General features: G+C 38.4%; 1 protein-coding gene and 2 long non-coding RNA genes across 6 annotated transcripts; all 3 read right to left on the bottom strand.

Annotated features, from left to right (window-relative positions):
• Window positions 1-19,137: 19,137 nt before the first annotated feature.
• Window positions 19,138-58,011, bottom strand: LOC131221530 (uncharacterized). Of its 2 annotated transcripts, none has more exons than XR_009159382.1 (4): window positions 57,871-58,011; window positions 57,659-57,755; window positions 57,243-57,516; window positions 19,138-19,491 (listed from the first exon to the last, which is right to left on the bottom strand). It is a non-coding gene; the product is annotated as an uncharacterized LOC131221530 (long non-coding RNA). The 2 variants fall into 2 exon arrangements; XR_009159381.1 differs by lacking the exon at window positions 19,138-19,491 and having other exon boundaries at window positions 57,122-57,301; window positions 57,394-57,516.
• Window positions 34,221-47,866, bottom strand: LOC131221529 (uncharacterized). 2 transcript variants are annotated; one of them, XR_009159380.1, is made up of 4 exons: window positions 47,712-47,866; window positions 46,951-47,040; window positions 43,710-43,771; window positions 34,221-35,193 (listed from the first exon to the last, which is right to left on the bottom strand). It is a non-coding gene; the product is annotated as an uncharacterized LOC131221529 (long non-coding RNA). The 2 variants fall into 2 exon arrangements; XR_009159379.1 differs by lacking the exon at window positions 34,221-35,193 and having other exon boundaries at window positions 43,401-43,771.
• Window positions 35,848-37,605, bottom strand: LOC131221527 (uncharacterized). Of its 2 annotated transcripts, XM_058216813.1 has the most exons (5): window positions 37,060-37,605; window positions 36,844-36,948; window positions 36,679-36,750; window positions 36,332-36,595; window positions 35,848-36,238 (listed from the first exon to the last, which is right to left on the bottom strand). In XM_058216813.1, exons 1-5 carry the CDS (start codon window positions 37,189-37,191, stop codon window positions 35,972-35,974), a joined length of 840 nt encoding a protein of 279 aa, XP_058072796.1. In that variant the 5' UTR covers window positions 37,192-37,605; the 3' UTR covers window positions 35,848-35,971. The 2 variants fall into 2 exon arrangements, with proteins under 2 accessions (XP_058072796.1, XP_058072797.1); XM_058216814.1 differs by lacking the exon at window positions 36,679-36,750.
• Window positions 58,012-64,200: the final 6,189 nt, after the last annotated feature.

The following is a 64,200-nucleotide window of genomic DNA, read 5'->3' on the forward strand; positions in this document are numbered from 1 at the left end:
TAGCCCTTGTAATCATATTCATAAATAATCTACTTATATCTTCTAACATAAGATCAATACAATGGGCCGCACAGGGGGTCCAAAATAAACGTCGCCTCTTCTCCATAAGAAGACGACCGACCATTACATACGAGGCTGCGTTATCTGTAATTACTTGTACAACGTAGTCCTCACCTATTTCTTCAACTACACTATTTAGTAAGTTAAAAAAATATTCTCCTATGTGTGAATGGCCCGACGCATCCACTGACTTCAAGAACATTATCCTAGCTGGACAATTTACCAAAAAGTTAATGAAAGATCGACCGGATCTATCGGTCCATCCATCGGCCATTAGTGAACAACCATATATTTTCCATGATTCCCTATATTCAGCTATGAAGGATTGTGTATATTCAACTTCAGTTTTTAGGCATGTCTCCCTCATTTCATGATATGAAGGAGGCTTAAGCCTAGGTCAAAATTAACCTATAGTCTCAATCATTACCTTGAAGCTTTTCGATTTAACGGCGTTGAAAGCAACATCGGTTTGGTAAAACCACTTAGCAATATATTGAATTATGATTTTTTTATCTTTTTGTTTATACCGGTTCTCTAAAGTTGTTTGGGTCGGCCCTTTCCCTCTACTCCTTTGGTCGACCACATCCTCGGGGTGTGGTCTACACCATTTATCTTTGGGCCCATACCCTAAGGCTCTTTTCGATGGTTGTACTTGTGGTCTAGACCGGCCTGTTGAAGTAGGGGGAGTGGGACTAGCTTCATCTACATTAACTATATTTATATCTTCATATGCATCTTGTTCCATATATTCCACCTGACGTAGGGCACTATCGTATTTCTTTCTTGATTGTTTTTCCATATACTCCACGATCTCCCTTCGGATTTCTAGATTAATTTTGTCGCATGCTTTTGCATTTGACCCCGGTAAATGTGCAAGGTGTTGCTTGTACCTTGCAATGCCACCGGAACTCACAAACCCACATAACTCACATACTATGTGAGTCTTTTCGGTAGCACTATGGTAGTGCCCATACTTCCAACCCGGGTCATTCGACTTGGGCTTCAAAGAGGAAGATTGGGAAGAAGATATTATGATGGTGGATAGTGGTGGTGTGTGTCTATTATTAACACTAAAAAGTAACTAGCTAGCTACTAACTAGAAACTAGAAAGTAAACTACAAATAAAAAGAAAAGTAAAGTAAGAGACTAAGAAGTATAAGAAGAAGAACTAAGAAGTAAGAAAGAAGTAGATCTAAGAGAGTAAGTAAGAGAAAAGACTAAAGAGTACTAAAGAGGCTAAAGAGATGGGACTTGGGAGGGAGAGAGAGAGAGAGAGAGAGAGAGAGAGAGAGAGAGAGAGAGTTACACACTTACACTCACACACACACACACACACACACTTACACACACACACACTTACACTTACACACTTGCAGTCTGCAGGGGATATAATGTCCTGAATATCAACAAAGTTCCATCTACCTAATGAGGGGTTGAAGTCACAAACCTTGGCCTCAAGAAGATAGGGAGGAATCAGTCTCAGGACTGCACTTGCCAGAATTCCACCACCCGACCAATTCTGATTCCAAAAGCTGACTTTACCCTCTTTAATTAGCCATCTAGAGTGAATCAGAGCATAAGGTAAAGCACTAAGAAGGTCCCTCCAAGTAGGGGAAGTTACCCAGCCAATCCTACCATGATTAGAAATCAGCTTCGTGAAGTATTTAGTTATTACAAAACGGGCCTAGAGGGACATTCCCTTCAATAGATTCCACCTCATTCTGATTCTGAAAGCCCGCATAACATCTACGATACTGCGGATCCCTAAGCCTCCCTCTTAAGTAGGGGCGTAGATTTTAGCCCATTTGACCCAATGTCTTTTATTTCCCTCCTCCGAGCTGCCCCAGAAAAAATTAGCAAAAGCTCTTTCCAAAGCCTTGCAGACCATTTTAGGGATGTTGATGGCAGATAGTAAGTAGATGGGGATGCTAGAAAGAATGTGCTTGATGAGGACTTGCTTCACAACTGGGTTAAGAAGTTTCGCTTTCCACCCATCTATCTTACTGGTGATCTTGAGAACGGTCGGGTGTAAGAGTGCACTGCTGATTCTGCCTTTGGTGAGAGGGATTCCCAGGTACACCATGGGGAAGAAAGCTTAGTGATATCTAGTGAGATTGCTGAGCTTTTGAGCTTTGCTTCTAGACGTTCTCTTAGGAGTGATGAATGAGGTATTGGATGCATTAACCCATTGACCTAAGGCACTTTCATATTCATGAAATAAGGCAAGTAGGACCCACACATTAGAAAGCCTGCCATTGAGAAAAAGAATCGCATTGTTAGCATAGAAAAGATGTGAAATACTGAGGCAATTTTGAGGGAGCTTGTAGGACTGGCATCGTCACGGGTGAATAGATTGGAGATGGCCCTGTTGAAAACATCGGCCACTAGGATAAAGATAGATGGGGATAGCGGATCTCCCTATCTAAGACCTTTGCCCGCTTGAAAAAAAACCATAACTTCAACCATTGATGAGGACTGAGAACCAGACGTCTCTCCAGCATCGCTGCAGGTGGGCAATCCATTAGGGGTTGAAGCCAAATTTTTCCAGGACCTGCGTGATGAAGTGTCATTCCAAGCGATCATAAGCCTTTTCCATGTCAAGTTTAATAATCATATTTCACCCATAAACTTTTCGGTCTATCTCGTGGGCCATCTCCCTCACAATAGATATGTTTTCCACAATTGATTTGTCTTTGACAAATGCACCTTGTTCCTTAGAAATCAGCACGGGGAGGATGTGATCAATCCTGGCTGCCAAAATCTTGGAAAAGACTTTCATGATGCTGTTGCATAGACTAATTGGCCTGTAGTCTATGATGTACTCCGGGTTCTTCTTCTTGGGGATAAGGTAAATCTGGGTGCATTGAAAAGCTTTAGGGATCGGGCCTCCAAGGAGGAAATCTTTGGCTGCCTCAAAGAGGTCCGTAGCAATCACTTCCTAGCAGGATGAATAGAAAGCACCACCAAATCCATCAAGCCTAGGAGCGCTATCCATCGGAATAGAGGTGGCCGTTGCCTTGACTTCCTCCAGAGTGAGGGGTCTCATGAGGCTTGAGTTCATCTGGGAAGTTAACAAATTCGGGATGCAATTGAGGATCTCGCTGTTAGTATTGCTGCCTTCCGAAGAGAATAGGCATTGGAAGTATCAGACTGCTTCGTCACCTATTTCGTCAACCTTTTCTAGCACCTCCCTAGTAGGCTTCTTCAGATTTTTAATGGACAGACATCTATGCTCGTCGAGGACTGAATTGTGTAAAAACTGAGTGTTCCTATCTCCTTCAGACAGCTAAGCAATGCGGGATTTCTGTTTCCAGAAAATCTCCTCCTGGAGATATGCACGTTTCAGATTTTGCTTGGCCTATTGCAAAATGATTGAGTCTTCCTCTGTCAATGAGGAAAGAAGAGTTAGCTCGACCCTGTTAACTAGCTGTTTGCACGTTCTTGAAGACATCACCAAAGACATACCTGTTCCATCTTCTCAGCGAGTTTTTCAAAATTTTCAGTTTGATGTGGAACTTGTACATAGGGGAAGCTGTAATCTCAGTCCCCCAACTGCGAACAACCACATTCCTGGAGTCTTCATGAGCCGTCCACGTTCGCTGAAATCAAAAGGGACTGGGGAAATCAGCAGCCTCCTCCTGGAATGTGAGTAAAAGCGGCGAGTGGTCGGAACGGGTTCACATAAGATGTTGGACTTGGAAGTTAGAAAGAGTCGCCACCCATTTAGAATTGATGAGCATGCGGTCCAACCTGGCCCATCTATGGCTTCTACCTGCTCTATTGTTGCTCCAAGTGAAAGAAGGGCCTGAATATCCAGCGCCGAGCAGGCCTATATCATTGATGGCTTCCTAGAAATCTTGCATAGCTCCCGTCAATTGAGGCGTGCCACCAAAGCGTTCATCAGGGCTTATCATGATGTTAAAGTCACCACTAATTACCAGCCACGGGCCTGATATCGATCTGTAAATAGCTCTCAGCTAGTCCCAGAGAAGCTTTCTTCTCTCCCTGTTGCAGCTAGCATAGACTGATGTGATGGTAATGGGTTGGGGGAAGTTGGTTGAATGAGCCGTAATGGTGATGGTTTGATCGCTTGCTCGGACGGTTTGAAGTTGAACATGATCCATGCCAAGGATCCATATCTTGTTATCCCCAATTTCATCTGCAATGTGGTTGGTGAAGCCAAGTCTGGAGGCCACCAGAGCGCGCCTAGAAGCTCTAATCATCAGTTCCTGCAATAGAATAATTGCAATATTGTGTTTCTTAACTAACCTTTTCAAGAAATGGGTAGTTTGAGCGTTACCTACCCCCCACACATTCCATGAAAGGATGCTACTCATTAGAAACGGAGCCTCTGTTCTCAGCCCATTGTTGTTTGCTTTTTAGTCTCTGACTCTTCCTGTAAATGATACTACTTCAAGCTTTCCTCAAAAAAATGTCTTAAATCAAATAAGGAAAAGCAGATTATGTCTCATGTGCCTTATTTGAATGCGGTTAACAGTTTAATGTATGTCATGATCTTTAGAGACCAGATATTTCATAGGCAGTCAGTGTTGTGAGCAGATACATGTCAAACCCTGGCAAGCAACATTGAGAAGTGGTGAAATGGCTATTTCGATACATTCGAGGTACAAAAGATTACGTTTTAACTCTTGAGAAGACAAATGCAAAGTTGGTAAGGTATGTGGATTCAGACTACGCAGGCAGTGTGGATTCAAGAAAGTCCACTTTAGGATACTCGTTTGTACTAGCAGGTGAAACAATTAGTTGGATGTCAAAGCTTCGGTCCATGGTGGTAATTTTCACAATCGAAGCAGAATATATGGCAGTGATGAATGCATTTAAAGAAGGTGTTTGGTTAAGAGGTATGATAAATCAGTTAGGACTTCAGCAGGAGGCCGTGTCGATTAACTGTGATAGTGAGAGCGCTATCAAATTGGCTAAAAATTCTATGTATCACTCTCATACTAAACACATTTATATTCGTCACCATTTTATCCGACAGGTGTTTGAGGAAGGAGGCATAACATTATAGAAGATTCACACCAGCGTGAATCCAATAGACATGCTCACCAAGGTTGTTCCTACACAGAAGTTCAAGTTCTATGCAACTTCTCTAGGCTTAGCGGTGGTGTAAAAGAAGGACGGAATGTGCACGAGAAGCGTTGATGAATCTATGATGCAATGCAGAGATAAGAGAAGAGGTTAAGAAGCTACATAGCTGAAGATTGAAGACATGGTGGAGATTGTTGTTAACAGATGTCTTAAATCTGTAAAGTTCTCAAAATCCTCGACTAGTCGAAGAAAGTTCGACTTAAAGTCCAGTAACGATATATTTGAGATTTCCGGGATGCTCGACCAATCGAAGGAGTCCTTTAACCAGTCGAAACCCTGTCTCGACTAGTCGAAGGTTACACAGACTGTGCATGGATTGTGTAAATTTGAGGCAGTTTCTGGACTATTCCAAAGTCGGTGCATAAGTGGGATTTCCTAAACTATAAATAGGAGTCCCTAGGCCCATTATAAAGTATTTTAAGGCTTTCTAAGGGTTTCTAGAAGTGGTTATAGGGTTTCAAGGGGTGTAGCAAGGGTGAGATTCGAGGTTGTTCAAATCGGGTAAGTCCCCTCTCTTTATAATTTATGCTTTCATAGTAGATTTCTGTCGCTTTGTGCCGTGATTTTTTTTCCCAAAAGGGTTTTCCATGTTAGATCTTTACATTTCTCTTGTGATTGTTATCCTAAATTCAAATCCGTATGATTCCGCAACACAAATCCCAACAATGAATTCTTTGCATGGCTGGATTACAAGAAGCCCTAACAAAAGCCCAACAAAAGTGAGAGTAGTCCATTAAATTCGGGCCTAATCCTACTCATGTAGAGTGGGTCACAAACAGTTTCAAGGCAAAGATGGACTATAGAAGTGATATAGGACGTTACACCGATACATTCCTAGCATGGTTGGATCAAAAGAAGGTGAATTGTAAATTAACCATAATTTTTTATCCGAGCATCCTTACGGCGCATCTGACAAAATATGAAGAACTGAAGAGCACAAGAACTTGATGACGAGTTCTTTTGAAGTGGAGGGGATTGATGTAGAGCGGTTTGCGGGCACTTTCATGTCCAAGATGCCCCAGAGAAGTCCCAATCGGAGGTGAAAGTCATCAAGACTACCAGAACCTTAAAACAGGCATATCTCATAAAATGAAATAAGTTAGTAGACGTAGCATATATGATTTTGGGGGTAGGGCGAGCTACTTTAGCTAGCCAGCTGGGTTACCCATTCCGAATTTGCGATATTCCATCATATTAACAATCGAATTCCCTATTTATTTTCATTTTTACTATTTTTAGTAAGTTTTGGTTTGATTGTAACTCTTCATGCATTGGGCTTTAGGAGTTGTGTCCAACATGAAAAGTGCTTAGAATAATTAAGAGAATAATGTGGTCAAGTAAAATAAGACAATATAAATAGTAAATTTACTATTTATAATAAGTTACGAATTTTAGGGAGTTTCAGTTGTAGTTTAATTCCTGAACTCTTCTCATGGCTTAATATTCCTATTTAAAGGGTTGTGAACTCGTTTATTTTATTCATCAATCAAATAACGAATTTTATAGAATTTATTTTCTATTTTTCTTTACTTTTTTCCTCGTGGATTCGAGAAGTCTTTGTGAGGACTCTAGAGAAGCTCTATGGATTAGGAGTAGTTATCATTGAGGAAGACGGTGATCGACCTCATTACATTCATCCTTGCGTCAATTGGTATAAGAGTAAGGACTCCCCTTGGGCCGATGGCAAACGATAAAGGTATGGACCAAAATTCTGTGGATGATGATCTAGGGATTCGTTATCTTTTGGAAAGAATAGAAGCTTTCCATCAGGAGAGTCAGTTGACCATGCAAGAGTTGCACGCAACCCTCAGCCGTCTTGCGGATGCATTGATTTTGCCCCAAGCTCAAGGCGATGATCAACCTCCCATAGTTGTTGTACGAATCAACCCTAATTTTCATAGAGCATTACCAGTGGTGAATTGATGGGCTATACCAAATAATTTGAGCTCTAGTGATGAGGACCTTGATGAAGGATTTGCCAGATGCCAATCCATGGGGGTGATTGTTTAGATCATGCTAAAAGAGACCATCGAGGTAAGGTCGAACTTCCTCACCTTAATGGTTTATTGTGTATAAAAGATTTCTTCGATTGACTAGCTAAAGTAGAAATATGTTTTGATTGCATGGACATGCCAGAGCATAAAAAGGTGAAATTAGTAGTATTTAAATAAAAATCTAGTGCTTCTATATGATGGGAGCAATTATAACACTCACGTGCCTGACAGAACAAGGCACCCATCTCATCACGGCCACAAATGAGATGCGTTTTTAAAAAAAAAAATCATGATTCATCCCTGATGATTATGAGCATGTATTGTTCTAACAATACCAAAATTTTTGATAGGAAAATTGATCCATCATGGATTACACCGAAGAATTCCAGTACTTGGCAACATGAAATGATTTGTGAGAAACTAAATCACAGAAGGTATTATGATTTATATGTGGGTTACGATCAGCAATTTAGGACCGAGTTCAGATGCCCCCAGTCAGGATTGTGGATAAAGTAGTTCAGTTGATAGGTAAGACAGAAACACAGCTTGCAAGAGTTCTTATTCAACTTTACCCTTTAACTTACCCCCCATGACGGGTCCCACGTGGGATTCAGTATTGACATGAGGAAAACAACTAGTAGAGGACATCCTTAACCTTCTGTAACTAGTGGGAGAGGCCCATCTAGGCCTCAACGTGTCGTAACCTACTTGACCATTAACAAAAGGGGTACTGAAGGTGAGGCGTAGAAGAAGACCTTGGCTTTAATGAAGATGTACAAGCCACTGAGGAAGGAGCATATGATGAAGAATGGACGAGCGAGAATCATGATGAATCTCTAGTCATGAGGTGATTAATGTACACCCCATGAAAAGAATTACATCCATAATGACATAATATATTAAGTACGTGGTACACCATTAATGGCAAGGTCTGTGATGTGATCATAGACAATGGTAGTAGTGAGAACATCGTCTCGAAAGTGATGGTGGACAAGTTATATGGTACCTATGACAAAAAATCATTCCCCTTAATTGGTTGGATTAAAAGGGTGAATAAGACCAAGGTAACTAAACAATGCATTGTCTTATTTTCAATTGGTAAAACTTATAAAGATCAGATACTTTATGACGTGGTCGATATGAAAACATGTCATATGTTACTCGGTCAACCATGACAGTCAGACCGTGATGCGACCCACTGAGGATGAGAAAATGTTTACGTCTTTATTCAGGACGGTCGAAAGATAGTCCTTGCCCCTGTGGCACCAGAGAAACACCTCAAAGCTTCTAAAGTGGAGGGGAGCTCCCTCTTTACCATTCGAGATTTTGTGGAGGAATCGAAAAAAATTGGCGAGGTGTACGCTGTAGTGGTAAAGGGCGAGGAATCGAAGCCCTTAAACATTCCTCCAAGTCTAAAGCTATTCCTGAACGGATTTAAAGAAGTCTAGCCTGAAGATTTATCCGATGAATTGTTCCCCATGAGCGACATCCAACATCACAGAGGCCTTGTTCATAGGGCTAGCTTACCCAACTACCCTCACTATTGGGTGAGTAAGAAAAAATATTAAATCTTGCAAGCTCAAGTAAAGAAATTGATCCATACTAGTCAAGTCAAGGAGAGCATGAATACATGTATTGTGATAACTCAAGAGCCCAATGCAAGACATAAGGAAAATGCTGATAAACATCAACGCCATAAATTATTTGAGTATCATGAGCGACGTCCCTTGAGTAACTCGAGGATGAGTTTTTTCTAAGTTGAGGGGTCTGATGTAGGACGTGACATCGATACATTCCTAGCGTAGTTGGACCAAAAGAAGGTGAACCGTAAATTGACTATAACTTTTGATCTGGGTATCGTTACAACGCACCTGACCGAGTCTTAAGAACCGAAGTACCACGAGAACTCGATGATGAGTTCTTTTGAAGTGGAGGGGACTGATGTAGAGTGGGTCGTAGACACTTTCATGTCTAAGATGGATAAGAGAAGACCCGATTGGAGGTGGAAGTCATCAAGACCGTTAGAACTTAAAATAGGAATATCTCACAAACTGGAACAAGTTACTCAACATACCATATATGATTTTGGGGTAGGACGAGATACTTTAGCCAACCAACCTAGCATAATTTATGAGATTCCATCAAATTGATGGTTGAATTCCCTGTTTATTTTCATTTTTACTATTTTTAGTAAGTTTTGGTTTGATTGTAACTCTTCATCTGTTGGGCTTTATGAGTTGTGTCCCACATGAAAAGTGCTTAGAATAATTAGGAAAATAATTTGGTTAAGTCTAGGAGACTTACTATAAATAGTAAATTTCCTATTTATAGTAAGTTATGAATTTTATGGAGTTTTAGTTGTAGTTTAAGTCCTAAACTTCTCCCATGTCTTAACATCCCTATTTAAAGGGTTGTGAACTCGTTTATTCATTCATCATTCAAATTATGAATTTTATAGAATTTATTTTCTATTTTCCTTTCTTTTTTTTTTCATGGATTCGAGAAGTCTCTGTGAGGAGTCCAGAGATGCTCCATGGATTTGGAGTAGTTATCCTTAAGCAAGAAGGTGATCGACCCCATCATGTTCATCCCTATCTCAAGAAGGCTCAATCGTAGGAAGAAATAATCTAGACCATCAGAACCTTCAATATGTCGTATCTTGCAAGTTAGGATGAGTTTTTCAACATATGATTTTGGGGTAGGAAAACCTACTTAAGCCAGCCAACCTCGCTATGTCAGGTTGGGGACAACAGATTTGTGAGAGTCCATCAAATCAACGGTTAAAAATCCCATTTAATTTTGTTTTTACTATAAATAGTAAGTTTTAGTTTGAGTTACTGATCTTTTGAGTTGCAGAAGTCATGCCCAACGTGAAAAGGGCTTATAAAAGTTAGGAGAATAACATGGTTGGGCTTAAGGTGTTTGAATTGCAGTCTAAGTCTAAAACTCCATCCTATGTTTGAGTTCATTATTTAAAGAGTTGTAATTTCATTTTTTTATTAGCAATTAAATTATTTTGAATTGAGTAAGAATTATTCCTAGTTTTATTCCTATGGAAGCTTTGTGAGGAGTCTAGAGAGCTCCGTGGATTCGTAGTAGTTATCCCCTGAGGAAGACGGTGGTTAGCCTCATCATGTCCCTCCCTATGTCAAGTGGTATCAAAACGAGGACTCCCATTGGACCAATGACAGCTAATGACGAAATGGACCATAATCCTATGAACGATGATCAAGGGATTCGTTATCTATCGAAAAGAATAGAATCTTTTCAATGAGAGAGTTAGTTGACTATGCAAGGGCTGTAGGCAACCCTCGACCGTATTGCGGATGTGTTAATTTTGCACCAAGCCCAATGTGACGTTCAGCTGCATGTGATCGATGTACGACACAACCCTGTTCTCCATAAAGTGATTTAAGAGGCAGATCATAGGGCTATCCCAGATGAGTCAAGATCCAGTGATAAGGACATCGGTGGCATTGTTACCCAGTGGCTGGTCCATGGAGATGATTGACTAGATCATGCTGAAAGAGACTATCTATATAAGGTTGAACTTTCCAATGTCAATGGCTTATTGTGTATAAAAGACTTCTTCGATTGGTTGGTCGAAGTAAAGCGATATTTTGATTATATGGATGTGCTAAAAGAAAAGAAAGTGAAGTTGGTTGTGTACAAATTAAAATCCAATGCTTCTACTTGGTTAGTGAGTCTTTCTGACTTGAATGAGAGTTAGAAGTACCGATCTTCGAAGTAATATAGTTTCTTCGGTATCTCCAAAGGCTCTCTAAAAGAGATCCAATTCAGTAGCCTCGGATGCCTCTCTGACAAAGAGGTCAATATCGAACAATATTGAGAGTTGGCCGAAGTTGATCAAGCCACAATCAAAGATTTTTATCATGTAGGCTTGGGCATGGTCAAGGAAAATAGAAGAGTTTTAGGAAAAGCCATTTTCAAGAGTTTACTTGGGTTTCGTTTCGGTGTATCTACAAGATGGTATTTAATGTGCTTAAATAAGAAATTAAACCTTCCATGTACATTGCATGTTGGGTAGTTATGGCATGTAAGCGCGTTTCATGTTCCGAACAAGTCAGGACATGTAGCCGTTGTGACAATTATTGCAACTAATAATGTATGACTATTCATGTTTTGTATGCCACGTCACCAATTAGTTGTGAGAAAAGAGAAAAGAAAAGGGATATTGGATGGAAATAGTCGATTGTGAAAGGTGGCTCATGTTTCAGGCTCTCGCTGCACGCTTAACCACTGATACTCCACCACCTCCGCTTTCATCTTTGTGATCTTTTGTATTTTATTTATGATGTTAAACTTATATGTATTTATGTGTGAATGAATGTCATGTTGATGGATTTAGTTTATATTTGGATGGATTTACGTACTTTAGGTTTAAATGGATGTGAATGTGAATATGATGAAATATTTATATAACAGGTGTATATCAGGAATATTTTAACAGTGAATACTAGGAATTTTTTGGTCGGAGGATGGAAAAAAAAATAAGGCACTTTTACCTACGAAAATTTTCATAGGTAAAAGTATGATCCAGGTTTTTTACCTACGAAACTTTTCGTAGGTAAGAGTCTCATCAAGTTTTTACCTACGCAAATTTTCATAGGGAAAAGTTCAGTAAATATTTTTAGCTACGAAACTATTCGTAGGTAACAGTTTTGAAAATATTTTTACCTACAAAAATATTCGTAGGTATATGTTTTGTAAAATGGTTTTACCTACCAAAACATTCGTAGGTAAAAGTTTCGTAAAAGTTTTTTGCAGCGAAAAGACTCGTAGGCAAAGTTCTGTAAATATTTTTGCCTGCGAAAATATTCATAGGTAAAAGTTTTGTAAATATGTTTAGCTACAAAAGTATTCGTAGGTAAAACTTTTGAAGCAATTTTTAGCTACAAATAAAAGTTTTGTAAATATTATTACCTACCAAAAATATTCGTAGGTAAAAGTTTTGTCATAATTTTTACCTACGAAACAATTCATAAGTAAAACTTTTGTAAATATTGTAAAAGTTTTGTCATAATTTTTACCTACGAAGAAATTTGTAGGTAAAAGTTTTGTAAATCTTTTAGCTACGAAATTAATTGTAGGTAAATGTTTTGTAAATCTTTTTAGCTATGAAAATAATCATAGGGAAAAAGATTTGTCAGTATTTTAGCCTGCGGAAAAAAAACGTTGGTAAAAGCTTTTACCTACAAAATAAAATCGTCGGCAAAAGTCTTATCTTTGCCAACGAATTTTTTTTTTTGTGGGTAAAAGTTTTCTCCCTAGGTCTTTTAGCAACGAACTTGCCGACGAAAATTTTCGTTGGCAAAAGTTTTTGCCTACGCAAAAAAGGCTTTTACCTACGAAAATTTTCGTAGGTAAAAGTGTCTTTTCTTGTAGTTAACGCACGATTACAAAAAAAAAAAAAAGAAGTAAATTATGAAATTGTGGTATAACCGTTGGTACTGAAGTATGAAGTATGACTAAGTGTCCTAAAGGGGGGTGAATAAGACTTTTCCAAAATTTGTTATCTATTAACAACAACCTATGCCTAACTTTTACAAACAGATAAGTAAGGCAAAGTAACTCTATGGCTTCCAAGCCAGTAGAGGGTCCAATTCACATAGGCTTATGCAAAATACACATATAAAATCAAAGCCTATAAGAGCCTGTTTGATTTTTCGACTCAAGTGTAATTACCATGTAAATGGGTAATAATTATTTACCTAGTAATTACCACATCTTTCCCAATGCAGATGTGACAACTTACTTTTTTAACACTTAAATCGAGAAATTTACAACATCAATGTGGGGCCCATCGTGATGTATGTTACTTATCCATGCTGCTCATTTGTTATGCCAGCTGAATTTATGGCAAGAGCAAAAAAATGAGGCAGATCCAAAGCTCAAGTGGACCACACCACAAGAAACAATGGGAATCAAATACATACCATTAAAAACTTCTTGGGGCCCTTAAAAGTTTTTGATCAAGCTGATATTTGTGTTTTCCACTTATCCATGTCTATGTGACCCTATGAATGGGTTAGATGATGAAAAACCTTAATGTGGGGCTAGTGAAGAAAATAACTTTCAATGGTGGACGAATTAAGGCCATTGTTTCCTTTCGTGTGAGGTATTTGAGTGTTCACTATAGGAAATTCAACTTTTACCAACGAAAATTTTCATTGATAAAAGATCAATTTTCGTAGGTAATTAGTTTTACCGATGAATTTTTTTGTCAGTAAACTCGTCGGCAAAAGACCAAGGGTAAAGGCTTTTACTGACGAAAAATGGTGTCTTCGGTAATGTTGAGACTTTTACTGATGAATTTTTTCGTGGGTAAAAACTATAGACGAACCTTTTACCGACGATTTTTTTTGTAGGTAAAAATGCGAAAGAGACTTACCTATGAAATTTTTTGTAGGTAAAAAATATTTGCGAAACTTTTACCTACGAAAATTTTCGTATATAAAAACTGTGACTTTTACCGACAACTTTTTTTATAGGTAAAAACTATAGAAGAAACTTTTACCAACGATTTTTTTCGTAGGTAAAAAGTATTTACGAAACTTTTACCTACGAAAATTTTCGTAGGTAAAAACTCATGCCTGAAATTATTCTTAGGTAAAAAATATTTACAAAACTTTTACCTAAGAAAATTTTTGTAGTTAAAAACTGTGTACCTACGAAATTGTTCGTAGGTAAAAAATATTGTCCGAACTTTTCCCTACGAAATGTTTCGTAGGTAGAAGTCTTTTTTTTTTCCATTTTTCATACGAAATTTTCGTAGGTAAACATGTGGTTGTAACTTTTACCTACGAAATTTTCGTAGGTAAAAAACGTGGGGAAAACTTTTACCTACGAAATGTTTCGTAGGTAGAGTCTTTTTTTTTTTTTTTTTTTTTTTTTTTTTTTTTTCGAGCAAAAATTCCTAATATACACCTGTTACAGTATATTTCATCATATTCTTCTTGATATACACTTGTTATAATATATTTCATCATATTCACATTCACATCCATCTAAACACAAACTACGTACATCCATACAAACACAAACTATGTACATCCAAACACAAACAATCTTATATATCCACATCACATTCTAAAAAATTCTCACACAAAAGATACCAGGGAAATTTGTGGAGAGGAATATGAGATTTCCACTTGCAATCCAAACAAAAGCCCCCAATAATGGAATCCATAAAAATCCATGTTTTAGTAGTGCAGATGAAAACCCTGGTAATACATCATTGAATAATCATTATACTTTTCTTTTCCCACACTCCAAATAGGCCCTAAAGGCATTAAGGCATTAGGTGAGGTACAACTTAGCTTGAACTGATGTTATAGATAAGTGGAAAAGGGATCAAAAGCCTAGTTGTTTGACTACTCTGCTTGGATGGTCAAAAATTGAATGTTGATGGCAACTCTTCTCGAAATCTAGGCACCCGGCATTGGAGGTGTCATCCATGGTGATAAAGGAATGATCAGGCTAGTACTTTCCAACACAATTGGTAGCCTCAAACCATGGTGAATTAGAAGCTTTTTTTTTTTTTTTTTTAATCAGCAACAAATATAATTAGACCTATACTATGGGGCCTCAAGCTGGTTCATAATCTTTTATTGGTGCCTGGTTATGGAGGGTGACTCCAGGAGTGTAAGTGGCAGCCTCTTGCTTGCACCATTGATTTTTTTTTTCCTAAGTGAGATTTTGAGCTTTAGAGTTGAAATAAATTTTAACTGTATAAAGGGGCAAAGATGGGAATCTAAAAGTATTTAAAGACTTGTGAATGCTCCTTTTGTATATGGTGGGAGTCAAGTCTTCGGGGTGATGACAATAAACAACGCCCCCATCTCAAATGCTAAATGGCCGCAATCAAAGAATTTTGCAATGAAGCTAACCAAATCCCATTTCGCTCTCCCATAAGACTTGAAAGAAGGCTAGAGGAAAGCCATCTAGCCCTGACACCTTGTCTATTCCCAAAGAGTCCATCGCTTTCATTACCTCCTCCACTGAGATTGACACCTCCAAGGTCAAAACTTCCTCCTCGGATAACTAATTGAAACATAAATTGTCCAACCTAGGCTGATGCCAATCTCAGTGGCATCCTAAGGGAAGCTAACTCTTAGGCCAATAGTTTGGCCAAGGAGAGCATGGACCGAAATTTCCTATGCTCAGATATATATGCTGCCTACCTCGATGAATAATGTCCCTTTTTTTCTCTTTCGCTAATGATTCTTCATCGTCAAAAAAATTAAAAATAAATGGTAATGTCTATCAATTGCACTAATGGATAGCTGAAATAATTGGGGGGGGGGGGGGGGGGGTGTTGATCAAGGGTAGGTAGAAATGGAGTGTAAGCTACAGCCTCATGCTTGCACCATTGAATTTTTATTTTTATTTTTCCAAAGTGAGATTTTGAATTGTAGAGTTGAAACAAATTTTAACTTTCTAAAGGGGCAAAGATAGCAGTCTAAAAGTATTTAAAGACACGTGAACACTCCTTTTGCATATAATGGGAGTCTATTTAAAGTCTTCATCTAAAAGTATTTAAAGAATCGTGAACAATCCTTTTGCATATGATGGGAGTATATTTAAAGTCTTCAGGGTGATGACAATAAACAATTCCCCCATCTCATATACTAAATAGCCGCAATCAAAGAATTCAGCAATGAAGCTAACCAAATCCCCTTTCGTTGTCTCCCATAAGACTTGAAAGAAGGGCAGAGGAAAGTCAGTCAACCCTGGCACCTTGTCCCTTTCTAAAGAGTCCACCACTTTCCTCACCTCCTCCACTCATATTGGCACTTCCAAGGTCAAAACTTCCTCCTCAAATAATTGATTGAAACACAAATTGTCCATCCTAGGCCAATGCCACCTTCTTTAGGCAGAAACTTATAGTAATTTACAAGCACACCACAAACCTGGTCTTTACACCTTCAAACCAACTCCCGTTGACTCAAACAAAAGAGATCTTATTTGATCTAGCCTGAACACAAGTCACTTTTTAAAGAATTTCATGTTCTTATAACTATTCCAGGTTTATGTTATAGGTTTAGGTTTAGGCTAAGGGTTTAGGGATTCAAATTGGGGTTCGGGATTGGGTTTAGGTTTGGGTTTTCAAGTTTAGGTTTAGGTTTAGGTTAGGGAGTTGAGATTAGGATTAGCTTTACGTTTAGGTTTACGAAGTTGAGATTAAGATTAGGTGTAGGTTTAAGTTTAGGGATTTGAGAATACGTTTAGGTTTTAGGTTATAGGTTATAGGTTTAGGTTATAGGTTAAGGTTTAGGTTATAGGTTTAGTTTAAGGTTATAGGTTTAGGTTTGGGTTTAGGTTATAGGTTATAGGTTTAGGTTGTAGGTTAAAGGTTATAGGTTTAGGTTTAGGTTATAGGTTTAGGGATTTGAGAATATGTTTAGGTTATAGGTTTAGGTTTAGGTTATAGGTTTAGGGATTTGAGAATATGTTTAGGTTATAGGTTTAGGTTTAGGTTTAGGTTTAGGTTATGTTATAGGTTTAGGTTAAGGTCAAGGTTATAGGTTTAGGTTTAGGTTTAGATTTAGGTTAAAGGTTTAGGTTTAGGAATTCGGGTTCGGGTTCAGGTTATATGTTTGGGTTTATGTGTAGGTTTAACTTATGTGAATTAAGTTTAGGTTATAGGTTTAGGTTTAGGCTAAGGGTTTAGGGATTCAGATTCAAGTTCGGGATCGGGTTTAGGTTTGGGTTTTCAAGTTTAGGTTTAGGTTTAGGTTAGGGAGTTGAGATTAGGATTAGGTGTAGGTTTAGGTTTAGGAATTTGAGAATATGTTTAGGTTGTAGGTTTAGGTTTAGGTTATAGGCTATAGGTTATAGGTTACAGGTTTAGGTTTAGGTTTAGGTTTAGGAATTCGGGTTCAGGTTCGGGTTCGGGTTATATGTTTGGGTTTAGGTGTAGGTTTAAGTTAAGTGAATTAAGTTTAGGTTATAGGTTTAGGTTTAGGTTTAGGCTAAGGGTTTAGGGATTCAGATTCGGGTTCGGGTTCGGGATCAGGTTTAGGTTTGGATTTTCAAGTTTAGGTTTAGGTTTAGGTTAGGGAGTTTAGATTAGGATTAGGTTTAGGTATAGTTTTAGGGATTTGAGATTACGTTTAGGTTTTAAGTTCAGGTTTAGGTTTTAGGTTTTAGGTTATAGGTTTAGGTTATCGGTTAAGGTTTACGTTTAGGTTTAGGTTTAGATTATAGGTTTAGGTTTATGTTAAGGTTTTAGGTTTAGGTTTGGGTTTAGGTTATAGGTTATAGGTTTAGCTTTAGGTTTAGGTTATAGGTTTAGGGATTTGAGAATAGGTTATAGGTTTAGGTTATAGGTTTAAGTTTAGGTTTAGGTTAGGTTATAGGTAATAGGTTTATGTTAAGGTTATAGGTTTAGGTTTAGGAATTTGGGTTCGGGTTTGGGTTCGGGTTATATGTTTGGGTTTAGGTGTAGATTTAAGTTAAGTGAATTAAGTTTAGGTTTAGATTTAGGTTATAGGTTTAGGTTTAGGCTATGGGTTTAGGGATTCAGATTCGGGTTTGGGATCGGGTTTAGGTTTGGGTTTTCAAGTTTAGGTTTAGGTTTATGCTTAGCTTATAGCTTATAGGTTTAAGGATTTGAGAATAGGTTTAGGTTATAGGTTTAGGTTTAGGTTTAGGTTAGGTTATAGGTTTAGGTTAAGGTTATAGGTTAAGGTTAAGTTTATAGGTTTAGGTTTAGGTTTAGGGTTAGGTTTAGGTTTAAGTTTAGGAATTCGGGTTCGGGTTATATGTTTGGGTTTAGGTGTAGTTTTAAGTTAAGTGAATTGAGTTTAGGTTATAGGTCTAGGTTTAGGCTAAGGGTTTAGGGATTCAGATTTGGGTTTGGGATCGAGTTTAGGTTTGGAGTTTCAAGTTTAGGTTTAGGTTTAGGTTAGGGAGTTGATATTAGGATTAGGTGTAAACACGGCCTATCCAAATGGCCAGGCCACTCCAATATTGTCCATAGGAAATGGATAGCTTCATCATGGTCATAACAGCGGATCTCACCTTTCAGGGATCCCCGCTCAACATCCGGATAACTCCGACGCACATCCGGGTCTGCTCCAACAAATTTGAGCTAATACATAAACACGGCCTGTCCTAATGGCCCGACCACTCCAATGCTGTCCATAAAAAATGGACAGCTTCATCATGGTCATAATAGTGGTTCCCACCTTCCAAGGACCCCCGCTTAACATCCGGATAGCTCCGACGCACATCCGGGTCTGCTCCATCAATGTTTAATACATAAACACGGGCTAAATGTTTACCATTAAACATTGGATTATGAAATGTTTACTTTCAATCACTACTAAAAAATAAGGCAAAGGCTACAACTAAAAACCGTAGATAAAAGCCTATGGCTACGGTTAAGATCCGTAGCACGACCGTAGCCATTGGTGCCTTAGCCATAGGTCTAAAAGCTATGGCTACGGATACAATCTGTAGCCATAGAGATAATGGATACGGATTAAATCTGTAGCCGTTGCTTCTGTAGCGCTAAAGTATTTACAGCTACAAATTATATCTGTAGCTAAAAGTTGAGTAAGAACCTAACAATAGGCTTCAATTAGCAATAGCTACGATTTTCACATACAAGGCTACTGTTAATAGCCGTAGCTAGCTAAACTATAGGTACAGATTAAATCTGTAACAATATTGTCCGTAGCTTAAAATTATATATAGCTACTAATTTTATCTGTAGCTAAAAGTAGAATGAGAACCGCAGTAAAAAGCTGAATTTAACAAGAGCTACGGTTTTCAACAAATGGCTACGGTTAATAGCCGTAGCTAATGCTTATTGTTAATAAAAAATTTAACTTGAAATGGTAGTTCTTACCATTATAGTACACCTTGATAACTCATATAAGCTAATATAAATAAATACTTCATGGCTAAATCATTCATTCATTTAATCAAACACAATCATTCATTCATTCAATCAAACACAATCATTCATTTTCTTTCACAAAAGTACAATGCCAACATAATAGTTATATGTCTATTTAAAGTTCTCATTAACAGCAAGATCCAATGCCTTCTCGCAGCCAAATAGCTTCTCAACAATCGCAAGCGAAAACTCCATGGATGTGCATCTACTGGTTATCAATTTGCAATCAACTAACACCCTATTCTCAGCTTCGCTTTGATCCGAAAGCTTACTACACATGGATGATCATATACCTATTTGATCTGAAGGAGAATCAATGTTATACGCTGCCAGTCGTTCTTTCAGCTCGAGCACCTCATCATCTTCCTCTTCACTATCATTGGCAGTCGGCATTTTCTGCTGAAAGACCCAAACCAAAAAGGCAATGAGAAGTCCACAAAAATAGGGAGATACTTGGGAAATAAGAAGTTTCAGGATTTGCAAGCACACCTTTCTAGCAGAAGCCTTCTTCGGAGCTCCCCTTGCTTTGGGTTTTACGCCCTCGGAAATATGTCCTACGGAGAGAAAAAGATAACATGCATTGAGATGAATGAAAACTTCAAGATGGGAAATAAAATGGTGATTGACAATCCACCCATTTCGGGTTTCAATTTATGTGTTGCCGATTGGCGTGTACGTTGAAACGCGCCAATTGGGTTTCAATTTCTGTGTTGCCGATGGGCATGTACGTCCAAACACTAGCTTACTGACAAAGATGATCTTTTATTCATCAGAAAAGAATGATGCCTACCAGTTTCAGCTGTAGTACTAACTGATGCTACAGATTCAACAACAGTATCTACTTCATTGGCTTTCTTGGGTGTTGTTCTTTCTTGGGTTCTTTCCAACTTGTCCAGAAGCCTCAGCAAGAGGCTTGCCTGCCCTACCCTCCATCTGTCCTATCACCTCCTCCACCTGGGCTTCTTCCTTCTCATGCTCCTGCATCAATTGAAAATCAGACAAGAAAGACCCCCCCTAAAAAAAAAGAAAAATTGGAAAGTCATGCCCTCAAAATGAGACGAGACGCACATCAAGTGCCATAATGAAAGCATCAAGATCTATTCCCAGCATGGTTCAATAAATTCAAGTTTGCAACGACCATGGAAGATTGTTCGGAGGAGTCCGAACGACCATGGAAGATTGTTCGACCTCGCTCCCCTCTCCAAAATCTCTCCATCTTCGCAGGAAACCTTTCTTTCGACACCACAGCTGAGGACCTTCACCGGATCTTCAGGAGATATGGAAAAATCTTTGAAACCTTCATCCCTTGGGATAAGAATGCCAATCAATCCCGGGGGGTTCGGATTCATCCGATTTTGCTATGAGTAAGATGCCCTAAATGCGATCAACTGCCTGATTGGTAGGAGGATCGATGGCCGTGTTGCCTCAATAGCTTTTACTAAGATTCAGCGAAAAGGGGTTTTTCCTATGGTTTCTCCAGCTGCGCCCTCTGCACCCGTCCTAACACCCCTGGTAACATCCTACCGAGATATGGTAAATCCCCACCTTCATCTACCCGTTCATCGTCTACCCGTTATGGCACAGATCCCTTCATTGACTGATATTCGTTCAGTGAGCGCGGACCCCTCTGTCACAGCGACACTTAGAGCATCACTGTCCTCAGCCCTGGTGGTGAAAGTCACAAATCTGTCCACCTTCATCCTTCACCTCACTGATACTTTCCATGCTTCTAGGCTCTTTGCTTCTCAGGCTTTATTTACTAGGATGGCAGTTGACAGATTCCTCATAAAATTCCAATCGCGGGAGGCTATGTCAAATTTTCTCCAAGATTCAGACCTCCACTGTAGGATGAATCTATCAAATGTTGAACTATGGAGTCCGGAGGAGTCTGCTTTGTCTTAGGGTATTTGGATTTGCCTGGTGGGCGGCCCACTCCTGGTATCCCGGCGCTATAAAACGCCTGGCCTCGACATACGGTGATGTTCTGGAGATAGATAATGCTGCGGTTATTGGATCTTTTCAAGGTTTTACTAGAGTCTGGGTAAAGCTCCAGTTCGGATCGGACGTTTCCTCTCTTAGGAATCTCTCTGTCAACGGCAAGTCCTTCCTGATCCTGGGTCTCCTGGAGGAGTGTAACATTATGGCAGGATCGCCTCTCATTGCTGGGAAAAAAGAACTGTCATTTCGGTTCAACTCGGGAGTGGGTTGAAGCCACTTTCCAAAAGAATGGAGTTCCCAGGGACCCCCGCCCAACAACTGTTTGTGTTAATGCCCAGCCGAGCACTTTCCAAGCGAATGGAGCTCCCGGTGATCCTTGCCCAGCATTTGTTTACAATAATGCCTAGCCGAACACTCTACAGGTGGACGGACTTCCCAGCGACCCTCACCCAACACCTGTTTGCGATAATGCCCCGCTGACCTCTCACCTCGACATTGAAGCCCAAAACCTCATGTTTACCATTGAGCCCACATCTCTATCCCCTATCCTCCCACCCTCTATTCCCCCAGCTTCCCTTCCCTCATTATCCGTCCATGGCCAACTGTCCTGTGCTAATGAGCCAGTCCCCACCTTACCCCCTTGACCCTCCTATGCCACCTAACCTATAACTGCCTCCTACCGAACCCCCTCCAAGATTTGCCCCCCCCCCCCGGCACCGTCTGTAGGGTCAATCCCCACCCCCAGCTCCCCAACAACCATGGCAGGATTAGTCCTCATCCCTAATTCTCACACCAGCTCCTTAGCCCCACCTAGCCTGACACCCCCCTTGCTCCCAGCCCAACCTACCTTTCAATTAGACATTCTCCCTGTTATCCTTGCTTCCAGGCTGGATGATCCAGTCACCTCAGGACCTCTTTTGTCTTCAATATCGAAAGAGGAGATTCAAGGTCTTGCTCAGGGCCAGCATTCGCGGGAGGAGGTAGCTATTGTCCAGGGTTCTGCTCTTCCCCAGGACCACCAAACCTCGCCTATTCAGCCCCGAATCGATTCTATTTTCAACAGGCCCCTTCCATTTCTTTCGAGATCAATTGGTAACTCTCCCATCCACATTGGCAGGAGAAGGCTTCCTCTCAAGGATTTGACTCTAAATCAGCAACGTGACTCCACATTCTCACAGGCTACAATGAAATCCCTACTGTATGAATCCGTGCTCAATCCTCAATACCTCGCAGTGGACATTCCCCTGGCTCAAGGGGACTGCGTTGACGAAACTGTCATTGCTATCAAAATGCCATCATTCAACCTCCCTCGGTGACAGCTCCCTCTTCCCATGCTGATGAAATGCATAATCGGCTTCTTCAGGGCCTAGCAAACAGTGATGATATGATCTCAGAGGATGAATCTGTCCCTTAGCTTGCTCAGGTAACCAACTCTTTCGAAATGGAACCTGCAACCAAAACCCTGCCAGCTTCTTAGAGTGCTCCTTATACAGAAATACCAGTGGATTGGAATGGGAGACTCAGGAGTCTCAAGAGAAGGGAGTTCAAATCCAACAATATAGTTGATGGATAAAGTTATCATCTGGAACGCCAGGGGCGTGACCAACACTTCGACATTAAGATCTGCCCGCAGGTTAACTCACATTCACAATCCTTAGTGGATGGCAATCTTAGAGCCTATGACAAGGGACGAGAAGAGAGTCCCAGTTGGCTTGAAGCTGGGATTTCATTCCTCCTCAAACGCGGAAGATGGTGGTAAAATTTGGATAGCTCCTTATCAGTTTCTGTTTTGCAATCTTCGTCTCAAATGATATCTTTTTATGTCCAACCCAACAACTCCCCTTCAAATTTTTCTATCTCTATTGTCTATGCTAAGTGTTCTAAGGTTCAGAGGAGAAATCTTTGGGCTAAAATATCATCTTTGGCCACTCGCATCTCGGGCCCGTGGGCCATTGACAATGACTTCAACGTTGTTCTATTAGTCTCTGACAGAAGAGGAAGTCGACACTTCGACCACAATAGTTTATCTGAATTCGCTGCGACCATGGATAATGCTGCTCTCCGAGATTGTGTTTCACGGGCAACGGATTTACTTAGTGCAACAATCAGGCGGGTACCGCTCGCATTTGGGCCAAACTGGATAGAGTGTTCTACAACGGGGACTAGATTTCCCATTTTCCTCAATTCAAGATTCAACATCTGCCCCAGGTGAACTCCGATCACTCGCCTCTTCTGCTGGCATCTCCTCAGGGCTCCCCTCCCATTGCCAAGCCCTTCTGATTCTAGAGAATGTGGATACTTCACCAAGGCTACAACCAGGTGGTTCAGGATGCATGGAGGGAGGACCTATCCGATCAGCCTATGATAAACCTCTTGCTAAAAATTAGGAAGCTGAAGTGTAGACTAAAAGACTGGAATAAGCAGGTTTTTGGGAATGTTTTTCAGAATCTCAAAGAGGTAGCAGATCAGTTAGCCCTTTTAGAAGATCAGGCACAGCTAGCCCCCACCAGTATTAGTCAATCCTCTCTCATGGAAGCAAGGCTTCATCTGGCGAAGATTGAGCTCCTTGAAGAGGTTTTTTGGAAGCAAAAATCCAGTAATAACTGGTTGAAGGAAGGAGATCGCAATATAAAATATTTCCACTTATAAGCCACAGAGAGGTCCAGACGGGCAATCATCACTAAAATCCATCTTGTTGCTCAATCAATCATGTCAGACTTTGCGCAGATCAAATCCACTGCGATCGAGCATTTCTCAAAGCTCTTTCAGTCCAAATTTCACTCTCCACACGATCACCTCCTGGCAAACATCCCTTCCTTGTTGACTATTGCTGATAACGACTTCCTCACGTGCCCCCCCTCCATGAAAGAGGTTAAGGCCGCTGTCATGGCCATCTCGCCTGACAAGGCCCCTAGCCCAGACGGCCTCTCTGCTGCCTTTTTTGCGGGCAGCTGGGATATTATAGGGGAAGATATCCTCTTAGTGGTCACAAATCTATTCTAAGGGGGCACCTTCCCTCATGCGTTCACCACCACTCTCCTTTGTTTGATCCTAAAGGTACCTGCCCCGAAGAGATTCTCTGATTTTAGGCCAATTAGCTTATGCAATTGTGTCTATAAAATCTTTGCCAAGGTTATTGCTGCAAGACTGGCCACTCTTCTTCCAAAGTTAATTTCGTCGGAACAACGGGCTTTCATTAAAGGCAGATCGATCGCTGAAAGCATTGCTCTGGGGCAGGAGATTTATCGGGATATCGGTCATAAAGTTCGAGGTGGCAACATCATTCTGAAGCTTGATATGGAAAAGGCATATGATAGAATCGAATGGGATTTCCTAAAACGGGTTCTTGAATGCTTTGGTTTCGAGGCCTCTTGGATAAGGATGGTGGAGAAATGTTGGAACAATGTTTGGATGATAGTCTTGATCAATGGGGATGGTGATGGCTTCTATAAAACCTCTAGGGGGTTGCATCAAGGGGACGCCTCATCCCCCGGTCTCTTCATTCTAGCTGCGGAAGTTCTTGGTAGAGGTTTCTCCCAGTTGGTTTCAAGTGGTGATTTCTCCCCTTTCAAATTAAAACGCGGATGCAAACAAGTTACACATCTCCTTTATGCCGACGATACTGTGCTTTTCCTAAATGGTGGTAGATCTTCGATTTCAGCTACGCATGCGTTCCTTACCGCCTACCAGTCATTTTCAGGTCAGAAGATAAATCTATTAAAAAGCTGCTTCTATTACGCACCCTCTCTCCCTCTTGGCAGAATGAGACGGATCAAAAGAATTCTCGGCATCCGCAGTTCCTTAGCTCCATTCTCTTACTTCGGTGTCCCCATGATTACTGGTAGAAATAGAAGCTCCCATTTCCAACCATTGATGGCAAAAATTGAGTCCAAAATTCTTGGCTGGTCGGCACGCTACCTGTCTCGAGTCAGTAGATGTACGCTCGTTAATCATGTCCTTGGAAGCAACCCAATCCACTTATGGCAGCTACTACTATCCCCTCCCAAGTTCTAGATAAGATAGAAACGAAAATGGCTAACTTTTTCTAGGGTTGGCAGGATGGTAAAGCAAAACTTCATTGGCTCAAATGGAATAAGATTCCTTTACCGAAGAAGGAGGGAGGACTGGGTATCCGCCGGCTTAAGGAAGTTCTTAAAGCTTTAAGACTTAAGATGGCTTGGTCGGTTCTGAAATTTGATGGCTCCAGCATTTGGGTAGGCCTTTCTCTTTCAAAATACGGTCTTCCATAGACCGGAGATGCTGTACGAGCCCATCGATATAACACCTCTCCGTTATGGAAGTAGGTTGCTTCTTTATCCCACCTCATTGAAAATGCTTCCCAATGGTATGTTAGCTTGAGGGACATGAAATTTTGGCGATGTAATTAGTCAAGCCTTGGCCCATGAAAAACTTTTCCTTCCATCCAATCCCCTCAGACATTCTTCCACTCAGAGTCAATGACGTCCTCACTCCAGACGGTTGAAATGGCCAAGCTATATGTCCTAGAGGGGGGGTGAATAGGACTATGCCAAATTTTAAGATAAAGACAGCGGAAATATAGAAAGATAGAATTGAATAAATAAATCAATTCACACTGCTGAATGCTAGCTCAAAATATTGATTGTTCTAAGGACAACCATGCACCATAAAAATGGCGGGGCAACCTTACTACAATAAATAGAGAAACTGAAGCTCATAGTAATAAAGAGATAGCAAAAATATAATGCTGAAATGTAAATCTAAATTATTACAACATTCCCCACTGTGCTTGAAATGTAAAATTTACAACATTCACATCCACACATACATTCCAAAATCCTCAATGATAAAAGATAGGTAATATAAATCACACATCCATAATACAAAGAATTATAGTGGTTCGCCTGTGTGTTCACCAACTGTTAAACAACAGCCACATAGAATGCTACTCCACTCCTAATAACCTCACACAGGGGATATTAGCGTTCACCATCAAATAGGTTTTCACCGGTTCACCCAAAACCTTCCCAATTGTGTCTTTTTCAAAGGGCTTAAACAATTCAAAAAACCCTCACTTCTGAGTTTTCTGGCTCTCCTTAGATAACCAACAACTTTGAGATTTTTCTGGCTTAACCTCAAATAAAACTAAGCAATGTAAATTACACAAATTGTAAAATACCTGATTTTCTCCTTCGTTGTAGCAGCCCAGAAGAACTAAGTTGGAGTAGAGATTTGAATGTCAAAGTTCAATGTCCAATACTCACTTTATAATGGCTCTAGGTTCTAATAGATTTTAAATTAAAACAAAAGGGCTAACTCTAATTAATTTTGATTCTAGAAAAAGGAAAACAACAATTCCTCTTTTCAGATTAGATTGGAATACAAGAAACAAAATCAATTAAGAAAGCTAAAGAAAGAGAATATTAAATATGCACACTTTGCTTATATGAAGCACCGACTTATCTCTCAGAAGGTCGAATTAATTTAGCTTGAAGTTCTTATTTTATTCTAAGATTCGTACTCTATTTATAGGTGAGCAAATCACACCTTCGACTAGTCTAAGGACCTCTACAACTGGTTGTAGAACTAACAGATATTTGAAAATTTGGGCGCGATAAGATTTAGCAGTTTCACTACTGGTCGTAGGTTTCCTTCGACTGGTCGTAGGTGGCTGAATTTCAACGCTGTTCTTTGAGTCGTGGGTCTACGACTGGTCAAAGATGCAGTCGACACTGTTCCTACGACTGGTTGAACAGTCCCCAGGACTAATCGAAGCCTAACAAAAAATTTTCAATTTTTGTAACAAACTTACAACTGATCCAGGAAATGTTTAGACAGATCGAATCAGTGCTAGGTCTAGTCGAACAAAGTCCAGGACTAGTCTTAGAAAAGACCAAACTCACTTATATAAAACATATGAATTATGTATCCAAAATGGCCTACTCTAAAGGTCAACCTAAGGTCAGTCATACTTCAATAGTGAAGTAAGGACATTGAAACTTTAGAGACGAGTGACCTTTGAAAGTAATGGAGCTTGAAGTCTTGATGTCGCTTAAACTTGAGAGCTTTTTTAGATCTTAAGGTTGAACTTGAAAGCTTCTTGAGATTCTTGACTTGTGAACAGTGCTTGTCAAACTAAGTTGATCTTGAGTAAAGCATTGTTCTTCACAGATGCAAGGTTCATAACAGTGTCTTTGCCACCACAAATTTAACAACAAACATAGCTATAAACTATAGCACTTACAATCTCTTCCTTTGTCAAATTAGTGATAAAACACACTTTCAAGATATGTTACATAACACAGAATATCTGATTAAAGAATCATGCACTAGTTGTTATCAACCGGTATCCTGCAGACTTGTAAATCAATATTCAGTCCACCTCTGCACACCTCTGCTCACACCTCTCTCACACTTCTGCACATACTCCCCCTGAGTAACATACTCATAAAACACCATATAATACAATGCTACTCCCTCCTCATGACAACATCCATATCCATATGCATATCCATAACATATCCATACTCCCCTTTTTTGTCACAATAGGACAAAGGAAGCACAGAACAGATGGTTGAGGAGAAATAATCAATGAGAAATATGAGAGGCAACTAGTCAAGATATGAGAACATGGCATAAGCAACACACATAATTCATAGACTGAGCTAAGTTAAAGAGAGTGACAAATTCAAAAATAGTTAGGAGTAATAAAGTTATTACAGACTAGTAATCTTAAAAATACTAATCTGACCCAAATAAAGGAGCAAGAATGGAAGGATCAAGTTGATGCATGCCTTTGTTCAAGCGTCTAAGATATTTGCGCATATATTTGAACTGTAAATCATGGGCAACAGACAAGTTTTCCATCTTAACATTTAGATTCTCAACTTTATCTTCCAATGCACTCAGACGTGCATCAAATGGAGAAGGCTCATAATCTGGATCATTTTCAGAATCGGACACAAGTTCTTTAAAAATATCATCCATGTTAATATCATCAGGAGGAAGATCACCAGCTTCTTCCTCATGATCAACTTCAGCACTGCCAACACCATCACCTTGGCCAGGTAGGAAATTCAGCTTCATCTTATTGATATTGGAATTGTTAAATATCAGATGATGAATAGGGGCCTCTCCAACCGACATGTTGACTGACATATGTGTAGCCAACATAGTCATCAAATATCCAAAAGGAATGTCACTATGACCAGGATGGAGTCGAAACTGAATGATGAAGTGACAAATCAAGGATGGTAATACACCTCTGACAACAGAATGAAGAATACGAACTATGAAGGATGTCAATTCAGATTTATTACCCGACTGAGGATACAAATTAGACACAGATTTTGTGAAGAACTCTGTATTTGGGTGACAAATACCTTGAGGGAAGCGCATTCCCTTTATGCGTCCATTGTACATCCAAATTGCATAAGTCCTTAGTCAGCATACGTTTTTCAGCGACAGAGGGTTTATCAGATAAAGTATGGATGGAAATACCCTTATCATTCACTGGAATATCCTTAAGGGTTGAAATCAAATGACGATCAACTTCAAATGGCCCTTCTCTTATGGAGATAGAAAAAGTTAAATTTTTTAGTGAGAAAGCACATATGCATGTAAACATGGATTGGGCAATGGACCGGTATGCTGGCCCACCCCAAAGCAATAAGTTATTCCAACCTATAGATTGGAGCATAGGAAAAATATCAAAAGTAGAAACGTGATTAATATCAACTGGATGCTCAACAATAACATTATGCAATCTGATGTCCCGAACATAAGATGGATCATCCTCAGGAGCCCTAAGATGACGCTTAGTGATAGGGGTCAATCTGGAAGAAGAAGACGGACCATGGGATGTTAATTTTCTTCCTCTAAAAGCCATATGCAACAAGGATTTCAAGAATATAAAGAGTTGCAAAGGATTGAGAAAAGGATTTTCTCAATTCAGATTTTTTAAAAGAAAAACCCCAAATCTCAACTAAATTTGAAATAGACAACTCCAAGAGAGAAATAGAAGCAATCTATACACAAATGTACAAGCAAAATGCAAATAGAGTACTAACCTTGAAGATTTTGGAAGATGGGTTCAATTAGTCGTGTGTCGGCTTGTTGGAGAGTGAAGTTAAAATGAAGAAGAAGATGATTTCCCCCAAATTTTAAGTGAATCCACGCAATTCACGACTGGTCATGGATATACACTACCAAAAAACAGGGCAACGCTGACGGCTAAAAGCCGTCGGCAATGACCTTCCCCGACGGCTTTTAGCCGTCGCATGGTCCGTCGGTAAAGGGTGCGTCGGTAATGCTCGCTGACGGATAAAAACCGTCGGAGTTGTCAACGGCTAAAATCCGTCGGCGTTATCGGCGGCTAACATCCGTCGGTGCTGTCGGCGGCTAACATCCGTCGGCGTTATCAGCGGCTAACATCCGTCGGCGTTATCAGCGGCTAACATCCATCGGTGATTCTCATTAATTTAAACGGTGATTCTCATTAATTTAAAAAAAATAAAAATTTTAGATGATATATTTGATTTTGATTTCTTCTTTTGTGTAGACTTTTCCTACTCAAATAAGTTAGTTCATTGCTTTGGAGAAATTGGCATATCTAGTTATGGATGTGTATTAATCAACACACACATCCAAAACTAGATATACTCATTTCTCCAAAGCTCTGAACGAACCAACCTATTGGAGAAGGCAAGTCTACACAATAATAGAAAAGGAAGAAATCAAAATCAAATATATCATCCAAATTCCAAATATTTGGATTGGATATATGCTTTAAAAAAAAGAAACCACATCATTTAAGTCTCTTTATTTTTTTTTGCTACCTGACCTATGGGGGTTTTCTTGAAGTCTTTGGCTTTAAATCTAGAAATGCAGTCCACATTCAACTGATCGGCCCTAACATGGATGCCACAAAAAACTCACATATGCTTCAATTCTGATACAAAGAGTACAAGTGGGGGGCCCATAATTTTAGGGACGTGCAGTTGATCTGATGGACCCACCATGCATACTGCAAGAACCTTCCAGGCACTTCAACTCTAATGATCTATGCAAGTGGGACAGATGGTTAAGTGATCTGGAGCATTGATATGATGACCACATGGACATCACAAAAACCTCAGGGACAATTAGGCTATGATGTGTCACAATACATGCATTTTCATTTCTTAAATATTTCTACTAAACTTCGGCAACCTCATGGACACTTTGATTCTGATAACCCACATCTGTTTCTTTTCATATTTCTCATATTTCTATATTTCCACAAAATGTCTCCAGAATAATGCGTATATATTATAAAGCGTCAAAAGCTTATGGACACTTCATCCATTGAGATTTTTTATACCTGTGTCAATATGCATACTTTTTATTTTATCATTCCACTCATCGTGCAAATGACGTGTATGTTGTATCCATGTGGGATGTACCATGTTCTAAATTTGAGGGTAGTTTCCTCACTGTGAGTACTAAATGAAATATTCACAATTCAATTTGCACATGCATCGAAATGCAGTGTAAGCTAATAAATATAAAGAGTATTGAAAGCTCGAGTAGGAATTAGTATCAACAAAAATTATCATCATGTCCATTTGTGCTGACTGCTTCTGGAATTCTTGCATCACTTTGGCCTACTTTGCTGGTGCCATTCGCTGAAAACACCAATGTATTTGGAAGGTCATAAGAGAATGTACAAGAAACATTCTACTACCCTAGGAGAAACAGTATTCTTCACTACTTAGAGAGGAAAAGGCAAGGTAAATGATCATGCAAAAGGCACAGATGACATGCATTGGTAAGCTTGGGAAGCTGTACACCTGAACTCTACATTTGATTTTTGGACATTGACAATAAAAGTTAAATCACATCTAATGGTCCATTACATGTAAGCAAAAGTACATACTTTATTCATAGTTGCCATTGCTTTGCTTGCACCTTTCATTCCTTTACGATAAGTACTAGCATACATGGCCTGAAAAGATAAAATAAAAATAAAATCAAATGCTGTTTATAGAAGCAGATAAATGAAAGCCAATTACAGAGAATTAACCACGCTGTGTTGTTGTTAGAAATTCAGACCTGTGTATGAGTTGCTACCCCTCTGATCTGTGCACGACTCCCTTGCAAGTTGGTGATTTGCTGCCTCAGACGAACGAGTTGACGGGCCAAGATTTTAGTGGCAGCCTGGTGGATGCAATATGATCACATAATGGCGTGAAAAGCTAAAAATGCAGGCCATACGTGTTCCCTTCAATAGCCAAAACCATACATCTCTTACTTATGAGTTGGAAAGGCAAGAAATAGAAGCATGCTTTATGTGGTTCAGTTTCCACACCGCCCCAAATGCAAAAATTGCATCTAGTTTGATCAGAAGTCCCGCCAATCACTATTTCGGCGCTATCCGAATGATTAATAATCAACTTTTGCCGAAATACCATTTCTTTTACCATGAAGAAAATGGGTTTAAAATGATTTCATATGGGTTTAGTTTTTCACACCACCCCAAATGCAAAAAAATAGCAGTTGGGTGGGAAGTTCGGCCCTACCACTGTTTTGGTGTTTTACATCCAAATGATAAATAAGCCAACTCTTTCCTGTTCTGATGATGTTTCTTTTACCATATGGAAAAAGGTCTAAAATGACTATTGATTTAACAATTAACAATTAACAATTGCATAGCTTGCTGGTTGAGTGTGCACCTGTGACAGAGGTCTGCGACTCAATCGTATCAGAGCCTAGCCACTCTTAAGATTTGAATTTTACTAGTTTCAAATCGAGTCAGAGAGTCATAAACTTTTTTGTAACACTTCCATGTACGAATGATACACTTCAACCTGCATCATCAAACACTCATCTCCGAAAACAAATCTCAGATTATGGGTTGTTACTGCTCTTAAGAATAATTGTTAGGATCCTCCAATTTGGCAAATTTTTGGTCCATCTCCCATCTACAGGGAGTCCATCATATCAATAGATTGGACTAGAGAAAAATGGTGGCATGCTTTTAATAAAGTAACAAGTAGAGAAAAATGAATCTTACTTCTAGCATAAGATGTTTAACCTCGGCTTGCATTAAAATAATGTATGTGAAGTCTGATTTTGGCTCAATTAGTAAATAGGTTAGATTCAGGATGACCTTGACATGGCCCAAACCTGGCCCATAATCACCCCTAAATGATTATCCAATCAATTTACTTTCATTCAACATAAATATAGTAATAAGCCTGCTGGAAAATAATTTTCAACACAATTCAAAAGCATTTAAGAAGTATGCAACAGCAATACCTAAAACTATTCTTACCATAGGAACTACAATATCTTCCTTCCGAGTACCCCTAAAAAATGTGCTGGATAGCATTCCAATACTCTGTGTAGGTTAAAGACTAGGGTACAAGAACTATTCAGTTACTTTCAATGGTAAAACAAAGCAAAACATAACAAAGAAAATGCAATCAATAACAAGACATAGATTAAAAGTACAAGACCAATAACCATCTGGTTTTGTTAAAAAATATAAGTACTTCTCTAATCAATGCTAAAGATCTACATTTTTCAGTAACTGAGTTACTATACATATAAAAAAATAGTCTAGAGATGGCCAATATGAAAAAAAAAAAAAAAAAAAAAACAAAACAAAACAAAACAAAAGATATTGAGAATTTTGAAATTGATTCCATGCGTGCTCACATTTATGCTCTAGATAACTAAACTGCATCAAAATGTGATTAACCATTGCCTTGATAACCAAGTTTCATCAAAATGTGATCAACCAAAAAAGGAAGCTAATAATTAGAAAAGCTTGATTTTTTTAACTCAAAGTATCAAGATTCAAGAATCACATTTCATTGGTCATGGCTTTTAAAGGTATTGAATATAGTTTTTTTTTTCTTTTGTGGGCTTTCATACATTTTCTTTTCTCATGAAAGGGATGACAATTCACAAAATGCAATATAAATGTCTTATCTGAATAGGCAAGGATTCTACTCAAAGCCAACACTGATTTTGCCATTCCTTCATCCTATAGCCACTTTTACATTAAATACCTATGTAACTCAATTGTCTTCAGTAAAATAAATCACTGTCTTAAAAGAAATGCATATTTACATGAGTGATGACTCTTGTTTCAAACATGACTACTTATCTTGGTTTCTACTTTTTAAGCTGAAGTGATTAAGTAATCTTAAACCAAACTCCCGAGAGACTACCTCGAGCAAGAGTAAGGATCTGTCGACAGTGATGTTTAAATGCCATACGTACAGTTCATAACCTCAATTCCATTGGGATGAAATGAGAACACAAATATTACCCTAATTCAAAACTTCTGCAGCCTCATGAATATTTCAACAGCAGACGTTCAATCCTCACATTTTTCAGCCCACTTGAATATTAGATTCTACTCATTTTTTATCCCATGTCCTAAAATAAGCTAACAAAACAGACGGGCGCATCTCCAACTAGAACAGTAAGCAGCTTTGAGTGGCCACCATGATATATGTGTCCAATCCACACCGTCCATCCATTGTTTAGTATCATTTTAGGATATAAAAACAAAAATCAGCCAGATACAAGGATCAAGCAGACTACGCAATGGGGACTAAATTCTCGCCGTTGAAAACTCTCAAGCAGATTACATTGGTCTTGTTTGAAGGAAAACATTCTGCTAACATCAATCTTATGATTAAAAAATTGTAGATTTTTGAGAAATTGGGTTGATTACCTTGAAATCTTCATATCCTACCTCCATTGCATCTTCAAGTGCAGAAAGACCAGGTTGCACCTGCAAAAAGGGAACCCAAATAGCATGACAAGGATTTCAATACTCAAAAAAGGGTAGAATTACTCTAGTGATGAAGAGAGACGGCAAAAAATAGATAGCTCAATGCAGGTTAATAACTAGTATTTCTGTTATCAGGGTTTTTCTAATCCCAAATGTGTGTACAGCCCAAGCTCCTTCATGCAACCACATATGGCAAATTGACATGAGTTCAAGATACAGAGAAATGGATGGGCAGAAAAAAAAAAAACAGGTTGCTAAATTTCCCTATTTCAAATGTTATGGTCAACAAGAATAGAGTAGCATGAATGGTAGGATAGGACATTTGCAAGCTGGTACTCAATTGCTGGACAACTTGGATCTTGCACTTGTGTTCCACATACCAACTTTGTCTGAACTCTGAAGCAAATCTCAGGAAGGGGAGATCAACCAGCTCCCTCCCAGTGATAAGCTTAGGAAACTACTCCATGCTACAAAAAATTCATGATGTGCCACTCCCCTCATCTGAGAATTGGATGGCATAGATAGACATTACCTGCCTTGGACAAAAGGTCACCGTAGTTCTAGGAACCTCGTGCAACACATACTGTAATAGCACACTACCATTTGAATTGCACATGGTATAGATTGCAATCATCAAATGAGAGAGAGGCCCACAACAATAGATCTGTGCTAAAAACAATAAGAAAGTAATCTGCTGGACACAAACACAAACACAATCTAAAAGTAATCTGCTGGACACAAACACATCTCATGGACATGCATGCCACGCATGCGAAACATCATTTTCAAACCAAACTGCACTCGCTATTTTCAAATCTCACGCGGCCACTTCATTCCCCCACTCTCTCCCTCGATTTCCCCACTCTCACCTCTCCGTCTCTCTCTCTTGAAGCAAAAAAGAAGAAGAAGAAGAAAAAATCTACTGGATGTTTTTTCAATCCATCTTCCATTTTCTTCTTAACAAGAAAATCCATATTTACTAATATTCCCATTTTTCTATTCTTCAAAAGAATGAGTTCGGACTCCGAAAGCGTCGGCTCCAACACTCATACTTTCAGCCCAAACCCTAACCAAGAAGGACTCCAAAATTATCGAGTACTCATAAACATTCTTTGCAAGCATTTTCTGTCTATGTGCATGACGACCATACTGTTAAGATTAATCCTCTTATTTGAGCTCCCCTAGGTGTGGATTTTGATAAGGATTGCGTTCATATGCTACTTCATAGATCATATTCCGAGATAAAAGGTGTCAATTATATAAAAAATTATAATTCAAAAACAGACAATAAAGAGCACAAATTCTAATTATAAAGGTAATATTTAGAGTTAAGTTTACCATCATTGTCATGTTGAAACCGTTCCTTGAATACAGGGACGTCCCTTATTGATCTAAAACATTTAAAGAGAATTACAATTAAAAGAAAGAAAGAAAGAAGAAAAGAAAAAAGGCAAGCAGGTAATTAGACACTCAAATGCAACCAAAAAGAAAAATATAAACTTATCTGGTTAACTCCCCCTGAAGTGACACCTACACCAACCTGCAACAACAGAAACTAGATCAGTCCCTAATGTGTACTTAGCAATCGAGGCATCAAAAAAATGTTAGAGTACCTTTGGGGTGAGAACCAGCCAGTGCAACTTCAGCAAATGATCCTGCAACACTCAAAACCAGATCCTGCAAATAAGAGTACCTCTAGCATCAACATCTTGCTATTTAAATGATTTTAAGATAGCCAGAGTAAAACCATTTACCCTTGAAGTAACTTACAGCAGATGATACTTTGTTTGAGGTGTAATTTCTGTACACCTGCTGGTGGCGCATTCTCTGAAAATTCCCTACAGTTCTCTCTCTCTCTCTCTCTCTCTCTCTCTCTCTCTCTCTCTCTCTCTCTCTCTCCCACAAGTGCAAATTACACTTAAAGAAGTGAAAATTATTACAAATCTTTCAATTCCTCAAATGGAGGCTGAAAATTGAAATGCCAACAAAATATATCAATGTATAAATATGGGTGTTAAATCCATTCCATTCAATATATGTGGGTGTAATCTGAAGTGAGTGTTAAATTCATTCGATTCCATAATATGCATGCATCTGTCTATGTTACTGTATAGTTTAAAAACAAAAGTTAATTGTGTTAGTTATTGTAATGTCTAATATTCATAAACATCACGGATAGATGGTTAGAAATAGCTTGGGCCATACGACAAATCCTCCTACACCGACCTCTCCAAGCGTATCATGATAACCATCTTCCTTCCATAGCTCTGATTGCGGAGCTATAATCTCCCTCAGGACGACACTAAAATTTCCATCGCCCATTTCTGCTCCATGGACACGGGTTTTTGGATCCACTGCATGCACCTCACCACGAGCAATTACCCGTTTCTTCCAATCACAAAGATCGCATCTCTTGCCAAGATTTACCAAATCAGGCTACATGTACACATATAACATGTCGTTAGTATTTTTAAATGGAAGTGCATATAATCATAAGCTTAAATTAGTATTAGAGAAACGCATACATACCAATGATGCATGACTAGATTTAAATGGAGGAATTGTTGGTGGAGCCACATCCCTTTGTTCCCCTTGCTTATCTACAAAGCATTGAAACTTCTGGTGGAGATCTCCTAGGCTTTTCTGCATTTCATCTAATTTATCTACCAAATTATCTCGTTCCCGCGACACCACACCGAGCTTATGTATAATAGGCATTGTCTTCTTCAATGTAATCTTGCCTACATTTCCACCTATCCCCCGTATGCACCCTCTACTATCACTCCCAATTGACTGTAAACAGAATTGCAATTAGATTTATCAGAGAATGCATAAGTCTAAATAAACTCAAGTATTTGAAGGACATGCATATATACCTGTATAAGGGCATCATCTACACTGGTCATCTGAGATGTGGGATTACTACTTTGAATCGATTTTATTTTTTCCTATGACAACATCCAAAAGAAAAATTATAGTGCGGGAAAGAAGCATTTAAAATTCACATGGATAATGAAAGGATGTACGAGGGTTGCACTTACAAAGGTTTCTGGAAACTGCACTTTGTTATCCTTTGTTGTATGGGCTCGGATGTACACCTCAGCCCTACCAACCTCGGCATCAGTAGTAAGATTCCTCTCAATTGCCTTTTCCCCATAACATCCATGCCAAAACACATAAATAATGGAATTAAACGACTAATAAATTGAAATAATCATCATAAATAAAGTAGAACTTTGTTATTTTAGGACATGTACCATCTCATGATGTATGGCAGCCATGCTACGCCGACCAAGTGTAGAAGGGCCAACTTGTTTAGCCCGATTGGATGCATTTCTTACACTTGATTCCTTGAATTTATCAGTATTGCAATAATCCACGAAGATCATCCAATCCTCAATAGGGACACCAATAGGGGCAGGATACGATTTCACAACTGTAGGATCCTTGTCCTTAATATACTTTGCATGCAAAGTGTTTTTGAAATTTCTCCAAGCAGCCTTAAGCGATCACGAACATATGGTGACCATGCTTCTTGGTTATCCTGAAATTCATAACTACACGCCAGGATATCACTGACCCTCTGAATGTACTGTGGAGGCACCAACCGAAAGTCTGTGTAGGTGATCGGAATGTGTGCACGGGTGAGAACACCAATGCTTGAATTGAATGCGATCTGATTTGCATCCCCTATATTCGGTTGCCCAAATTCATTAATCCCAATGACCCTTTTCACTGAAGTCCTCTCATGTAATTCTGAACCTCGGGTAGGACCTCTCTTCTTAGATGATGAGGATGACGACCTGCCTGCATAAAAAGAAAAATAGCTACACATGTTTCATCATCGCTAATATAAAAGATATTTTAAATCTAGACAATTAAGAAAAGCTATCTTATTACCTCTAGCATCTTCAGGGTCTGCATCTGCAGGGGCTGCATCCCCTAGCGGCTTTGCGCTGAATGACTCTGCCTCTGAGTGAAAGATCATTTTAAAAGAAATGTTAAATCTAAACAGCTAACGAGAGCTATGTTATTACCCCTGGCATAAAAAGAAAAATAGCTACACATGTTTCATCATCGCCAATATAAAAGATATTTTAAATCTAGACAATTAAGGAAAGCTATCTTATTACCTCTAGCATCTTTAGGGTCTGCATCTGCAGGGTCTGCATTCCCTAGCGGCTCTGAGCCGAATGACTCTGCCTCTGAGTGAAAGATCATTTTAAAAGAAATGTTAAATCTAAACAGCTAACAGGAGCTATGTTATTACCCCTGGCATAAAAAAAAAAATAGCTACACACATGTTTCATCATCGCCAATATAGAAGAAATTTTAAATCTAAACAAATACGGAAGGCTATCTTATTACCTCTAGCATCTTCAGGGGTTGCATCCCCTAGCGACTCTGCGCCCAATGACAGTGCCTCTAAGTGAAACATCATTTCAAAAGAAATGTTAAATCTAAATAGATAACGAGAGCTATGTTATTACCCCTGACATCTTTATAGGATGCATCCCCGAGCGGCTCTGCCTCTGGATCCATCTTCAAGATCTAATTTGTAATGTAATTACTATAAAATTTTCTATCCAAATAGCAAAGTACCAAGTATAATAAAGAGACGAGTAAATTAATTCATAAATTTTTTCTATCACATTAATATGATAATGGAAAAATAAAAAAGGGCATAAATCAAAATCGTTTCGTTACATGCATAATATAACCAACAAATCAGGTTTTTTTCCCTGCTCTCTTTCTTTTCTTTTTCTTTTCAACAACCACACAAATATCTTCAATGTCATTGAATAACAACTCGCTACCCATGTCTACTTCGGTGAGATCAAGTCGTACTTCAGCCTCAGTTACAACCCGTGTTTCTGATAAAATGCTTGTCTCATCTTCAACGAAAATCTTTCTTGGAACCTCCAAGACCACATGCCAATCAGGATTTTTTGGATCTCTAGAATAGAAAACTTGCACGGCATGCTCCACAAGAATAAATGGCTCATCACCCACTTGGTCTGAACTGAGAAGATTAGACAAATTCACCAGTCTCAAATTCCCTACCGCATCGAAAGAAACACCTTGGTGCGTCACCTTCACCCAATCGCACTTTAGTAGAACTGGCTTGTACCCTTCTCGGTACTCTAGTTGGATGATTTTGCGGAGGACTCCGTAATAAGGTATAGATTCATCCACTGGATTCTTATCCTTAGCACTAGATCGGAAGGTGGTCATACTCTCTGTGTTAACACCACTATTTTGGTTCATTTTATTCTCTTCGTATTCCTTGGTGACGAAGAGGAAACCATTGATACAATACTTATTGTACTGCATCGCAAAAGCCTTTGGTCCCCTTACTATATCTCTGAAGACTTCATTACTTATTCACTCAAATCTAGCTGTTTCTCCAACCAAGGTATGAACTCATCATCACTCGCCACCTTAGTCCTAGTCCCAGCAACTATATTGCGTTGCTTTAAGAAATTTGCATATCTCCTGTAAGTTAAGAAGGTTGTTACAAAATTGACAATTTTTTTCATAAATGTTGTTACAATGTTGTTGAATCAAATTTGAAATTTAAAAAAAAAAAGAAAAAGAAAAAAAAAAGACACACATACAAGCTAAGTCCAGTTCGTACCCTTGCCATGTCTCATAGTTAGGATGACTCTTCAGTACCCAGGTGCGAGCCTGTTCGTACTCAATACTTTCTAAAATGACACTTTGACCAGGGCCAACTGGGCCAACCACGTCAACATCAAAGTCGTCAACAATATCTTGTAACTTCGGCATGAATGAAATTGATCTGCCTAACCGCTCTTCCAATTTCTCCAAGAGGCTCGTGTTATTTTTCCCTCTATACTGGTTGCAGTATATAAGTGTCTCCTCTTGAATGTATCGTTCTGCTATACAACCTTCAGGTCGTGTCATATTGCGGACGTACGCCTCAAATGTCTTCATGAACCTAAAAGAGTTAACGACACATTAGAAAATGTAATTGCAGATGTTGGATCGGTTTATTCATATTAAAATCATATTATACCTTTCGAATGGATACATCCATCGATAGTAGACAAGACCACATACGCGAGCCTTGTAAGCCAAGTGGATAGGCAGATGCATCATCACAACAAAAATTGAAGGAGGACATGTAATCTCGAGCTCACATAAAGTCCTAGCCATGCCCTTCTCAAGAGCCATTAACATTTCAATATCTATGGTTCACGAGCATAGGGCATCGAAAAATGTACTGAAGCTTCTAATTATAGTGCGCAGAGGCTTACTATCCTTGAATGCATGTTGGATCAAAATTGGAAGAAGATGTTGCATCACTACGTGGTAATTATGAGACTTCATTCCCTTTAAATCAACACTATCTTCCTTTACGATGTTCTTCCAATTCCCACTAAAACCAACCGGAACACGAAGCTCACGTAAAGTCTGAATGAAATGTTTTTTTTTCTTCTTTTCGAAGGAAGAAAGGACCTCATTTTTGAATCACTTTGCCATCAGTATTTTCTAACCATAAACGCTTCTTAATTCCTAGCCGCTTCAAGTCTCTGCGTGCGTTAGCGTCATCCTTGGTTTTGCCCATTGTGTTCAACATTAATGCAATAAGGATTTCACATACATTCTTCTCAATGTGCATAACATCAAGGTTATGGCGTACGGGAATATCCTTCCAGTACTCCAGATCGTATAATATGGATCGCTTCAAGAAGCATGTTGATTCTGCATCATCATTTTGTTCCCGTCCTCCTGTACCACTTTGTTTACTCTTTCCGATCTTACCCCACTGCACATTTAGTTTCGAAACGATGCTTTCCACCTCAATCCCAGTCAGACGAATCAGTTGTGGTCACAACTCCCCCTTCTTATTGAAGGTTCCTGCACTTGTATCTTTTCTGGCCTTATCGTTTAGAGGCAACCACCGTCTGTGACCCATATAAACGTGTTTCTTTCCATGGTGTAATCGCAAGGAATCTGTGTGGGGACCACATGCAGGACAACCATACTTACCCTTAGTCCTACAACCAGAAACATTACCATATGCAGGAAAGTCATGAATTGTCCACAGCAAGATGGCACGCATGTTGAAATGTTTCCATGGTATGCGTCGAATGTCGTGATCCCTTTCCACCACAAGTCTTGTAACTTAGTAATCAATGGCTCCAAATAAACATCAATATCCTTCCCGGGCTGTCGTGGTCCCTCAATGAGCAAAGTGAGCTTAGTAAACTGCGGTTTCATACATAACTTTGGTGGAAGGTTATACGTCACACACATAACAGGCCAGGAACTGTACGACGTGTTGAGAGTGCCAAAGGGGTTAAACCCATCTGTAGCTAGACCCAATTGAACATTGCAAGACTCTGCTGAAAAATCCTTATACTTGTTGTTAAGAAACTTCCATGTGCTGGAGTCCACTGGATGCCCCATCTTTCCACTCTGCATTTTTCCGGTTGAGTGCCAGGTCATCTCCTTTGCCACCCATGGCACACTGTACATTCTTTGTAGCCTTGGTGTTAATGGAAAATACCTTAGCACCTTAGCAGGTACTTTAGCTCGTTTCAACTTGGAATTAACATGGGTCTTGTACCTAGAAGTACCACCGTTTGGACAACTAATCTTCGTCTCATGCTCTCTCCAGTATAACATGCAGTCATTTGGACATGCATGAATCTTCTGGTAATCAAGACCCAACTTTGTAATGACCTTCTTCGCTTGGTAGGTATTAGTTGGGGTCTTATTACCGGATGGCAAGACATTCTGGAGTAGTTGAAGAAGAGCCGTAAAGCTTTGTTCACTCCATCCATGGTTCACCTTTAATTTAAAAAGTTGTATAATGAAAGTTAGCACAGTGAAATTGTGACAACCAGGATAGAGCTCAGTCATTGCATCTTGTACATTTGCTTCAAACTCATTAGTTGAAGCATCTCCGACAATGTCTTCAGCTTCGAGGGCTACATTGGGTTCATCTTGAATAACTTGGTCAAGGTTATTACAACCGAGGTCTTCAACAACCGCATTGGCAATGTTATTTATGTCTGCCACACTATGATACTGGTGAGAAGTGCGTTCGGTACACTTGGGTGATTCAGGCTCACCGTGCATGTTCCACACCCTATATGTTGGATTAAATCCATATTTAATCAGATCTATCACCACATTATCGATTGTGCAGGGTAAACGTAAACATCTGCATCTGGTACATGGCCAATGAATGGTTTCTCTACCAGGAAGATGTTCTTTTACGAACTTTACAAAGCTCATCATACCATTTATAAATTGTGGGTCCGGGTAATGTAGAGTAATCCACTCCCTAGAGTCCATTGGATACCACCTGTAGGTAGGCACACGTTTATACACCTAATTCATCATCCAACTAACTATTGTCAACATTTATAAAAATAAAAGATATTCAACCAACTTTATGTAACAACTTGCAACTTAACCTACTGGGAACCGTCATGCACCGTAATATCTTACGGCAGAGCGGGTTCTGAGGAGTTACAAGTTGAATTAATACAAAAGAATATAAATGAAGAAATATAAATATAAATTAAGCAAGACTGTAGGTAAGCACACGTGTATACACCTAATTCATTATCCAACTAACTATTGACAACATTTATAAAAATAAAAGATATCCAACCAACTTTATGTAACAACTTACAACTTAACCTACTGGGAACCGTCATGCACTGTAATATCTTACAGCAGAGCGGGTTCTGAGGAGATACAAGTTGAATTAATACAAATTATACCTGATGAAGCAAGTTCTTATCTGCAGCAAGAGAAGTGAACGTCTAACAAATAAGATTATATTCCTGAAACAAAACAAGCACCATCTTTCAATTCAAGCTATATCAAAACATCACAGATATATGGTTGATTTGATTAAAAAGGCATTTAGCATTCTATGGAAGCATTCAATGCACCACAGAATCCATTACGTTGTCAGAATGCATCATTAATATTTGAAATAAGTTGACCACTTCACTAAAAAGAAAAGAATTAGGGATGATTTCTTTTTTTTAAAAGAAGTTAGCACCAAGACTCGAACCTTTGACACACAGGTTAGGAATTGGCGAGATCAACCAACCTGGTAAAGAAGAGAAATGGTAGGGATGATTTCTTTTTGTAGCTAAAGGAAATACAATCATAGAATAAATACTAGTCATAAGGGCATTGAGTAAAAAAATACATATTTCTGTTATCTTCTCAAGTTAGAAAAGAAGTTTGCACTCTTCCTATCTTTTTGTGAATATCAATAAATTGCTTATCATACTCGCTTCTACCTAGATGAGCTAATTGTCTCTATCTACAGGCGCTAATCGTCTCTATCCCATTTGGTAACATACCATGTACTGTCCTCATACAGTTTACATGCGAGTCGAAATTTCAGCAGCACCTCCCCATATTCTCCAGATATATGTAAAATTCAATACTAACTAGTTGCCACCTGTAATCCATTACACATGGATAGAGAAAACTGATTAGTAAAGAACCACATATCCGGAGAAAATATAGGGAGACACTACTAAATTTCCAACCACATGTAAACTGAAAATGATGACAACCTAAGTACATGGTATGGTACCGAACTATCCAAAATGGGACAATTTAGGAATCCATAAAAAAAATAAGCATTTTCAGTCAAATGAATATACTTGTTCAATATAAATTCCTAAACGGGGGGGATACATTGTATACCACTATGTGGCATAAATACTAATTGTAATTGTATCATGATGGAACATCTAAGAAGAAATGGGTTATAGTGAAACACAATCAATTATTTCAACAGTTTTTGAAGCATAACTATAAATGAGTACAGAAAACATATTTATCTCAAAAACACCATACACAGTCTAACATATTTTTACTTCATATGCAAGAGCTTCACCTAAATGACCCAAGTCGTGCTATTGTGTATGTAGCTTGCTTAAGCAATCCAGCCGACAACCCCTGTAAAAAATAAAAAAATAAAAAATAAAAAATAAAAAAGAAAACCACTACATCTTAGACACCTTAAAACAAAGGCCTCGAACAAAAATAGGATGTAATACTCTTGGAGGAAGGGTTCTCTCCCTTAGCATGAATTTCTTGAATGAACATGTTTTTTGGCAATATAAATGTACATGTCATGATTGAAATAAGATTTGATGCCAAAAAGTCCCTCTATGATTCAAGAACCATGCATTTAAATGAGGTCCATTGATATTTTTCCCTTTTACCATCCTACCCAGTGAGAAAGTTTGGATGAATCCCTCTAGCAAAGCATTTCTCTTTTAGTTTCAACCAATGCACATGGACTTTAATGAAGGAAAATGGAAAAGGCAAACTAGCCTTTTCTAAGATCACATGTTGTTTGTACAATGATTTGAAAACCTCTACTGTGGAAAAGACCCCAAGGGACCCAAGTCAGCCTTCCAAAAGGAAGTAAAATTTTAAATACCAACTGGGGAAAACTGGTTTATCTAAACCTGTTTGGGTAGAGAGAATTCAAAATATGGATGTTGAAAACCCCTATGAAATCTTCAAGAAATAGAAAATTGCAAAATCTATCAATAATTTCATTGTTTGGCTGTTTTCTATGAAAGTGTCAAAAGGTCAACTCAAATTATATAACAACTGAAAATTTACATTTAACAGTTTCCAATACTAATTCCATTGTTTGGTTGTTTTGTATGGAAATGTTAAAAGATCAACTCAAATTGTCCACTTACCAAATCATCCAAGTCTTATTATTGACGAATGTTAAATGGAAATAATCAAATACATGTGTACCATATACCAAAAAAAAGGAGAGCTGTCTGTGTTAACATGTGAACAGATATTAGGAAAACCTTGTTACAATTTCCAAGTATCAAACAAAACCATGATGTCGAAGAATAATTATAATCCCTAAAGGTTTTTGGGTACCATATTTGCATTTTCCTTTCTTGATTTACCTTTTTTCCTTTTTGTAACTCAATATGGGTTCTTATTTGAACCCAAAGAAAAAAAGCGGCTTGGTCGTCCAAGTTGCCCTTTCTTTAACACTGGAAAATTATATTTCTAGAAGTTTTGTTAGCAGAAATTTTTTTGCCAAGAAAAGAGTCAAACTCTACTAATATGTTGAAGAGAAATGATAATTCGTTAAACACATTAGGAGAATGATTGAGAACCATCAACTGATTGTAGAAGGTGATTCAAGGAGTGCAATTTCCTTGGCATGAAAGAGAAAAGAAGAACAGCCAAAGCAGATTAGAGAATTGTTAGCTTAGGTAAGCACCAAGTTTAACCTCATTCCCTAGGAGGCTAATGATCAAGCAAATAGGGTAGCAAAATAAGGTGCATCTCAACTATGTTCATCTAGGCATTCTTCTCCATTTACTTGATGGATGTTGTATGATATTTTTCTTCTTTTTCTTTAAATAAAATTCATGCTAACCATAGAAAAGAATGGATCATGCATGTGTATATATGTGTGTATGTGTGTATGCATGGATGAATGGATCATGCATGTGTATATATATGTATGTGTCATTGTATGTATGTATGCATGCATGAATGATTGTATGGATGGATGGATTGATCATGAATGTGTGTTTGTATCTATGCATGTGCATGCATGGTTGGATGTATGGATGGATCCACCAATTTTCCCATGTTTCCCCAATGTTTCCTCGAATCAAAGACGCGTGCTTTTACGCCCCCCATTAAAGGGAAATTTATCATTTGATCCCTAAATATACAAATTTACTTCTTTTTTGCTATTATTCGACTCTTAAATATGCAAATGTGTATGTTAGCATCTCCTAAACTATCATTGAAAAATTCCACCATTTTTTCCATGTTTCCTTGATGTTTCTCTAAGTCAATATGACATTTGAAAATCTACATTTAACGGTTTCTTTTTTTCTTTTTTCGCTTGTGTGTGGAAATGATTTTACTCATTTTTTTTTTTAGAAAATCTAGGAAACAAAATTGATTACCCCCTTTTTTTTGGTTTCCCAAACAGGGAAACTGTCATATCAGGGGAAATCATTTTCTTTTCCATGGTTGTCCACCTTCCTACACAAATGCCATGCTCTGGCTAATGGCTATGTTGTTGCCTGCTCAAAAAAATAAAAATAAAAATAAATTTACACATATTCTAAAAAAGATGAATAGTCAAGATTCAGAATCTTTTATATGCCTACCATGTGTGTGGTGATTAAAGGTTGAATAACTAATTCCGTATTCGGCGTTTAACATCTAATACATCCTCATACTGTAGCAATCTAATCCCAAAGGAAAAGACACATGGTTGAAACAACATTAAGATTACAACATTTCTGAAGTGGCAGGCCGAGTGTTGCAAAACTGTTTCTGGTTTTCAGATTGTAAGAGTGCTGAAATGTGGTCCCTAGTTCATTGATCCCAATAGTCGAAATCAGGGGCTGCACTATGGATGCCCCATTCAGCAAATCTCCCAGATTGGAGAAATCCCAACCCTTGTAGTAGTTGCCAACAAATAGGCAGTCAAGAAAGAATTACTACTATCCTTCACATTCAACCACAAAAAGGGCCAAATAACATAGTTCTAAGATCTCCCAATCTGTAGGGATTTTTACCCCATGGGCCATCCATGGTGAGGCCTGCATATTTTCCTCATTCAACAAACCTCACAGCTATATTTAGCTAATGATAGCAAACTTGGCTGCATACTAGTGAATTACAGCATCGGCACCGGAATCTATTCACAGAATGCAAATATACCAAATGCTGGACACAGCAATAAGTGATGACAGAACATAACTAGCTCAATGAAATGTAACGATCTTAAGCTCCTATGCTTGCCTACTACTGAATTGATTCTCTGTGCAAATTCTTTGAGGGATCCAATGCCAACAAAATACTGACTTCACTAGTTGCAACCACATCTACAGAGAGACCCAATTTCCCAAAGATGGAAAAGCCCATGTTCCATCAAATCAAAAGTAAAGTAAACAATGGTGCAAAAAGGTGAGGTCACAGAGTTTTGGTTATTCACATAGAAGCTCTGGCCTCTGGGTAAACAAGTTGAGAGAGATTCTGAAGGTTTTAGCAATTTAAATTACTTTGTACATGGCACCAAAAGGCTAGCAACACTATCTAGGAGCACAAGTGAAGTCACTTACTCTTTCAGATCCAAATCAAGCAACTCAGCAACTGGTTCTAACCACGCCACAAGTTCAGGGTTCTCCAGTTTAGCAGAAGGCAAGATTCACCTGTAAACCAAAATAAAATAACACCAACACATCAGTCAGGTTTCTCAAGTCAGGTCATTGAGGATAAATATTCCTAGCCGCAGATTGACATATGCACAACTATCCCACCCATGCCTACAACAGCACCTACATGTAGTTCCACGCTATTCATCATGTCGGCCCCATGATGAATATTTAGTAGCTCATATTTTTGCCTGCTGATCATCAAGCAGCATGTGTACAAGACAGTGGACGGTTAAAAGGGGCCAACCAATAGCCTGTTTTTGATGTATATGTGCACCACCCAATTTCAAGTCGACCATCAGGTGGATCCCACAAGATATGATGCCCTCACCCAAATTCAAGACTACTAGATTGATCATGTGGGCCACAGTTTATGAAACAAATGGAAAGTCACAGGGAAAAAAAAAAACTTGGCAAGTTTTTCTACACTGTCTGCTACTTTCTAACATTCTGGCCCACATGACAGTTTTTTTTTTTTTGAATGGTGACGATTTTATTAGACAACAGCCAAAAGGCAACAAAAAACAAAAGCAACTGAAAAGAGAAAAGACTACACTAAGCTAGAAATATAGCCAACAAGCTCAAACACAAGCCCTCCATGTCAGGAAGCCCACTTCCGAATGAAATTAGAAACCTATCAAAGAAGTCCGTGGGTGAAAAGCAAAAACCTGCCGGGGAATCGCATCAGTCCGTGAATCTCCCGACAACTCCCGCATGGATCCCAGTTTAGATCTTCAATCTTTGATCTAACGCTTCCATTGCTGAGATTCGGATCACATTTGGAAGATAGAAACGAAAGCAGGTCTAAGAGGGACCCGCTCGATGAAAATGGCAAAAAGAGCAAACGAGCGCTCAATATTTCAGAATTCCTCTTCTAAATCGGATAAACAGTTCAAATCTGATACTGTGTGCGTCTACCATTGTTTATAACAAAACGTCTATTAATAGTCGTACATGCAAGAGGGACCATTTTCTGGATGGCTAAAATTGTATTATATAACAACATTATAAATATTAAACACTTACAACCAAACGGATTATTTGAATGGTCTGGATAACTCTATATCATTACCATTATTTTCATAAAGGAGTCACCACTATTTTACATTCTGCTTAAAACTCACAGTTTTTACAGAAAGAAAAAAACGGTAAACATACCTTTGGAAAGGGGAGGGATCTATGGGCCCCACCATGATGGATATATTTCATCCATGCCGTCCATACATTTCTCAACATCATTTTGGGATATATCACCAAAAATTAGAATTAAATAAGTCTCGGGTGGACCACAAAATGGGAAAACGATAGACGGTTGGACGTCCACCATCCAAAACTGAGGTTTCCCCGACGGATTATTGATTTTCTCCGACGACTAAAAGCCGTCGGTGATGCCGACGGATTGTAGCCGTAGCCAAAACCCCCTAAAGTCCGTCGGCTTTACCCCTTTTTTTGGTAGTGATACATGACCGATCGTAGCACGACTGATCGTGGATACTCACGACTAGTCGAGTACAAGCCAAAAAAAATCTGATTTTTGCATATTTTTCAAGATTTGAAAACTAAACTAGCAAATATATACAATATGATACAAATAGGCATAATTAATCATTTTAAAATGCACTGCCGAGATCAAATTTCATTTTGTTAAACGTACTTTTGTCGAGCAGTTTAGTGAAAATATCAGCACGTTGATTCTCGCTAGGGATATATTCCAAAGTTATAACCTTTTCTTCAACTAATTCCCGAATATAATGAAATCTAATATCAATATGCTTAGTACGAGAATGCTGAATTGGATTTTTTAAAATATTTATGGCACTGGAATTATCACAATATAATAACATAGAATCCTGTTTAATTCCATAATCACTTAGTATATGTTTCATCTAAACAAGCTGTGTACACGCATTACCAGCTGCGATATATTCAGCTTCAGTTGTTGAAAGTGATATATAACTTTGTCTCTTGCTAAATCAAGAAACTAAATAGTTTTCGATATAAAAACAACCACCACTGGTTGATTTTCGATCATCAAGATTACCAGCCCAGTCATCATCCGAGTACCTAGCTAATTGAACACTAGTCTCATGAGGATACCAGAGACCGAGATTAACAGTACTTGCGACATATCGTATAATCCACTTGACAGTAGTCAAGTGTGACTCTTTAGGTTCAGACTGATATCTAGCGCAAATACCAACACTTAGAGCAATATCGAGTCTATTAGCAGTTAAATATAGTAGACTACCAATCATACTCTGATATAATTTCGGATCCACATTTTTACCTGCAGAATCTTTTGAGAGTTTCAAGGTTGTACTCATAGGAGTATCAAAGTTCTTACCATTCTCAAATCCAAATCTCTTAATCAAGTTCATAGCATATTTAGATTGAGAAATGAACATTCCATTAGGTTTTTGTTTTACTTGCAACCCGAGGAAATAATTCAATTCCCTAACCAAGCTCATTTCAAACTGAGATTTCATCAAATCTGCAAACTCAATAGTCATGTCAGTATAGGTAGATCCATAAATGATATCATCAACATAGATTTGTACTAATAAGATGTGATCCTTATGTTTTTTAATAAACAAAGTTTTATCAACACATCCCATTTGAAAATTATGGCTTAATAGAAACTTTGTTAGTTTCTCGTACCATGCCCTAGGAGCTTGCTTTAAACCGTAAAGTGCCTTTTTAAGATGATACACATGATCAGCATTTTTGGGGTCTTCAAAACCCATTGGTTGTTTAACATAAACTTCTTCATGCAGATCGCCATTTAAAAATGTACTTTTCACATCCATTTGGTAAATCTTAAACTTTCTAAAACACGCAATGTATATAAAGAGTCTGATTGATTTAAGACGTGCTACTGGTGCAAAGGTTTCATCATAGTCAATACCTTCAATTTGAGTGTAACCTTGTACCACTAGTCTAGCCTTGTTTCTAATTATATTGCCAAGTTTATCAGACTTATTTTTAAAAATCCATTTGGTTCCAATGATGTGTTTATCTTTAGGTCTAGGTACGAGATACCAACCATCATTTCTCACAAATTGGTTAAGTTCTTCTTGCATCGCAACAATTCAGTTTTCATCTACAAGAGCTTCTTTTACGTTAGATGGTTCTATCTGGGATGTAAAACATACGTAATTGCATATATCCTCAAGATGTCTATGGGTACGAACACCAGTGAGAGGGTTTCCAAGAATCTGTGTGGTTAGATGATCTTTAACAGTCCTCAGTTCAGAATTAGTCTAATTAGATGAAATATCAGATTTATCAATTACTAGTACTTCATCATTATCTGAATTTGAGACTGGTGAGTTTAAGTGATCATCAATGGCCACATTGATGGATTCTTGAATCACACCAGTCCTTTTGTTCAGAACCCTATAAGCTCAACTATTTAAAGAGTATCCTAAAAAGATCCCTTCATCACTCTCCGTATCAAACTTTCCCAGATGTTCACGATCTCGTAAAAATAGCACTTGTTGCCAAAAATTCGAAAGTATTTGACAGTAGGCTTTTTATCGAACCACATTTCGTAAGCCGTTTTATTATTACCTTTACTAATGTAAACCCGGTTAATAATATAGCAAGCTGTATTGACTGCTTCAGCCCAAAGATTCTTAAAGAGCTTCATACTATTCAACATAACATTAGCCATTTCTTGAAGCACTCTATTTTTCCTTTCAATTATACCATTTTGTTGTGGAGTTTTAGGCGTTGAGAATTCATGTAATATTCCCTGGTAGCTACAAAACTTCTCAAAATCGCTATTCTCAAATTCAGATCCATGATCACTACGAATTTTACTGACTTGAGAACCTTTTTCAGTTTGAATCCTTTTGAGAACCTTTTTTACTTCTTCAAGGGTTTCTGATTTGTCCCTTAAGAAGACAGCCCATGTATATCAGGTAAAGTCATCTACTATTACCAAAATATATCTTTTGTCACCTCGACTTTCCGTCTTGGTAGGTCCTACTAGATCCATATGGAGAAGCTCGAGTGGTCTTGATGTGGTATTGGAATTCACCTTTTTGTGTGAGTTCCTTGTTTGTTTCCCAATCTGGCATTCACCACATATTTTATTTAATTTTTGTAGTTTGGGTAGACCTCTTATAAGTTCCCATTTGCTCAATCTATGTAAATTTCGGTAGTGTACATGTCCAAGACGTTTGTGCCACAAATCAGTCTCGTCTGTTTGGACCATGTAACATGATTGATTAGATGAGCTGGATTCGCTAGCAATATAGCATTTTTCAGATGTTCTACGTCTAGTTAGTATTATTGAACCCTTGTTATTTAGAATCTCACAGCTTTGATTAGAAAACCGTACACTATGGTTATTATCACAAATCTGAGCTATGCTTAGAAGATTATGTTTCAGTCCATCAACATACAACACATTTTTAATCAAAGGAAGGTTATAAAGTTGAACCGTACCTTGGCCCATAATCTTGCAGTTGCTGCCATCTCCAAATGTGACTAACCCGTTAGTCATGTCTTTGAGATCGGTGAATAAAGCCTTGTCGCTTGTCATATGCCTGGAGCATCCACTATCTAGGTACCACTTAGAATGGCTTATTGCTTTGAAAGTGGTGTGGGCAACCAAGCAAGTGACCTTTGGAGCCCATTTCATAACCATTTTGGGTTTAAGAGGATAGCAGGTCTTCTTTCGATTGTAAGAGTTATAAGTATGACCTAGTGAGTTAGACTTTAGAAGCTCCTTAAGTAAATCAACTATCTTTTTTGCCAAAGGACTTTGCTTTTGTTTTTTATAGTTGATATGTCTTTTAGGTTTTTGAAAAGATTTAAAGTTTTTAGAAAACATTTGATCTTTCCCTTTTGAGTTTAAGATCTCTCCCTTTACAAACGTGGGAGAAGTATTCTTCGGTTTAGGAGGAATGCACTTGTCATAGCCAAGACCGGATTGATCACCACATTTTCTCGTCTAGATAAGAGTTTTTCTAATTTAGGATCACCATGGGCGTATTTCCAGGTTTCCTTTAAACTCAAGAGAGAAGAGACTTCATGTTTTAGTTGTTCATTTTTAGATTTAAGATTTTCAAACTGGGAGGTTTTAAAATCTAAATCGCATTTTGTCTTTTCAAAATAGTCTGAAATATGGAACTTTTCTAAAACAAGAGATTCTTAAATTTCTTTGAGTTTAGAAAATTTCTCTTTTTAAAGTTTCAATTTCATAGCAATTTCACAACTTTCCTTGTATAGGGCATTGTAAGCATCTTGAAGATCATCTTCATTTTCATATTCACTATTCAGATTTTCTTCATTAGTCGAGTCATCATTATCTGAAAAAGTGAATTTGGCTAGAGTCATAAGGGCCTTAACATCACACCTTGACTCAGTTTCAAAATCTTCTGATTCAGAAGAGACTTCAGAATCAGAGGACTCATCCCAAGTAGCCATCATACTTTTCTTTTTTGACTTACCCTTATTAGGACATTTGTTAACCAAATGCCCATACCCATGGTAGTTGTAACATTGACTCTCTTTTAATAATTTTCTAGTTTTACGTTTAGGTTTCTTTTTATCAAATGCTTGTTGAAAATCAACCCTCTTTTTACTTTCAAAATTTTATAAAATCTCTTTGCCAAAAGAGCCATGTCATCCTTAGAGTTTTCTAAATCAGAGTTTAAATGATTTTCATGAAACAATTTTTAGAAGTTTTTAAAGCAATATATTTACCTTTTGGAGCTTTAAAGGTTAACTCATAAGTCTGTAATGAGCCAACTAATTCCTCAACCCTCATATTGTCCATATCACGAAGTTCCTGGATTGCGGGTACTTTAGAATTGAACCGTTCAGGAAGTGAGCGTAGTATTTTAGCATATATCTTACTTTCAGAAATTTTATCGCCTAGACCCCTCATAAAGTTTACAATGTCATTTAATCTGGTATAGAAGTCCATGAACATTTCATTTTCTTCCATACGTATTTCCTTAAATTTAGTTGTGAGGATTTGTATCTTAGATTTCTTGACAATTGAAGTACCCTCATGTGTCATTTCCAATATATCCCAAGCGCGTTTTGCAGAATCACAGGATATAATTCTTTTGAATTCATTCGGTGATAGTGCACAAGTAATTGCTTTAGTGCTTTAGCATTTGCACGACTCTCAGTTTTCTGAAGTGTGGTCCAAGAGAAATCGGTGTAATTTTCATAGATTTTAAACCATCAATCCCAGTTACTTCAGTGGTAGGAGGGGTCCATTCATTCACTGTGGATAGCCACACAGTTTCATCCATGGATTTGAGGAAGATCCTCATCCTGGCTTTCCAATAGGCATAGTTGGAGCCATCAAAGGGTGGAGGCCTACTGACTGATGGGCTATCAAAATTTGACATCTTTTATATAGCTGAGATCGTTAGCTCAGGAATTAAATCAAAATAAAAAGCAATAAGAGCGAGCTATTAGGCTCTGATACCACTTGAAATGGCCAAGCTATATGTCCTAGAGGGGGGGTGCATAGGACTATGCCAAATTTTAAGATAAATACAGCGAAAATATAGAAAGATAGAACTGAATAAATAAATCAATTTACACTGCTGAATGCTAACTCAAAATATTGATTGTTCTAAGGACAACCATGCACCATAAAAATGGCAGGGCAACCTTACTAGAACAAATAGAGAAATTGAAGCTCAAAGTAATAAAGAGATATCAAAAATATAATGCTAAAATGTAAATCTAAATTATTACAACATTCCCCACTGTGCTTGAAATGTAAAATTTACAACATTCACATCCACACATACATTCCACAATTCTGAATGATAAAAGATAGGTAATATAAATCACACATCCACAACACAAAGAATTATAGTGGTTCGCCTGTGTGTTCACCAACTATTAAACAACAGCCACATAGAATGCTACTCCACTCCTAATATCCTCACACAGGGGATATTAGCGTTCACTATCAAATAGGTTTTCACAGGTTCACCCAAAACCTTCACAATTGTGCCTTTTTCAAAGGGCTTACACAATTCAAAAAACCCTCAATTTTGAGTTTTTTGGCTCTCCTCAGATAACCAACAACTTTGAGATTTTTCTGGCTTAACCTTAAACAAAACCAAACAATGTAAATTACACAAATTGTAAAATACCTGATTTTCTCCTTCGTTGTAGTAGCCCAAAAGAACCAAGTCAGAGTAGAGATTTGAATGTCAAAGTTCAATGTCCAATACTCACTTTATAATGGTTCTAGGTTCTAATAGATTTTAAATTAAAACAAAAGGGCTAGCTCTAATTGATTTTGATTCCAGAAAAAGGAAAACAACAATTCCTCTTTTCAGATTAGATTGGAATACAAGAAACAAAATCAATTAAGAAAGCTAAAGGAAGAGAATATTAAATATGCACACTTAGCTTTTATGGAGCACCAACTTATCTCTTAGAAGGCCGAATTAATTTAGCTTGAAGTTCTTATTTTATTCTGAGATTCGTGTTCTATTTATAGGTGAGCAAATCATGCCTTTGATTGGTCTAAGGACCTTTACGACTAGTCGTAGAACCAACATATATTTAAAAATTCACGCGCAATAAGATTTGGCAGTTTCACAACTGGTCATAGGTTTCTTTCGACTGGTCGTAGGTCTCCTCCAACTGGTCGTAGGTGGCCAAATTTCAACGCTGTTCTTTGAGTCGTAGGTCTACGACTGGTCGAAGATGCAGTGGACACTGTTCCTACGACTGGTTGAACAGTCCCTAGGACTAGTTGAAGCCTAACAGAAAATCTCTGATTTTTGTAACAATCTTACGACTGATCCTGGAAATGTTTAGATAGGTCGAAGTAGTGTTAGGACTAGTCGAACAAAGTCCAGGACTAGTCTTAGAACAGACCAAACTCACTTATATAAAACATATGAATTATGTATCCAAAATGGCCTACTTTAAAGGTCAACCTAAGGTCAGTCATACCTCAATAGTGAAGTAAGGACAATGAAACTTTAGAGACGAGTGACCTTTGAAAGTAATGGAGCTTGATGTCTTGATGTCGTTTAAACTTGAGAGCTTTTTGAGATCTTGAGGTTGGACTTGAAAGCTTCTTGAGATTCTTGACTTGTGAACAGTACTTGTCAAACTAAGTTGATCTTGAGTAAAGCATTATTCTTCATAGATGCAAGGTTCATAACAGTGTCTTTGACACCACAAATTTGACAACAAACAGGGCTATAGACTATAACACTTATAACGGTCCTCAAATCCCAAATCTCATCGCCAATCTTCTTCCAGCGGATATCATTCAACACATTGTTGGAAATGGCTTCTGCACATCAACAGCCCCTGATGAGCAATTCTGGCCTCACGACTGCATGGGCGACTTCACGGTTAAATCTGCTTGGAACCTTTGCAGATCAAGAAACCAAGTAATGGACTGGGCCAAGCGAATTTGGAACCCCCTCCTCCATCTCAAAATCTCTATGTTCGATTGGAGGGTAATTCAAGGGGCGGTGCCAACTGATGATAGAGTACAGCAGAGTGGTGCCAGTTTAGTGTCTATGTGCTCCTGCTGTGGCCTTGACCAGTCTCTTTCACCTCCCCAAAGTGAATCCATCACACATCTATTTATCAACGGGCCCTTGGCTAACTGCATGTGGAAGCGCTTCAACGACATCTTCCATATTTCTGCTTGCCAACACGGTTATGTCTTGGTGAGGCTTGCTGCGTGGTGGATCGCTTATCCCCTGTGTAAGGGTCCTTCTTATTCCTAGTGTGCTATTCCCTGTTTAATTCTTTGGAAGCTATGGAAAGCAAGGAATGCTGCGCGCTTTGAGAATGTCCGCCCCTCTGCCATTTTTGTCGAGAACCAAATCAGGTGGTGGGTGGCACGTCTGTATAGTGATCACCCTGGGTCCAAGTCCTTTTCCAGTTCTAACCTCTTTGCACTCCGAAGACATAATGCTCGGCATGCGCCAGCTACAGCTAAACCTTTTCAGGTTATCATTTGGTCTAGACCCATGCAGGTTAGATTAAGCTCAACGACGACGGTGTAGCAGCCGGAAATTCGGGTCCTTCTGGGGGAGGCAGAATTGGTAGGGATTCCTCTGGTTCCTTCTCCTTCAACTATGGAATTGACACAAACAATAGAGCAAAACTCCGCGCTCTACATGATGCTATGGTCATTTCTCTCAGCAGGGGCTATAATCAAATTATTCTGGAATCGGATTCTAGATGTGTGGTGGACGCTTTTATTGGTGGACGAGGATCAATAGCTTGAGAGAAAAGGGCTATTTTCAAATTCTCCACTCCCTGCGAGAAGGTAACAGCTTGACCGATGAGTTGGCTAAGGAGGGCACAATGTCCCAACAGCATTCTACTTATCTCTCGGTTGCTGAAGTTCCTTTCAGCGTCAGGGGTCTTTAGACGCTGGATAAGATGGGTCTGGGCTCCTTGCGAGGAAGATAATGGCTTAGCCTGTCAGGTATTTTTGGTATAGGTTCTTCCTCGCGCTGCTGGCCTCCTTTTTTGTCCCCAGGAGTCCCTCTGGTCTGTACAAAGATTTTTTTTTTTTTTGGTTTTTTCCTTTCTGTTAGTTGGTTCTAATTTGGTGGGGTTAGTCGTTCCCCACCTCTAGGGCTGTACATTTTGTGATTAATGGATTCGAGGTAGGAGCCCTCTTCTTCTTCAAAAAAAAGTTGTTCAAAAAATAAAAATAAAAATTCAGGTTCGCAAAAGGAGAGAGAGAGAGAGAGAGAGAGAGAGAGAGAGAGAGAGAGAGAGAGAGAGAGAGAGAGAGAGAGAAGAAGAAGAAGAAGAAGAAGAAGAAGAAGAAGAAGAAGAAGAAGAAGATGAAGAAAAAGATGCATACCGAGTTCTGTTCCGAGCAAGGTTCACAAAATTCAGGTTGATAGTGTAACCATGTGATCCTCCATTGATGATGATAAATGTAGGCATAGGCAGAACTAGATTTTTGTTCCCAGCAAGGTTTGCAATGTGCTGCATGACAAAGAGTGCGACTTAACAAACATATGCTTCAGCAGTGAGTGAAGGGCCAGGGAATAATCATACATTTTGAACTGTGTTTGGAAAGAGATGTTAAAAAAGATTATTTTTTGTTGATCTGAAGAGGCCAATGAGTAATCAGATATGATGCATCTTGTGTTGATGAATCTATAGCTCCACCATTTTGCACTCTTGGATTAGCATGCACAGATGATGCCTGCAACCTTCTCAATTCCTCAAAAAGTTGGTGGGAGATGAGCTGGCCAGAATGGCCTTGAAGGACCTGTGAAATATTCATGTAAACTACAATATGCATAATAGTTCTCTATGACACTGTGTATAGGTAATAGAAAAAGAAATTTTGGAAGCAAAAACCTTCAAAAGAGTAGAACTTGTCTCTAGATAAAGATTCATGACAGAGCTGGAATGTTGGAAAGGATTGGCAGATGCATCATTTGTTGCTGCAGAAGGTATATCTTTTAAGAACTTGAGGCAATCCTAGGAAAAAAGAAAGAAAGGCATGTCCATGAGTGGACTCTAAACATTTTCATGTTCAAGAAGCTTTAAGAGAGGAAAAAAAAAGCAGCACATATTGAGGACAAGTTTATTCATACAATGGCAATGAAATAAATCATGTCACCTCAAAAAAGGTATCCTTGTATGTGCTCAAATTTTCATTCAGCCATTGCTCCAGATTTATGTGTTCCTTACGAGAAGCAACTGCAGCTAGTTTGATGCTAAATGTAAATGGAGTCATGTCCAATATTGATAGTCTGATTGTAAAATCTATGAGATGACATGTACATGAGTACAAAAAGTAGCAAATGCAGACATGGAAGAGAGTTGTAATACCTGTATACTTCTTGTGTTGCAACCTTCAACTGTGATAGTGCCACCGGTGACTGCTGCGCTTACTAGGAAATAACTCGTACTTGATGCATCGCCGTCAACATACGCATTTCCAGGGGACCTGTTTCTACGTTTTCTTCATGTTACTCCCTATATATATACTGATTCTACATTTTCTTCATGTTACTCTCTAGAGCATGTCTATCTCTGTGTAGAAATAAAACAATCATGTTGATGGTATATACGTAGGAAATTCCTCATATGGCAGAATACACACAATGGTAAGGGTATATACATGTTCAGCTACATAGACAACCATATGACTGTGTATTGAGCCCCAATACACAGCCCTAAGAGAGTACACAATATATTATGATAATAATTTGAGTTATTTCCTATTTTATAGAGTTTTATCAATATTGTGGGAGATCCTCATCGCTACTACTTACACCAAGTGCATTCGCACTTTTGCCAATCCACACATGCTAGTTCTAGCAGATCAAAGGCAATGGGAGTTGTCCATAAATTTTGGGTAGCCTAGTTTTGCATAAATCAAGGGAATGACTAGTTTTGCCATCTGCAGAGGAAAAAATTGAGGTTTATGACAGTCATTTGTATTTATAGAATGAGAAAAGCACCAAAACAACAAAATATAGTGAGCAGTCAACTCCAAATGAACTGAAAATAATATAGATATGAAAATAATAGTGATGGCTAAAGAACCAGTCCAATGCATTCATGACTAGAATAAGAAAAGGGTTGCAGCTGCACCATCTCACCCAGACACGGTGGACTCTGCCATGATACTTCCACACATCTGCACAGTTAGAGATGACCCAAAAAACATGTTTTTACAAAATAGTTGAGCATTATTTTAGAAAAGGTATATACTCCAAAAAAAAAAATATTTTTTTGAAAGATCAAAAGAAAGTATTTTAGAAAAAGGTATAAGATAAATATATATATATTCTAAATAACTGACAATACATCTAGGACCACATAACTAGTGTCATTGAAAGGGGGCTTGATTGATACCCTAGAAGAGAATGATGCTTGATACACAGGCACTCAGAAATTGAACACGTGGCATACATTAACACAAATAAAACTGGCTTAGTTGGGGAACCCACTGTCACTAAGTCACAATCCCAAAATCGAGATTGGTCGAACAATCCTAACCTCTGATCTGAGGACACTAGTTGAAATTGGACCATAGGATATTTTTTTATTTCCATCAAATAACTCAGCACAAAACCAATAGATGATCAAACAAGCATAACTTTTATGTTCATTATACATCTAAACTGGGCCATAATTTGGACAGTTCAATGACCTGTATGCCACGTACACAATTTTTAAATAATCTAGGTGCTTGCGTAACCTCCATTGCACGCTGCCAGTATCAAAGTTTTTAGTCTTTAGAAAAACAAAGGGCCAAAAGTCAAAAAAAAAAAAAAAAAAAAAAAAGGATCCCCAAATACCCAGCCCTGTTTAGACGCAAAACAGGGCATTTGCTTCTTGAAAGAAAATTTTGAAGTCTTGCATTGTTGTTAAATATTTAGTACAAATGAAAGACATGATCTGCAAGCAAACAAGAGTATCATGAATGAGAAGGCACAGTTAGCATTTTCACCCTGAGTGCTCATCAACATTCACCTCTGCCATTCCTCATTGTGACTAGCAGAAAACTAAAATGGCAGCAGAATAATATTATTGATCCAATCTTTCTATTAAGAGGGAGGCTCAAAATACTCTAGAACACAAAATCTAACACATCATGCGTAAGCATTCATCTTACACCATAAAACAATGTAACAAACCAAACTAAAAGAAAATTGCTGCCAAGACATAGCATAAGACAAATCCAGTTGAAGCAATTTAAATTACTAACATAGTGGTCTACCAAAAGATTAATCAAGAGCATATTTCAAGCTCCTTTAACCCAACCTAGTCAATTGATCAACTTCACAAGTTGAAAATTCAGTGGGGAAACCAATATTTACACTAATAAAGCAACACAATGTAAAAAGTGGTATAGGCTAATAAACACAGATTGCATTTCCTTCACAAGTCTATGATCTTTTATTTTGTCTATGAACACCAACGTGTACAAGCTCAATGGGGCATCAGAGACATGAATGTATCATAACACAGATTGCAGCCCATGGATTATGGTGAATTTCAGTTCTCTTAGTTGCAGTTTTGAGAACTCTCACATCCCACTGTGGAATATCCTCTAAACTAATCAGCTGTATGCACCTCAGCTTTCTATTGTGAACTATTTCAAGAAGTAGTTGTCAGGAAGTACTCAGAACTTCTTTTGTGTTTTCTTTTTCTCATAGATTGGCACATCTAAACAACTGATATGTTGCTGAGTTGCAGTTGCCAATTTCTTTTAGGTTGCAGGGCTGAGAAAAATGAGAATGGAGAGGTGGCATTCTCTTAGTGTGCTATTATTACTCTTAATGGTAAGTTTAATGTGGGCCCCATTTATTTAGTTGGGTGCTTTTTTGTTGCCTACTGCTTGTGTGGACGTCAAGAAGACAACATCTCTAAGGAGTTATTCAAGAGACTTGCCCATTTTCTGCTCATTTTTTACATTAGAGGCTTGTGCATAGTGTATAGAGTTGTGTGGAGAATTTTAAAAATGCTAGAACTGTATAGTGTAGAGATCTCTAGAATTTTCATATTTATTAAAAAACCATGTTGAACATTAGATTTCATATTAATTATATTTACATGGGTTTCGATTTCTCTAAACCATTAAAATGACCAAACAAAATTTTCAAAAATAGAGTGCCAATAGGGGTAAGATCTTAGATCGGTGAGCTGAAATCACTCTTCTTAAGCTCAATTGCTGAGCTGAAATCCTAAAACTTTTAGTGATCTTAACACATCTCTAAAATGTAGTTACAGTTCAGTAGAGAGATAAGTCCCAGATAAAGGGGAAAATTTTACAATCAGCAAATGATGATAATTACAAGGAAATCTTACCGTTATTGTCCTGGTGCAGGTTTTGTCCATTTTTGGTCCTGTATAAATGCGAGCTTATTGCCTCTTGAGCTCTCTGGAATGCACTCTGTCTCATACCGGTCAATGATTTCAACAAAATGAGAGTTACGCTTCCTCCTAGCTCTTGCTTGATCTCAAGGGAAAGTGGTTATCAGCAATTAGAAAGTATCTAGTTGTAGTAATCTCAAAAGCTATAACAGCTTCAAAAAATGGAAGAAAAGGACATGACTCATCATACGCCACAAGAATAATAGAGGGTTTTTCTTCCCGACATTATGCCTGAATTTCTCTCAACAGCATGAATGTCCTTGCCAGCCTGCAAGCAAAAAAAAAAAAAAACTCAAAAATTATAATAGCTTCAAAAAATGGAAAAATAAAAATAAAATGATAAAACTCACCTTGAAGCCCTTCTCCCTCCTCCTTTACCCGGGCTTGAGACCGGCAATGCAAGGAGTTGCATTAGCGGAGTTAAAAAAGGGCTTAAGCTCCATTTGGTTTGATATAAATTTACATTCATAAACACCAATGTGATGACCAAATGGAGCCTAAGACTATAAATATATTCAAATATATAGTGCAAAATTCATGCAAACTATAAATATCAATGAACTACAGAGTTCCCAAAAAAAAGAGCCAAACATCATATGTTCAGTTATATAGTATACTAACTAGAAAAATAGAAACAAAAAGTACCATGTAAGCCCCAACCAAAACCCGGCCACTTAAGTCTATGTTCAGTTATATAGTACTATATTTGTTCAAATTTTTGGAATCGTATTGATTGCTTCCCCCATTGCACAAATGATCCTGCGCCAGCCTCTCCAAGCGTAAATGCAAATCCATCTTCTTTCCACAAAGGAGCACCATTCTTATATCATAATGTCTGAGTCACTATTTTTGGGGAATGGGGAATGGCATCGCCAATCCTGAAATAGATGGAGCATAATTAACTGACACAATGCTTTTGCTCGACCATTCTTGGGAAACTTGATTGTTTGTTGCAGGAGAAGGGTTGCACTGTTGTGTTTTTCCTTAGTTGTAATATCCTTCTCTCTCTCTCTCTCTCTCTCTCTCTCTCTCTCTCTCTCTCTTACTTTGGACACAATGTGCTGCTCCTACTTCCTTGATGTTTATACTTGACAACATTTTGAAATAGATGGTTCCCCGCTCCCACACCTGCTTTGCTTCTTTAGTTCCTTGTTTCTGTTTTAAAGAAACTTAAAATTAACAAGATTGCTACTCTGTTCCTCTTCTTCACTCTCTCAATGGTTAACCACTGCAAGTCTAGTTCAGTTTCAGTCTACTCTACCTTTTGATAGATGCTTCCATTTTATAGTTGAGACTGTTACATCAAAGTAAAATGTCCACCTATTAGTTTTACCTCCAATTCCTGATTGCTGGATTATTTTTTTTTGGCCATTTATTTTATCGTCTTATATATCCTTATTTTATTAAAGTCAGTAGGGACCCACTTCAGTATATGTGTGTCATGGTAGAGCATGGAATTGAATTCTCAAAAGTTTTAATTTATTTTCCTCTTTGCTGGTTCTGATGAACCTAACAAATGACAATCCTGATGGTTGTCAGCAAATTGTTGATTGCGGAGGACTGGACACAATGGCTGCCTTGATCATTGGTCACTTCCCATGATTTGGCGCGTGCCTATCTACAAATAATTACAAACTTTTGTGGCCCGAAGATCTAATAAGTACAATTACAAACTACTCTAATCAAACAGCAATAAAGAATAGCAAAAGTTAGTAAAAAAAAAATATCCACATCAAATTCCAATATACACACCAGCAATACATTGCATAAATATAATCCATGGCCCATTTAAGGGATGTACTTTAGAACTTGAAATACAAGAGAAACTAATATGGGTCCCTCATTATCACTGGTTTTACCATGTAGCAGAGACATGAAGTGTGCCATTTCATGGCTGTTCTTCACCAACACAACAGAATCCATAACATATTTTTATCAAGAGAAATTCTATATGGAGCACTTCATAGTTCCAGTGATTGAAATCATTGATCTGGTGGACCACCACATGAATTAATATAAGCAAAATTTTCATATTCATTGAAATCAAGTGATTGAAAACATTGATCTAGTAATTGAAATAAAGAGAAATGCTATATAGACCACTCCATATGAGTTCTAGTGATTGAAATCATTGATCTGGTGGGCCACCACATGAGTGTATATAGGCAAAAAATTCAAAAAATCCATCTATGCAATAAAGATTCAGAAACAAAGGCTCCACAGGCACATCCGTCAGGTATGCACAAACCCTAGACCGTTCATTCGTCAAGCTCCATTACTGATGGACCATATCTAAGAATCACAACAGTTACATGATCCTGTGTGATTGTTGGTTATGGCCCATCTATAATGGGGCACTGTATGAACACTCCAGTTCTCAAAAACCAACAACAACACCTACTGCAAATGTTACCAAACCACACATCAAACACCTTCTGGGCTTGCTTGTTCTTTACCCCATCCCACTTTGAAATCCCACCGTTGGATTTCTAATCATCCCATGGCCACTCCCTAGGCTCTGTCTTCAACAGCCCGTCAACCAATGCTTCTTATTTGAGTGAATAGTTCGTTTCTCATGCCATTGGTTGGATGACTACTACAGTCCAATGACTTATTGCAGCATTTCTCATCATTATCCAAGCCTCATCATCCAATTAATTGGGATGAGGCTTGATTTGCAATTAATCAAGGTGCAGCCAAATGGGTATTAAAAAATAAAAACAAATAAAAAAAGAGGGCAAAACAAATAAATAGAAGAAATTAAATAAGTGCTGGAGATCAAGAGAGAGAGAAAAGGGGTGGGAGATCGAGAGAGAGAGAGAAGAAATTAATCAAGGTGCAGCATACCAAAATCCTCTCTGACAATGCAATCTGACGAATGCTGATGACGAATTTTATGTTTGGAACAATGGTGTGGGAGATCGAGAGAGAGAGAGAGAGAGAGAGAGAGAGAGAGAGAGAGAGAGAGAGGGAGGGAGGGACGGGAACAATGGTGTCGGAGATCGAGAGAGACAGAGAAAAGAGGCACGCGAGATTAAGAGTTAGAGAGAAAGGGAGGGACATAAGGGTCGGACGTAAGAGGGAATATAATTTCGTGAGAGGGGGAAAAGAAAAAGGCGCGCGGTTTTCCGCATTTTGTACCTGCTACGGCTCTGCTATGGTCTACAGCCATAGCTAAAAGTCCCTTCGGCCATAGCTATCACTACCAGAAAACTGGGAAAAGGCTACGGATAAAAACCGTAGCTAAATGCCTATGACTACGATTAGAATCCG

This window comes from Magnolia sinica, chromosome 12 (assembly GCF_029962835.1).
Source record: "Magnolia sinica isolate HGM2019 chromosome 12, MsV1, whole genome shotgun sequence".
Lineage (NCBI taxonomy): Eukaryota > Viridiplantae > Streptophyta > Magnoliopsida > Magnoliales > Magnoliaceae > Magnolia > Magnolia sinica.

What these genes read in the sequence shown, in the direction of transcription:
- LOC131221527 (XM_058216813.1), bottom strand. Translation starts at nt 37,191, where the DNA reads ATGATCTTCGTGGATTATTGCAATACTGATAAATTCAAGGAATCAAGT. An exon ending in CTGCCATACATCATGAGATG is followed by an intron (nt 36,949 to 37,059) that starts GTACATGTCCTA and finishes TATGGGGAAAAG; the next exon opens with GCAATTGAGAGGAATCTTAC. An exon ending in TAGATGATGCCCTTATACAG is followed by an intron (nt 36,596 to 36,678) that starts GTATATATGCAT and finishes TTCTGTTTACAG; the next exon opens with TCAATTGGGAGTGATAGTAG.